Source organism: Macrosteles quadrilineatus, unplaced genomic scaffold, assembly GCF_028750875.1.
Source record: "Macrosteles quadrilineatus isolate MER2022 unplaced genomic scaffold, UCM_ALF_1.0 Scaffold_6__1_contigs__length_79288215, whole genome shotgun sequence".
Taxonomy (NCBI): Eukaryota; Metazoa; Arthropoda; class Insecta; order Hemiptera; family Cicadellidae; genus Macrosteles; species Macrosteles quadrilineatus.
Genome location: NW_026542599.1, coordinates 66013749 through 66085837, shown reverse-complemented (window position 1 = coordinate 66085837; position 72089 = coordinate 66013749). Strand labels below are relative to the sequence as shown.

General features: G+C 32.6%; 3 protein-coding genes across 3 annotated transcripts; all 3 read right to left on the bottom strand.

Moving 5' to 3' along the window:
- Positions 1-27389: 27389 nt before the first annotated feature.
- LOC128997590 (uncharacterized protein K02A2.6-like) lies at positions 27390-31472 on the bottom strand. Its single transcript, XM_054423229.1, has one exon. The coding sequence runs from the start codon at positions 31470-31472 to the stop codon at positions 27390-27392; it is 4083 nt and encodes a 1360-aa protein (XP_054279204.1).
- A 20550-nt stretch (positions 31473-52022) lies between these two features.
- On the bottom strand, positions 52023-55470 carry LOC128997700 (crustapain-like). The gene is made up of 4 exons (XM_054423358.1): positions 55383-55470; positions 53612-53707; positions 53069-53221; positions 52023-52238 (listed from the first exon to the last, which is right to left on the bottom strand). The coding sequence occupies exons 2-4, from the start codon at positions 53705-53707 to the stop codon at positions 52209-52211; spliced, it is 279 nt and encodes a 92-aa protein (XP_054279333.1). The 5' UTR covers positions 55383-55470; the 3' UTR covers positions 52023-52208.
- Positions 55471-60903: 5433 nt separating this feature from the next.
- On the bottom strand, positions 60904-62350 carry LOC128996151 (crustapain-like). The gene is made up of 3 exons (XM_054421287.1): positions 62258-62350; positions 61714-61866; positions 60904-61061 (listed from the first exon to the last, which is right to left on the bottom strand). Exons 1-3 carry the CDS (start codon positions 62318-62320, stop codon positions 61032-61034), a joined length of 246 nt encoding a protein of 81 aa, XP_054277262.1. The 5' UTR covers positions 62321-62350; the 3' UTR covers positions 60904-61031.
- Positions 62351-72089: the final 9739 nt, after the last annotated feature.

The following is a 72089-nucleotide window of genomic DNA, read 5'->3' as shown; positions in this document are numbered from 1 at the left end:
CTGTTCGCAGCGCCATTTGTGACGGTGCAATTTCGTCCTGGGACGAAATTGTACTGTCGGCCTCGGATAGCTAAACTAATTGAGTTAGTCCAGGGTTAGTAGTAATAATAATAGTTAAGTTTTAAAATATGGGCTCAGATATGGTCGTTAAAGCATCAGCTTTCAGTGAATGACACATTCATCACTGCCCGGGTTAGGCCCTAATTTAAACAAATTAATAATTAGGCGTTAATTCCGTGAGTGAAACACTGGTCGTAATAAAACTAAAATATTAACTTCGAAAATAAAATAAAACCTCTACTTAATGGATATACCGTGTTTCACTTTTGGAATTAAAACCAATTATACTTACAATTAACCGATTCGATTGTCGCGGGTCCACGAGCTATTTCGCCCTGGCCTAACACCTACTATTCGACGACACCAGAGTTATTTCACCACTGGCTAATTACCGGGCTATTCCGCCCTCGACCTACGGTTTCGCGATGTATATGCGCGGATCCGAGAGCTATTCCGCCCTCGGCCTAACACCTAGGATTCGACGCTACCAGGGTTATTTCACCACTGGCTTATTTACCGGGCTATTCCGCCCTCAACCTACCAGGGAGATGTTGCTAGCTATTCGCCCAGCAATCAAGTCCGACTGGCCCGTGTCCTGCGCGGCTTTTATAGGAGTCGCGACGCTAGCGCAGTGCGTGGCCGCTCGGTGAACTAATGACTCTGCGCGGGCCATTTGAATTCGTACGAACGCTCGTTTTCTGATCTCGGTAAATTTTTACCGTTACAATGAAACCTTATGAAATTACCTTATGAAATTAATTTAAGTAATTAACCTATTATTTGATTATGTAATAAACTATTTGAAGTCTCGATACACTTGTGAATTTATTTTTAGTATTGAAACGTAGATAATATGTATATTGCAGTTTTATCCTTATAATTTTTACGTTGAAACGACCAATTGAACTCAATACAACCTATTTCAAAACAGGCAAAATATTTTTCTAGAATCTTTATAAATACTTGGTTGTCTGGATAAGTTGGACACAGCAATGGAGAAGAGCCTCCATGCTCACTGCAGATCAGCAATGCTTCAGGGCTTCCTCTTGGTTTTAATTAGACATGGCGTGAGATAAAACTTAAAAAGACGAATCTGTTAAAGAAATAATTTATTTATCATTTCTTATTATTTTCCAATGATTGGTAACGTTAATTTATATGTACGGAGAGTTATGTGCAAATTTTAGCATTTTAGGTCCTTAAACAAGAGGGCGTTGATAAACGGAATTTTTAGACATTTATCTTATTAGGTTACACAAAACATAATCTCGGTAACTCTGAATTATCAGTAAATCTTAAAAGACATAAATCTTAAAAACGATCTTAAAAGACATGAGTTACTTTTAGATGCAAGGTTACTAAACAAGGTTGAGCAGGAGATGTTGGAAAACAACGTAAATAACTTTAGAGGTGGAGATTAGATGTGACTGAAATATCTCAAAATATTCACTCCACTTTAATTCTTCTGATGATGTCAGATTAACTTCATCTTGAACTGATTTGATCACATATAAATTGAACTATAAATAAGTACCATGAACTAGGTCAAACAGTAAATTTTATTTAACACTCTAGTCACGTAAAATTATATTCTTTCTGCAAAATCTATTTCTCTCTTAATAAAGTTAATAAGTTAAAGTTAATAAGTTGATAAGTTTCGTGTTATATTATTACTAATCTTTACAAATAAAAAAAAAATAATAATAATATAGTACATCCAAAAATATATACTAGGTTCATTTCAGGATCCTTCGATATTTTAAATGTATAGTTTTTTCTGTGTCATTGGCAACCTTATTTTTTAAGACGGACGTGTTTATTTATAAATAAGTTATTTTCTCTCTAAATAAAATGGGTTACTAATAATTCAAATATGCTTGTTGTGAATTACTTATAATTTATTTTATATTCCTGGCTCCAAAGCAAATCTATTTACGAATTTAAGCCAAAATCAGTAAATAACAAAGTAAAGTCAAACGCTCATTTATTTTATGAACATAAAAGGATGTATTTAACCAAAAAGCATATCCATGTATTTTACCAATTGTCTCTTCCCATAAATAAATAGTAAAACCAATATGTTAGCAAAGACATGAGACACTAAGTTTACTAAAACAGAAATAAATATATCAGCTATTTTTTGTCGTAGCTTATATGTTTGTAATTGCGTGGGGGGAGATCACAAAAGTCATAATTTTGTCTTGCTCTGAGCGCACCCCAATAGAGAAAATTATATTCTTATCAAATATAGGGGAGCAAGATAACAGCTGCCTCCCCTTATCTAGAAATAGTGAGGGATCGGAGTCAGTGGTGACTTTTATAAATCATATTAGTATTAACGAAAATCCTGATATTCTTGATGTATAGAGTAACACTGTGTGGATATCCTTAGCAAAATACGTGTTGAATCACCTTCACTCAATACATTGGTTATAATTAATAGTACTGTCCATACCATCGAATTGATTCAGATATATTTTTAAAAATATATTCCTGTAAGATAAATTATAACCTGTATCATCATATAAAACAAATTGTGGGCCAAAAAGCCAGTCACAGGTAGACGAGAGGTCAGGAGACAAGTTCCATCATACAGACTATAGGGTACTCACGTCCTCTCTCATAAACAGCCTTTTATCAGCCTAAATACAGACAATGTTATGACATTTTTAAAAATATTTTTTTGTTCAATATTTTTTGTACCTGATCTTAAGTTGTAATCTTTCTTTTAAATCGGTTCTTTCTAACTCGAGATGCTATCAATCGATTATGTCATCACAAACCAATTAAAAGTGGAACTTCACAAAGTATTAATTCATTTGCAGACACAAGATTTCATATTTCGATTAATTCAAATTAAAGTTATAGATATTCCAATAATAAACTATCTAAAATAATAATATTTGTTCTATTAAGCAGTTAGATAAAGACTTACTGCTCGAGCAGAGTATTTTGGTGAACATTTATGCATACTAAGAAAACAAGTTAATTGTCTTCCAGAAAAGCTTTTGAAATAATACGTTTGGTCTTAAATACACATTTTAGACATGAATAACTAAAAGGTTACATCCAAAGTTAACATCTTGCACATGTACGAGTATATTCAGTTCTTCTGACTGAATATTTCAAGTCAGTGATCCATGAAAGTTGTATCCGCGTGGGCAAGTTGAATATTTAGTTTTATTGTTCTGAAATATGCACATACCAGAGTGAATTTCAAGTATAAATTATGGTGATTGTTCACGTATGTAACATTATTAAGACTCTTGAAATTTTATTGTTTGATTAAAATTGATTTGATTAGAAAATATTTCTAGTAAACCGGTTAGCGTAGGATTAAGTAAAAAAATAAATTTTAATTTAAAAACTCAACAAAAAGAAATATTAATTGCTTTTGAAACGTTGTAAGTAATTTCCCTCTTCTATTAGGTTACAGTAGTAAAGGAAGGGTATTTCGCAATATTTTAGCTTTTGTAAACCTTAGAAGTCAAATTTGTTTACAAAAACAATAAGAAAAAAAATACTATAATTCCACTATTATTAAGGCCCTAGAATATTATTTTCAAGAGGTTTAAGGTAATGCTTAAATTTCAAAAGTGTGAATATAGTATAAGGATATATTTAAAACTTCAATACAACCCTGAGCAGCAAAATTAAAATATACGTTTCACTAGTCTTGATAAATTTAAGACCTAGTTTTTTTTTCTGAAGTAAGTTTGAAAACCATAAGCTGTAGTGCAGCTAATTTTGTTTGTACAGACATCTTGAGTCTCAAGAAGCTAAATAAGATTGAGTAGAGACGTGGGAAGCAGCCTAAGTGTGTTGAGAAGAGGAGATGAGATGTACTCTATCTTAAACAATGTGAAACTTTATTTGCGTCACAAAAGGTTTACACCTCAATCATACATCCACATTCTGAGACGTTCAATATAAATTTGCAATTTTCTAACGATTTTGATTTGAAGAATACACAATATTATGTAATTTTGAGTGTGGTTATTAAATCGCTTAAAATAGTGTGACAGTCTATTTTGGTTAAATTACTTTAACCTATAAACTTAATAAAAAATAGAATTTTACTATAAATTGTATCTATGACAATTTTGTGGAGTAAGAATGATCTGACAATAAATTGTAATGAAATGAATAGTGAAAAAGAAATTAAGCAGTGTCAGGTGAAGCAGAACCATGAACAGAATTATTTTAGAAGTTTATCATCATAAAGAACAAAAGCTTGTTACAAGACGTTAGTTTAAAAAAAATTTTAAATTGAGTTAGACAATTATAAATACAGAAAATTGAGCTAGAGTACGCATACAGCATACAGTAACCACTCTAATTAAATTTTATTATATTATGGTTTTATGGTTAATTATAATTATAATGTATTACTACATGTAGTATTATTAAAGAATATAATAGAAATACTTCAGTTGATGACAGTGGATTTTGAAGCAACATATTAACTTTAAAGTAGAAAAAATTACAAATAATTTTGTAGTATTTTGAAGTATTTTTTTTTCTTTCAAGTAATATCAACACGTCCGATGCTGGTAAAGAAGTTATTTAGCTACATATTGTGTAGGAAGTAATCCTTCCGCTTAAAATAAGCTTAATGCGATGTTCCTGCCAGAGCTCCAAAGTTTAAATTTGCCTGTTAGCATGAAAACAGTAAACTATAAAAATTGTGACAGTGTCCAATCAAACTGTTTTACGTTTAGGTTAGATTCAAATGAATCTAACTTACAATATAGATAGGTACTGGCAAAAAACTAAAAAAACCTCATCTCCTAGAATATTAGTTTCAGGATGGTGTCCTACATAATTAGGGGTTCTTTAGCTGGTAGACCGGGGGCATTAAGCACCTCAGTGAGTACAAACTCATTTTACCTCCTTCCCACAAAGAAAAAAAATAAAAAAACCCCTAAAACAATAAAGCACCAAGTCTTTTTCCTCTGTGAGATATTAGGGGGTTCTTACATATCTTTATCAGTTCCTGTATTTACTACTATAACCATCAGCTAAGATGTTAAGTTTTTGACCTTGTTACATAAAGTATCATGGTTTCTGATATTAAATCAACAATCAAGTACATTACTTAAAATATAGCAAATGTTACAAGCATCAATCATTAATTATACTACTTACATGTACAAGAAAAGTCGCAAAGTAAATATTATTGGTAATTTGTGTACTGATATTAGCACCAAATAATGAAAAAATCATCTCCCTATACAATCTGGAAAATGTTTAGAGTTGAAAAGAGATTTCGGCCAATAAACGTTTCTTCAGAGAAGATCATCGGCAGAAATCCCTTCTTGATTACCGAATCGACAACAGCAATATACTCTACGGCAGCCTACATCTGACAATGGGACTTGATACTTTTCTGATTATCGGTTTATACTATTGGATTTCCATACTGGTAATCTTCAGGCTTTTCGCTGGGTAAATATTTGTTTTGCTTTAAATAGAGCTCAATGCCTCAAAGTAAGTGTAATACCTTGTTCAAATCTCTCAATTAAAATACAAATGGATATTAATATTGTTAAATTGAACAATTGTTGTAATAAGTTATCACAGTTTTGGTAACAATAAAATTAATAATACAATCAACGTATGCAATTCTATTCCCTGAATGAAAAAAAAATGTATTTTGTATATTGGTATGATTTAATAATAGCCAAGTATAGTAGCCTAAATCGTAACATTTTTCATATTTCCAGGGAAAATTTATAATAAAACCAGATTATCCCAATTTAGTATAGAACTTTTCTCTAAGTCTTTGTTTTTTTATGGGTTATAATTATTTTCGAAGAAAATATAATCAAATCCCCTTGCTCAAACTAGAAGCTATTTACCAATGCATTAATAATTCAAATGGCATTGAAAATTAAAACATTAAAAATTGTCAAACTAATGAACAAAAACAAATAAACAAAGTAACGAACTCAAGAATGTTTGTAACCCTCTGGGGATAAATTCAGCAGCAAATGTGAGAAAGCTGCAAGTGTGTAAGACAGGATATAATTATACCTTTGTTGTCGGACTTCCACAAAGAACCGAGCCAAGACCATATTTCTTGCTTCCTGCACAAGATGTATTGTTCTTACTCGTATTTCTATGTTGCTTTCTTTGTTGCCTTACGAGATATCATATAATTTGTGAATTTAAAATATAAAATGATGGAACACTTGGCAAATTTAATTGTTTAAACAAAATTAGTTAGTTAAAGGGGTTTCCATTATGCAGTGCTAAAAAATAATATGCTATTAAAGCTTCCCGATACAATCACCTATCATTGTCAATGCATTACAATTATCATAAGACTCACTTCACTCTAAAAACCACAGGTTTATGTTTACGTAACTCGTTATTTTTTTACAAAAGGTTAACCAATTTACTGATTTCGTGCAACCTGTAGTTACTAAATGTTCCAATATCACAAAGAAATATTAAGCTAACCTGAATTAAAAGTACCCCATGAGTACAGTTTTTTCCAAAACATTAGGATACACGGCTTTTTATTGGAGTTTGAACTACTCCGATTACTTTTTTCTTTAGGTTTTCTAAAATTTTCTCGTTTTCCTGTCGTTGGTTAACAATTATTCACCTTTTCATGTGTACATATCAATATTGTTTTGCTATATAATTTTTTATATTTAGCTTATATACATATATTTACTTTGTATATTTTTTGCGCTCTATATGTAAAATTATAATCCTATAAGCTAGTTCCTTGATCAGAGGTAATAAAGAGTTTTAATACTCACGAGAAATGCAGAATCAGTGCCAACTGCAGCTTTCTATCAAGCCTATATCATTTCACATGTATTATACAATGTTCATTTTTTTGTACAAGATTACATGTAAAGGTATTGGTGTGTGTAATGTATCAAGTTATATATATGTTCAGTTCTATACTCTTTGGTGTTTGTTAGATTTATGAGGCCGTGGTCCCCACCACTACTACTGTAACTTAACTTACGATGAATAAACCCTTCTATGTTGAACCATCACAAGATGCACATCTTATCATTTTACCTACCATCTTCAAGGTATTAAATATGTAAGAATGTAAGGTATATAAAGGAAATATACAATGGTGTAGCCTATAAAAGAAATAGGCATACACAATAATTGGCGACAAGGAAAACTGAGGAAGAAATAAGTAAAAAGAGTGCTTATTTAGTTATTGTAAAGTCAAGTTCACTAGGCTACAAGGATTCTACAGGTACGTGTTAACTTTCATGTTAAACAATCATCAGGAAAGCTTCTAAGGAGATTTACAAGTTGAACTGAATTACTCAAGAAGTTAATTTTGGGACATTTTTTACTGATTATTTATTTAAAATGTTATTTTTCATGTTGATGAACTTTTCATGTGTGTTCCTGAAAGACTTGCCAACTAGGCCTAGGCTAGTTTCATGTTTCAACAAAGCATGTTTGTACATAAATTTTCATTACTATGAAAATCATTAAACATAGGACAATGTCTTTAATTGGCAATATCTCTGAATTTGATGAGTCTTGTGAGCAGTGGGAATTATATATTCTAAGACTTGAACAGTATTTTTTAGCAAATGACATTACTACAGATGCTAAAAAGTCCAGTGTCTTACTCACAGTTATAGGGAGGAAAGCGTTCAGTGTTTTGTTCGACTTGTGTCAACCTAAAAAACCTGGAGAGAAAAAATATGATGAACTAGTGAAAATATTAGGGAATCACCTAAATCCAAAACCTTCGGAAATTGCCGAACGTTACAAATTTCAGCAAATACGTCAAGTTAGTGGGCAAGCAATTGCCGATTTTGTCATTGCTCTTCAAAGGGGGGCTAAGTACTGCAACTTTTCAGACCGTGATATAGCTTTAAGGGATCAATTTGTTGCTGGACTTTTAAGTGACATTGTTAAGAGGAAGCTTTTTACGGAAAATGATAGCGAAAAGTTAACCTTCAAGAGAGTTGTCGAAATAGCTTTGGCTATTGAGTCTGCAGATTTAAATACCGCCACTTTGCGTCACAACAATTCTAGCATTACGGGTAACCTCAACTATGCCAAGCGGGGACGTAACAACCAGAGGAGTTATGGCTCGTCCAATGCAGCTTCATCGAGTAAGCCTTCGACTTCAGCACCTCTACAAGCATCGCAAAATAAACATTTTGTTAACGGTAACAAGTCATACCACAAATCACATCCAGGTAATGTTAAAAGTTATTGTAAATGTTGTGGTAGGTCTAACCACATAACCTCCAAATGTAGGTTTGCTACTTACTCATGCTACCATTGTAATGTTAAGGGTCATCTAGCAAATGTTTGTCCTAAGGGAAAATCATTCAATAAGAATATGAGACATCATAATTTGACAGCAGATGGTAATTCATTAGATGATGATAATCCAAATAGTAATGATACTGAACAAGATGTGTTAGGCATTGAACAATTGCAATTAGGTAGTAGGCCTAGTCCTATTAGTCAAGATAGGTCTGATGGTATTTTTAACATAGGTGTAGGCCTACCCATGAACTTTAATGACAGGAAATCTGATCTTAGTAAACCTTTTAAAGTGAGTATTATTATTGAAGATGAAAATGTATTAATGGAATTAGACACTGGTAGTCCTATCTCAGCTATATCGGATAGGCTGTACAAAAGTAAATTTAGTCATGTTCCATTACAAACAACTGATCTTATGTTAAGGTCCTATGATGGTAGTGAAATCAAACCACTTGGTTTTGTAAATGTCAATGTTAAGTACGAAGATAAGGTAAGATCTGATTTCAAGCTTTATGTTATCTGTAACGGAGGTCCTGCACTTCTAGGTAGAGATTGGCTAAGTAGCCTAAATGTAAGTAAGTTGAATTTAAACAATGTTTGTGTTTCCTCTGTACATAGTAATGTAAATATTGAAGATAATTTTTCTGATTTTGTAGATGTTTTTTCTGAAAAACTAGGTACCTTTAACAAAGGTAAAGTTAGCTTGCAATTGAAACCTGATTCAAGTCCGTTTTTTTTTAAACCTCGGCCTGTGCCATTTTCTCTCGTTAAGAAAGTCGAGAATGAAATAGACAGATTAGTAAGCTGTGGTATTTTGGAACCAGTTGAAACCAGTAATTGGGGAACTCCAATCGTAGCAATCCCTAAGTCAGATTCTAGCATACGCTTATGTGGTGACTATTCTGTTACTTTAAATCCATGTCTTGTTGTTGATCGGTATCCTTTACCCAAAATAAGTGATTTACTAAATGAATTGTCTAGTGGTAAGGTTTTTAGTAAAATTGACCTGAAGCAAGCGTATCAACAAGTGTTACTTGATGATGAGTCTAAAAAACTCACTACTATATCTACTAGCAAGGGTATGTATATGTACACTAGAATTCCATTTGGAATTACATCAGGGCCTAGCATATTTCAGAGAATTGCTGATCAGTTAGTAATGGGTATTGAAGGAACTGTAGCGTTCCAAGATGACATTCTTATTTCAGGTAAGAATGAAACTGAGCATTTAGAAAACCTAAGACAGGTTTTGAAGAGACTAAATGATAGTGGTCTTACTGTGTGTAGGGAAAAGTGTAATTTTTTTCAAAGGTCGATCAAGTACCTAGGTTACATAATTGATGGTAATGGTCTTCACACTGACCCACAAAAAGTAAATGCAATTGTAAGTGCTCCGGCACCAACTAATGTATCTGAATTGAAAGCTTTTTTAGGGCTTGTGAATTTGTATGGTTCTTTTGTGCCAAACTTGGCAACTATCTTGCATCCTTTATACCAGCTGCTTAGGAAAAATGTAGACTGGTGTTGGTCAAAACAGTGTAATGATTCTTTCAATAGAATTAAGGAGTTAATGACTTCTGTTGATTTTTTGGCTCACTATGATCCAAGTTTACCACTTAAACTGGCATGTGATGCAAGTTGTTACGGCTTGGGGTGTGTCTTATCTACTATTCTTGAGTCAGGGGAAGAACGACCAATAGCTTTCGCATCTCGAGTTTTGTCAAAGGCGGAAAAGGGGTACAGTCAAACGGATAAGGAAGCCTTGTCAATTGTATATGGGGTCAAGAAGTTCAACCAATATTTGTATGGGCGTCATTTTGTATTAGTGACAGATCACAAACCGCTCTTAAGTATATTTGGAAAGAAAAAGGGCATACCTCAAATCGCCGCTAACAGATTGCAAAGATGGGCTTATTTTCTTAGTGCCTATGATTATTCGATCGAGTTTGTGAAATCGAGTGATCATGGAAATGCTGATGGTTTGTCTAGGCTACCTCTAGACGTAAGCAACGATGACAATGATGATAACTATGATTATTTGCAATTTTTGCAGGATGGATGTATGCCTCTAAGCTCTAAAAATGTTGAAGTAGAAACTAAGAAAGATGAAACATTGTCGTCAGTGTTAAGGTATGTTTTGTTTGGCTGGCCAACAACTAACATTGATAATAATTTGAAATGCTATTTTTATAGGAAGGATGAGTTGAATGTTGAAGGAAATTGTCTCATGTGGGGTTATCGCATTGTCATTCCTCCTAGCTTAAGGCCTAGCCTATTAAGGGAATTGCATAAAAATCACTTGGGCATTGTCAAAATGAAAAGTATCGCTAGATCATGTATGTGGTGGCCAGGTATAGATAAGGACATAGAAAACATTGCAAATACCTGCGAGTATTGTAACAATAGTAGGCAAAATCCACCAAAGTCAGTTTTGCATAATTGGAATATACCCAACAAACCTTGGGTGAGAGTTCATGCCAGCAATCATAACAGCACCTTATCACCCTGCAACAAATGGTGCTGCAGAAAATGCTGTAAAGTCAATTAAGAAATGTTGTAAGATAGCTAAGGAAACCAATGTAGATGTAGAAACTGCTATAGATCGTTATTTGTTCGATTATCGTAATAGTCAGCATTGTACCACCTGTGAAACTCCTTCAAAACTAATGTTTGGTAGAAATCTACGCACTAGGTATGACCTAATGAGACCTAGTAATAGTGAAAATTGGCAAAGAAATGTTGAAAATCAAGCTAAGCATTTTAAAGGCAACAGAAATGTTACATTTAGTGTGAATGATGTAGTCTTAGTTCGTGACTACCGTCCTGGGCGTAAATGGAGTAAAGCTCACATTGTTAAATCTCTAAGTTCTGTTTCATTTGAAGTTAAAATCTTAGATGATGATTTTGTATGTAAAAGACATGTAGATCATATTCTGCCACTGAATGTAAATGTTTCTAGGGATGAAAGTGTTGTACTTAGCGATAGTGTAGTAACCTCAGTAGAACAACAAACTAATGAAATGAATGAATCTTTTCATGCTCCATCTCCTAAGGCCTTATTGCCAGTTACTAGTACGCCACTTTTACAAAGAAACTCTTTGTCACCAAGTAGTATTTGTGAACAAAATCTAAGTAGACCTAACCTAACTGACTTAAATGTAGGCCTAAATGTAAATGCAGAAGGTATTAGTAATGAATCAATTGTACCATTAAGGCGCTATCCTTTGAGGGACCGAGTAAAAAAGAAAATGTTTGATGTGTAAAGGGAGAAGGGCGAGTAGGTCATAAATAGGCCTAACCCAGAACATGTAAAAGTTAATTTTAGTTTATTGTATTTGTTTGCTTTTTTATGAATAGTGATGTTAAAGAAGTTTTTATTAATAGCCTAAAGCTATAGGCCTATATAATATTTTAGTAGTTTTGCTTTCAGAACAATGTCTTATTTTCCTTAATTCAGTATACAGAAGATCAATAAAAATGATGGTTGTAAATTTTTATTAATTGAGAGTATCTTTATCTTTAAGGGGAGGATGATGTAATGTATCAAGTTATATATATGTTCAGTTCTATACTCTTTGGTGTTTGTTAGATTTATGAGGCCGTGGTCCCCACCACTACTACTGTAACTTAACTTACGATGAATAAACCCTTCTATGTTGAACCATCACAAGATGCACATCTTATCATTTTACCTACCATCTTCAAGGTATTAAATATGTAAGAATGTAAGGTATATAAAGGAAATATACAATGGTGTAGCCTATAAAAGAAATAGGCATACACAATAGTGTGTAAAATATGTTGGCACACGTGAGTCGTTGATTTTCAAAGTAATTTCTACTTATTAAGTTAAAAATATTCCTTTTGTTGTCAAACAACACACACTACACATATATCAAAAGTTTGGACCATTAAAAGAAAAGCAATTTTTCGCTACAACGTATTTATTGATTCTATTTTATTAGTCAATTCGTAAACTTTCGAGTAAGATGTTGTTTTTTTGCAATTTATAAAAGGACATTTTGAACGTAACAAAGAGTGGTTTAACATTCCGGGCAACAAGACGTAGTGGCTTTAGCTTATGTCAGGCTTAGGTAATAGGGATTTAAGATTTAAATTGTATCTCCTTGCTTTTTACCTTATTCTTTTTCTCTAAAGCTCAGGGCTTTTCAGCTAAACCTATGTTAAGACAAATATAATTTGAAAGAATAAATTATATTATAACCGTGAGTGGAAATTAATAACCCATCCTTGAAGATTATCTTAGAAAATAGTCACAATTATCAATGATTTAGTTCCTGAGTAAAGTATTTTTAAACAGATGTAAACTACAGTATATCCAGACAGACGTAAAAGAGTTAGGAAATTGTCATGATTAATTTTAGCTCCGCACAGATTGCCAATTCATTATTCTTCTGCATGAATTTTTACTATCATTAAAATGCACGTGTTCATGCTAGTAAACCCTTCTGAATACTAGGTAGAGTAGGTCCTTGGGAAATAGGAGGGTTAAAAAGTAAATATGTTAAAGGTGGGTTAAACAAAGTTTCTAAAAATATTTTCCTGATTACGTTTACCAGAGGTTTAGGGGATAAAGTACAGCGTTAATTTCGGATCAAAAAAGATACTCGAGTATTGACTGAAACAGATATAATTAATTATAAAACGTTCAAGAAAGATAGAACAGTGGCAGATACAAAGCCGTCATTCTCTTTATACCATCGATAAATTAGTTTATAGAAATAATTTTACCAAGTGACCAACCTTTTCGGTCAAATTAGAAGCTAATTTCTTATGTAAGTTTATAACTATTACCAGAGCTATTTGAATTATTTTTTAGTAATAATCAAACATGTAATACTTGAATAAAGAAAAATCGATAGTATGTTTAAACATCGGCTTTTTAACTATTATTTTTTTGATTTCTGTACAAATTGAGCACGGAAGAAACCAGCTGGCAAAACATATTGAAAAAAAAAACAACTGATTTATCACATTTATTTAATAATAGTTTTATCGCCGTAAATAAACTCGAAAGCCTGCAACCAATTTAAGATTATGTGTACTATATTATCACACGAAGATACATTTACAATTTTTGAAATGACCAGTCAATTCATTGGTTGACCACATCATTTCAACAGTTTCTAGCTCATTACCCGAAGTGCACGGTGACCATTTACCGCACAGGCGGTGCTCGGTTGACTGGAAAATGTGACCAAATGATCTTTTTGCTCACAGTCTACAGAATTGGTGTTCAATATTGTATAATGTCATGAATGCAGCATTTTTTTCATAGAATTAGGTTTTTAGAGTTCAAAAACTTCTAATAGAAGATAAAAAAGAGAGTTGCACCACGTTAATTAACTCACAGTACTTATATAAAACAATCATCAACAATCGTCAATTAATTGCAGATTTATACTTGAAAATAATTTTACTTGGATATGTTGGAACCTATATTTAAATGTTTGTAAAACGTATGGTATATGATATTAATGATTTTAAAAAATTTTATTGATATCATAAAAGTCCAAATATATAATTTTTAAATCAATTTTATTTGAATTCAGCATAATTATGGTTTTTTTTCAACATAGCACTTACATTATATGTTATTATTTTTACAAGCTAAATAATTTTTAACTATCAGTATTAAAACGTATCCTATCTTGAAAATGGGGTATAATTCTCATTGAATTGATATAACTACAATTAAACAATTCCGTACGAAAATTTCATAGATCTAAGCTTTTTATAAAAACATTACCACGCAGAAAAATAAAAAAAAACTGCTCAGCTTTCGAAACTCTATCCCAAAATCGAAGACTTTTAAGTTCTAATAAAACCTTGATAAAATAATGAAAATTATAATGATTAACTTATTTTAAAGACAATATGGATATTATGATGACCTAGAAACAGTTTACCAAATTTGAATCCAAATGTTAGGTTTATTTTAATTTCTTTAGTTTTTTTTTATTTTTTAAAAATTTTGAAACATAATAAAATATTCTAAGTTATACTTACATTTATTAGAAGTTTAAGAGCAAGTTTTAAAGAATGAACTGATTGTTGCATTATAACGGAAATTGTAATAGTGGAATATTTTGGTAGTAATATCAGATTTTAATTTTTAGCCCCATACTAAAGCCCTTGCAGCAATGATTGTGTATATAACTCCATTCATGATCCACGATTATTTATTACTCATAGCTTTTAAATTATGGTTATTTTTTTTCAAAATTTCAATTGTTGCCCTGTTTTGATAAATGTATACCAGCTGATTTTAATTGATATATAATTTTAACTCCCCCCGAAAGATAGCTTGAATGAGCTAAGCTAAAAAAAAAGATTTCTATACATAAAAGCCAAAAACGGCTTAATGTTAATGCTAATGTACTCATCGGATCGCATTATAGATTTTAGTCAGATTTTTAAGACATTTTTCCCATTTAGTTGGTAAAAACAAAAAAAAATTATACCTACGGTATATCATATTATTATTAATTTATCCTTAATTTATATTTATGAATCACTTAGAAATATTTTAAGAAATCCTTTAATTTTATTTACTCATAAATCAAATGTTATCCAGTATTTCCATGTTTACCTCTCAGTGAACGTATTATTTTCAAAACAGTAGAAGAGAAAGCAAGATACAAATAATTAAGAACAATACATCTTGCGCAGGAAGCAAGAAATATGGTCTTGGCTCGGTTCTTTGTGGAAGTCCGACAACAAAGGTATAATTATATCCTGTCTTACACACTTGCAGCTTTCTCACATTTGCTGCTGAATTTATTCTCAGGGGAAAGAACAATCCAGCTAAAAATGTTTAAGAAACGTTAAAACAAGGTTTAGAACAGTTATAATTTAAACAAGTATGCAAACACTAATAATTCTCAAATAACCTAATGTTTGTGTTGTATTTCTTGTTATTATTTTTATTGCATCGACAAGGATGACACATACACTTTTTTTAAATAATGCTCAGACAAAAATAACATGGCAAAAGTATTACAAGAAATCTATTCCAGAGGATGGATTACACCCATGATGTAGCTTTGAAACCATATTTTAATCAACCTGGTATTTCTTATCATGTTCTAATTTGAACTATCTTAGATTACCTGTGTTGATTTAGAATGTCGTTCTTAAATAGGTAAGATTCTTATACTCAAAAACTACTGGCTACAACAACAAGGATAATCAAGTTTTTTTTTTCAAAATCAGTACTCTGATAATCGGCAATCATCAGCACATGTTTGGTCTAAACTGGGTAAAAGTTAGTACATGTACAATATGTATGTTGTTAGAAAATATTTTGAACATTCAATCAGACTATCAATATAATTTTGGACATGTAGGATATTTTAACTTTATTATAAGTACTTTAGTTGGACCATAGTTAAATAAATTTATTTAGTGACCAGTTGACTCTCGAGTATTGTATATTTAATATTTAAGTATTATTACCATACAAATATAATGTGTATTGCTTGACTTAAACAAGATAATTGCATATTTGATGCAAACAATTCCCATTAAGTGAAATTAGTAAAAAAAAAAAAACTATACATAGAATTTATAAGGATTATTAAACAGTTAATTAATGGTATTCTGTACTGAGATACGAGAATTTTTGAAACCAGTCTTGACATATTCAACTACCCCGTGCGGATATAACTTTCATGGATAACTGAGTTAAAATATTCAACCAGAAGGGCTGAATAACACATCTGCAATATGCAAACTTCATACCACTCACTGGCGATTCCGTCCTGAAATTGTATTTATAGACATAAGTGTCATATAAAATATACTAAAATGTAGCCATTCAAATATTTTGGATAAGTTAGCTGTAAAAAAGTGTTAAAATATTCTTCTTTATTTAGTAAAACATAATGTAAAAGTCAATAATGTGTACTATTAAGATGAGCAATACATTTAAAAACTCTTATGGCAAACCATTACAAATATACGTAATCGCCTCCATTGAATAAGAACGGAAGGTAAAATTAAAAGTAGAACATCAGTAACAATACTCTCGTGCGCTTGATAAAAAGGATTGTTATCGTGGTTGACTTCTTATCAAGGTTTGCAGTAATATTTAATTATGTATTTTACAACTCTAGGAGGATTCCTATACAAGGTAGAATCTATATGTAAATCAAACTAAGACGAAGTTCTACTTATTGAAAACAGTCACAATGAGATGGTTGATGAAAAATATAATTTTTTAGTTCAAGACTTATAATAAATACACAGTCTTATCTTGCATCCACACAGATTCTGTGTATATTATCCACACAGCCACACTATCTTTTGACATACACAACGCTTGGATCTTTTTCGGTTTCATAGTGGTAAAAGCGGGCATCAGATTGCTGCCAGCCTAATAGCATAAGGGGCCAAGGAAGGTTCTATGTAGTAAGGGGAGGGAAATCAAATCAGCTTAACTAAATGACGGGAACCCCTATTGACATGATTACAGCCTCCAACAGTCTTAGGTACATACTCCCTTTTCTTGCCATAACCTTAATTGTATCTTAATTAATAAAGTACCTGGGAACCAAGCCATTACTTGGTATGGTTTATTTTCATTGTACCCCTCCATCGAGGAATCTTCAGTGCAATCTTTGCTCAATATTAACAACTGATGTTTTCCACTTTGTAGGCCTACTGTATTTTGCAATTTGCTAGTATACTGTAGATGTCTTCTTATAACACATTTTACACAAATCTTGTTTACTTTTCCTTTTTATTTTGTTAAACCAACATGGTTACTTGGCAACCCATAAGGCCAAAGTTAAAATATTTCGACTTTCAATTTTGTTTACGTAGGCTTACTTAGATTTTTGTTGACAGTTTTAACTGCTGTAAACACTTTTTCAGCCGAAATATATCTTACTTACAGAATTTGAAGTAAATCGTTGAAGCCATTTTAGAGATCTTTGTGCAAGCATAAATACCAAAGACAGACAAGCAAACGTAGCTCATTATAAGAGTATTGGATTAGGAAAACAAAGTCAAAACAGGAAAATGATAACCAGGAAACAACTAACACAAGTTTAAAAATAAGAAAATAAAAATATTTGAAGTTTTCCTTGATGCAAAAAGGTTTTAATTTAGAAATGTTCACATTCTATAATCGTTTGATTTCGCTATCACAGGTCAACTTTAAAGCATTTAAATTTGAATTTTCATTATTTAGTTCATTTTAGAAACTTTTTCAATAGTACTTCGAATTAAACACTGAGACCAACGAAAGTAATAGCATGTAAAAAGTGCTCCAATAAATTAATAAATAAATTACATGAGTTTTGCTTATACAAATTTTGAAATAGTAAATAAAACGTTGTTATTATGAAGTTTAATAGTTTGGCCATACAACATTATACATACGGTATATTTATATACATAATAAATATAGCCAAAATATAAATTACTAATGTATTTGTATATGGTAAAAATTAAACATAATTTTGTACTATATTGTACGTAGTATGTATGTTTGTTTTACAGTTTGTCGTTTAAGTCATGCGCCATCACTTCAAGTTGAGACAAACTTTGAATATTTTATGAGTCAGTCAACAGACCCTCGTATACAAACCCTTTCTACCAGGAAACACTCCGAAACTACACGTACTTGTTTGATACAGTAAAACTTTATTGACCATCGCAGTGCGAGAGAAAAATGTTGACTCAACCCCTGACTAGGAAATGTAAGTAATTCCTTCATTCCAAAAATATTTTATTCCCTAGTCTGTGACTCAATTAAAACGATCAAAACATAACACCAGAACGCTTTTCCTCCCACCAGAATTTCTCTCTTAGCTTGCGTCTGTTTCTATCAAACATACATTCCAACATACAATTATAGACAAAAGACTGTCAGCCGTGCAGTGGTTTCCATGGTTACTATAGGTTCTGGTGCATATCGCTGAGATCGCCGTGTAATTACGTAGCGCGTAGGCCGTAACTACATGGCACTCCCAACGGTGTGCTCCACAACTTATGGTAACCACAGCACAGCTGACGGTCTATATTTAATTTGCAATAAGGGTTTTTTTATGTATGGTGCAAAGGTTAAATTAGTTTACATATCAGCTGAGTCTATGCTTTATATCAATTAAAGAGTTAATATTAGAAGAAGAAGCAAACTATTCCAAATGCAAATTTTTGAAAATTTATTTTTACACACTAAGGTAATATTTTTCCTGTTTAGTATACACGAAAGTTTCACACATTGCTAAATCATAATTATCCAAAGCTTAAAAAGCAAATAGAGTAATATAAAAACTTCAGAGGCTTTGTATCAAAGGAGTAAACTAGTTCAAATGTAAAAGCTACAAAGGGCTTGTGATGAAATACGTCGTATAAAGAAGGCAATTCCGCCACACCCTTCTCTGAAGTGGCAATTTCCTTACAAAGTCGTGCTTGTTCTAGTTTCAACTAGGTTACAAAACTAAAATTGTAATTTGTTTAGTAATTAAAAAATGCGATTTTAATTTTGTAACTTAGTATAACTTGTTGTTTGTTATAAGTAACATTAATCTTTCTCTAAATCAATTTAAAAAATGTTGATAATGTTAAAATTCTTTTTAATTATTAAATACAATTGGACAATAGTTTATGGTACTTCTTTATCTTCAAGAGGCCTCCCTTACTTACAACAAGGAAGATTCTTTACTCATAACAAACAACAAGTTATAAATATAAATAACAAAAACAAATGATTGAATCAGCTGTTATGTTTTAAAATACCTGATTGACGTATAACAGATTATTGTAAATATATTTAGAGAATGTAAAAGGAATATAAAAAAAAAATTCTCAACAATTATTGTGATTATAAAATGTTTTGTGAAATGGGAAGTAAATTCATTTATTCATTTATTCAGTATTCGTATTATTTAAATGGAGAAAAGCGGTCATGCATTTGGAAAATAAGACATTTCTCTGTTATTATTATCCAATATTAACAAATAAAGTATCATTGAAAACTACATAACATTTACTAACTTTTTTGTCATTTGCAATGTCTTTGTAAAGTTAAATGTTTTCGTGAAAATTGGCATAAAATATTTTAAGTGGCTTCCATTTTGAAACGGGTAATGGTTTATTAGTATAATTTTATAAAAAATATTGGTCTTAAGAAGATAGACATTTCTGAAAAATATCAATGCTGTATCTCAAACCGTTTAGTAGTTTTTAATTTTTTGGAAAAAAACACATAGATACAGACAGACAGAAAACTAGTCATCACAGACCCATGTTCCTATGGTGATTTTTTTGTCTTGACCTAAATAATAACGCTATATCCATGAGTTACACCATGTATTTAATAATTCGTCAATAATCTACTAATCTGTTATGGACTTTGAATACCACTGGAGGTACGATATAACAGCCTTCAATTGGATTAGCTCTGTTATATAGACTAACCTAGTTTATTTTCTTCTAACCGATGTAAAGGAATAATAATATTTTCAATAGAATCATATGCTGGTAACATTCAACATTTCCTTTATTTATATCAATGTATATATTTTATATTTTGCATAATCTAAAGATCATGGCTGATAATTACCTTGCATTCTTTTAATGTAATGCATTTATTTAAATTGAACTGATAACACAACTTAACTCAGTCCGGGTGGCAACATGATACATTAATCAATTTAAGGGAGGTTATAGGGATGTTATGCTAATGTGCATACACGGAAAAGGGGAATATTTTACAATTCATTCAAAAATATAAATTTTCAAACTAGAAATTAGAAAGATATTTTAAATTTACTTGACAAGTTTCACTTCTTTTTCGGAGATATAAGAAAGATAATCTGGAGTCTAATGTACTCGTGTTTTAAATATCTAGCAATATATGATATTTGTGGTGCCCCAACAATGTCTGGGTCTTAGTAAGGAATTTGGTTAGAAATATAACATATCTTTACTATCCATCAAAGTAACCTTTTTAAATGCATTGAATTTAGTTTGAAGTTTAACCTTTTACACTCGGTTATTTAGCTGAACGATATGATCTACATAATACTGTTTAACAATTCAACACAAATTATATTTTTGTAGATTAGTAAATGTGTGTATACAATCTCGTATAATTTCATGCCTTTACAAACAAACATCAGTTGTTAAAGGAGCTTTTGCACAATACTTTTTTCGTTCCTACCGTGTTGGCTACATCAAATATTAAACACTTTCATTTATGTTCTCTAACTTTGTTCATCTGACTTTTGTGCTTTTAAAATTGCATAACCTTAAAAAGATGTTTTGTTGCATTAAAACACCAGCGAATGTTCCAATCAGCCCGATATACTGTACCAAATATCTTGAAGCAAGAGACGATACGATCGTATCACAGAATTCCCGCGTTATACAAAGGCGACACATAAAGGCGGGAATTCAATAACATCTTCAACATCACCGATTATTTAACCAGGTAACCTAAACTGCTTCCGATATTGAGATATCTTGAAACGTGAGTTTTCGTAGTAAACATTTTTATTGCAATGTAGACAACTAATACAATGTTTTTCATACCATAGAAATTCAGTTGATATTGAATGTTTAATAGTTAACTGAATATTGTATTGAAATTGTTTATTATACACGTTATTAGCTATTAAGCTTGTATTAGTTATTACAAGGTTGTAAACAAATATGCACCATCTACAATGATTCATTCATTTTTTTATCCTCCGAAATGTTCATGTTATTCCACAAACAATTAATTGGCTGGTTATTTCGTTTGACCGTTTGCTCGTTTAAAATTTAAAAAAATATACATTACCAAGCTCATGAACCTGCATTCGCACCTAGAATACTCAGACCCTTAAATTTGACGCAAAATACATTTAAGAATAATATTTTATTTTTTATTTTCATATTATTTGAATAAATAAATGAATACGTTATTTTGCCGGCATCCTAAAGGTAAGGGAGTGTAAAGTGGGTGTTTCATTGCAATCGTTACATCGATATGGGCATACTGATCACACAGTTCCAAATCGTTCAACGGCTTAACTTTATGAAACGCAACGTTAAGATATTGAAATAAACAAGACCACACTATTCAAACTCAGAAACAATTTCCAAACGACGTACTAATGTTAAACTAAAAAACACAAAAACCTTAACTTAATACCTAGTGAAAAAATATTTTATGTAAGCCTAGTTACAGGAAACACAATTTTTTACATTCTCCTGTATGGAAAAGTTCTTGAAGCAAAAATTATAATAAAACAATATCAGACAACTTAGCATTTAAGTTAAAACAAGCTTAAATTATATTCTGCCTGTGTTTATAATTTAATATATTATAAATGGTAGATATAACAGGGAAATATGTATTCAATATACTAATGCAAATCCTCCTCAGATCCCTCCATCAATATGTACATTGAACTATGGGTCAATCAGATTATTTGCTTCTATAGGATCATCCTCCCTCTATAAGGTGTATGTATAGCCTACTCTACATAGGTCATAGTAAATAAATCATAGGGTATTAGCATTGACTATACACATAATAGACTTTCCATGTAATGGAAAAATTTGAAGACAAGGAAATATACGAAGTTCAGGACCATCTCACTAGAGGGTACTAGAGTATTGGGTTAAATATAATATATAATCAATGCAGTATCATAGAAAACAGTTGATTTAATTATCACTTAACACAGAATATTGTCATTAGTTAGTAGACCATCTCAATAGATTGCACTAAATTTTTTTTGCTTCAAATTTTACATTACATGGTAAATCTATTCTGGTCAATAGTATTAGTTATAACCGCCTTAGCCTGAACAAAGCGACAAATTACAAGATCAGTTACAAGATGTTTTAGTGGTTAAAATTTATCTTAAAATTGCCCAGTAATATTTACAACGTATCTCTTTTCCGTTTTCCGGTTCAACAAAACAATTTATAGAGTCATATTCCTACGTATACCTAAGTAGACAGTTTTGAAGTATCAAATAAATTCAGGCTTATACTTATACGCAATATTTATCAATAGTATTATTATGATATAAGCTGAACACAAACTTCCTTTCTTACGATTTATAAAATAATGTGACTGAAATGACTGTGGTATATACAGGTTTTTTTATATATACAAGATCGCTGTAAAGGTTACAAAGGAAATTGTTTGTCTAGAGAAGGTATTATGAGAGGTGAATGTATAATGTATAGATCCTTGATCCTACGGAAATATTAGGTCTTATCTCAGAGGGCGTTTGTGTACATTTAGATTTTAGCCATATACATTTTCCTATTTTAGCTAATACCCTAAATGAAAAACTGTTTAAATTTTACTTAAATTAAAAATTAACTTTTCAATAAACGATACAAACACTACAACTAATTGAATTTGCACTAAGACTGACTTACAACGAGTGTAAGTCTATTCCGTATATATTCCATACACTATTCCTGAATAGTGAGTGTTTCACATCTATTGACCAACGAATTTCACTTTCAATTTAGTCTTTCTAATTGCATATATAACTACCATATGTTCAAACAAAGTACAGGATTGGCTTTAAACTTAATTTTCAAAAAAGCTAATGGTACTTTTTAAAATTTAATCGCCACTTATGTAAATGGCTTACACTGATCCTTTTGTGTGTAATTAATCAAAAGCGTTAAATATTTGTGCAGAAATCATTGCCATGACCTTTTTGCATCATGCAGATACGCTGTTAGACGCTAAAATTAAAAATGCATCAGGATTTTTGAATTCTTAATGGAGTCATCAAGAAATCATTAGTGACGTTATATTCCTTTAGGAAGAATTTCACATCGATGTACATAATAAGATTGACATGGTAGGTGATCTAAGGTATTAATGCTATTATTGTTCATTCAAAATCATGTTTGTATTTGCAATTATAGCAATTAAATGATTTAATAACCATATCATGCCATCCAGGAAGCTAAATAATTTTAATTAGTAATTAAGTATGTTAACGTAAAAATATGGTCAAGTCAAATATTAAATGATCTTGTAGCCTATAGCTAAAAATAATATATAACTTTATTACTTACTCTTAAAATAGCTGGAAGTCGTGTTATTTATTTTTTGGCACATTGAGTTTTTTTCTGTGTATATACATATGTATAATGTATATATGATTTTTCCATCTTTGTTTGAAGTCATCTTTAAAACAATTTAGAACTCTTTTTTTCCTCAATTATTGTGTTTTGTAAATAATTATGAGGTGACTTCTGAAAATATATATAACAATAAAAAATTTCTACTTACAACAATTAATTATCAAACTAAACATTTAAAATCATAATCCCAAAATAGTTTGGACTGTAAGATGTTATTGACAAACTAAATTAGGCGATACTTGAAATAAAATACATACATATTGTAGAACAAGAAGAAGGATAGGTCCGGATGCACTTAGAATCAACTTGCAACTCTCACAGGTAAAATGCAATTTATTTCACTTAAGACTCAATTTGATAAAGGAGAGTTCCAATGACACACTAGGGAAATACAGCTCAGATTTCGATTTCATTATTCCAAATATTTACCTGTTAGGATAAAATAGTAAAGTTTCTAGTTATATAATTTAAAAAAAAGTTGTCAATCTTCAATTAAGTCTTCAAAGCTATTATATTTACTATTATCATAATTTTATGTACATAACAATAATTTAGAATATAGTTCAGATCTGTGAAACTTATTTAAACTAACTGTTTTTAACCGATGTGAATATTTACTACTGAAGTAAAAATAAATTAATTGTGACATAATTGTAATGAAGGTGGGGCCATTGTAGTTGTATAAATTTAATTTGAAAATTTTGAACAGTGGTGTATTCTGCTCTGTATAAAAATGTTATCAAGGAAAGTGATTGATAAATATTTTTAATTAAGTCAAGGAAATTTAAATGAACTAGAAACATCAAGTTAACAAATCACACTGATGTTGAGTTTCCGTATCGCACTTCATTATTAAACAATCGATAAAAACTGTAATTTATTTAGTGTTTGTGATAGCTTATAAATTTAGCAAACAAAAATACAAAGAAGTTGCTATTTCATGATTTCGTGCGATTTTATCTAAACTATTTATCGTACTGATGTACAGTCATAACCAAAGCTGATCTTAACGATTATTTCACGCAATCTTTAAAAGTTCTATAAAGTATCTATATTTACTTTAATTTAATATGATGACCCTTGACTTAGTTTCAAAGTTAAAAAATATAGACTTTAAATAGCTTAAAATTATTTCGTCAAATTAGCTATTGTAAATGTTGAGGAAATCTTTTTGCTATGGCTCTATTACGAAATGATTGTGTCCAAGTTGACAAAAGGCCGTATATTTTAACCCCGGAATCATTTCGTTTCGGATGACAAGCCGCTTGAATAAAGGCAATTGCCCTGTCACTTTTATTACCGTAATTTTTCATTTAGGTTTACCGCTACATTTCATGCCAATGTTTTCTGAATTTTTAATAATCAGAGTGGCAGAATATTCTAACTCTATATTACACATTTACGATAAGGTTGGTAGAATTTTTTTTTATTGATACAAATGGTTTAGGCTTAGGTAATATGTTGCTATGTAGGAAGTAAGAAAGGCACTGTGACAAACGTTTTAGGCACAAACACACTTTAAGCATGGTTTAAATATTTATTAAGACAATTTTCTTAAAGCTGTTTTTTTTCTACGTTTCCATATATAAAGTTAACTCGAATTAAGTGGAACTATAAATATTTGTCCTACTAATTTTCACATCGCTATATCAACACACTTTGAGTTCAATATACTACACTCTACAGTAGACCCATTTTTAAATTATTAATTCAAGTAAACCTCACTAACCTATCTCTTTATCTTTCACGCAATATTGTTTCACTGATTATACTATTCATCAATACTTGCGAAATAAAAAAAAGAAATAGTACTAAATGTGAAAACAAATAAAATCTTCTTACCCTCATTTACCTTCACAGTAAGAAAACTGACGGATACGATATTTATAATTTAAAAACCTATGTAACATTGGGTAATAGGTAAGGTTGTTTTCATCAGGTAATTGTACAACTTAAACTCATAAACTAGTTTTTCAAGTACGTAAAGGTGTTATGATGTTTAACCCTCAATCCATCTCTCATGTAGATAAGCCTAATCCATCAAAGTCAAGCTAACCATGACTCTTATAACATACACATCCCAAACATTGCGCTACTTAACATTATGTTCAATAATACGCTACAGCCTTTACAAAATGTATTTGCAATTATCTCAGTTGAAGAAAGGAACTTTAATATCATTCAAATTTCTTTCAGTTTAATAATTTAATATATGTTTACTACCTAAATTGTCTCAATTTGAATATGTTATATTGGGACACATCGTGTAAAATATTGGAACAAGTAAATTTTGCTCGATCCTTGTAATTGTGATTTTAATTTTACAATCATAAAGATTTAAAGAAATAAAGAGCTTTATTGTATATTTAGTAATAATAACAAACACATTAAGAGGTTTTAAATTTTAAATACGTAAGTGTGGTGTATGAAGTAATGTGTTTAGTACAATTTGCAACTCATACTCTACTACCGTTAATAATAATAATACAAAACTCTATTCTCATTAAACATACTAACTAGAGTAGTAACTAATGTATTCCACTGTATTGCCATAGTTGTATTGATATAATTGATTCATCCATGATAAGTTCATGATATAACCACATGCACCCAAAACTCTAACTCAACTATTGAAATAAATAATACTTTTGCTATATACTAAACATAGAGAGAGAAAGTAAAATTGAAAGTATCACAGTCCAATATAAAGTCAAATTAGCTACAATAGAGGTTATGTCCAGGAAAAGCAGCAAACAATTACGTAGCCTCATTATCCACGCAAACAAGGTGATAACATTCTACAGTCAGGCAATCACGCAACAACTGACCGATACAATCGATAATGACACTGTGCGGTTGATCGAAATTATACGGTTTCTGAAAACCGTGTATATTGAAATTATCTCTTTTTTGCTAGAGTATATATATGTTCATAACACATACAACACATTGTTGTAATTTTTATAAGTTCAATTATTTATACAGTATGGTAACTATTGCATTTATACGGTATAAACAAACTCACACTTTCTCCCATTAGCTTGTCAACAACCCTTATGCACTGAGTGGGGGGCTAACTAAAATTTTTATTGGTAAAAGTAATCGAAATAGTTTTCTAACAGTATTTTTTCCAGCATTACATGTTGTACCATTTTTTTTGTGTTGAAAGGAGATAATAAATTCTTATCAAAACGGCTCGATTGATTGTTGTAAAAATACGACTTATCTGTTATTTTATGGGTTTTACGGGAAACCTACCATAAAAAAAACATTTGAAAGGGAAGTAAAATTGATCTAGATAATAAAGTAAATTAGTGCTCACATTCCTAACTTCGTCAAAATCTTACCCAATGTGAACATATCCATACAAGCACACATCACATTGAAAACTACTCTTTTGCTCTGGGAGGCCCAACACGGATATATCAACTCGAAAAATCTAACTCAAAAACTTGACAAAAATTATAACGTAATAAGTGAACAGGCTACTGATTATTTTTGTTTAAATTACGAATATAAATATTTGTTTACAGAAGGTACTACAAACTATACAAGTACTAAGCTATCTTTGATTTTGTCGTAACCTAACGTTACGCTAGAAAAGTGGACAGTAATTATAAAGAACCACTTACGATCGCTGTTGGACATAGAAGAAGGAGCCGTGACGAATCATCCCACTTCAGGGCTCAGTGCACAGTGCAGCCACCCCGCAAAACATAATAACTCTTCCGTTACTAATAATTATAACTGTTCATATATAAACTATAATGACTTCTACTACACTCGTCTTCCCCATAAAAAAAAGTCAATATCATAAATTCAAAATTAACTCAACTTTCAAAATAAAATAAATTCACTTTCAATAAAATGCAACCAAAATTTCTTCTTCCCATTATTCAGTAATAATTTTACAAGTCCAGCCTGTGAGGCTTTCGCACAGTCCGTGCAGACTTCCTCAGCGAGGGTGGTGGGCTGCACTGTGCTAGCGGCGACGCAGGAGTTGGCTGAGACTGGGCTTGTCCTAGGCTCTCCCTGGGACTGGTCGTAGGCCTAGGTACAGGTGACATCATCATGGGACTAGTTGGTCGATCCTCCGGCGGGGGTGAATTCTTGGGTACTTGGGGTGATACAACGGGATCCTTGGGTGATACAAAAATCTCCTCCTCTTCTGCATACCGAGCTCTCAAGTGATCCGCATGACAAAATCGGGGTTTTCCACCAATAACACTCACCAGATAGGTGACCGGACTTCTCTTTAGAATTATTTTGCCAGGAACCCAAGATATCTTTTCATTTCGGACAGTTTTGACATAGACTGCCTGACCTTCTGAGAAAAATCTGCTTCTTCCCCTAAGCCTATCAGCTGCATCTTTTTGTTCCCTGTGTTTTTTATCAATGGATGACTGGAGATTGGGTTTTAACATAACCAACTGAGTACGAGGCTTCCAAGACAGGAACATTTCTGCAGGGGTTAAGCCAGTAACTGTATTTGGAGTGTTGCGGTACGCAACCAAGAAATTATCTAATTTCATTTGAAGAGTGGTACGCTGAGAACGCTGATGTTCCTCAATCACTTGACGCAAAAGGTTTTTCTTGACCTCCTGAACACTTCTCTCTGCAGATCCATTTGAAGCCGCATGATACGGGGGAGTTAATGTGAACTTCACATTGTTGTTATGCAAAAAGGTCTTGAACTCTTGACTAGTAAAAGATCTTCCGTTGTCCGACACCAGTTCAACAGGCAATCCATACGATGAAAACAAGGTACGGAGTTTCTCGATAACCTTGGAAGAATTCATGGAACTCATGATAAATACCTCTAACCATTTAGAGTATGTGTCAATCAAAACTAAAAGTTGCTGTCTCGACTCTGGATCCTCCGCAAAGTCAATGTGTATCCTCTGCCATCGAGTTGATGTTGTAGGCCATTGCTGCAACGGTACTTTAGGTACCGAATTCCTAGTTAACTGACACGCAGAACAAGAGGCCACCACGTCTTCAATCGACTTCTCCATGCCTGGCCACCAGACATAACTTCTCGCCAGCATCTTCATGCGTGTAACTCCCGGGTGTTGATCATGCAACATTTGAAGCACAGATGAATACAGTTTCTTTGGAATCACTACACGAGAACCCCACAGCAAACAACCTTGTTCCACGGACAACTCGTCCTTCTTCCTTAGAAAAATAGCTAGTTCTGGCTCAACCGAGCTCGTCCAGCCGTACATCACAAAATCTCGGACCTTCGAAAGAATCGGATCCTTATCCGTCATTTTACCTATATGCAAGGCAGTAATAGGTGCAATGTCCTTGACAACACAGAAATTGTTCATCACTTCTGTACACACATCTACATGTGAAACAAAATTAGCATCCAGCTCTATCCTAGGTTCCGCTTCTGCTAAGGGTAACCTAGACAACGCATCAGCGTGAGGGACATCCACTCCCTTCCGGTACCTAACCTCCAAATCATATGCTGATAGAATCAAGGCCCATCTCTGCAGCCTAGCTGCCGCCATACTAGGAACGCCCTTTTTAGAGCCAAAAATAGCCGTCAACGGCTGATGATCAGTCTGTAGAATACAGTGTCTTCCATATATATACTTATGAAACTTTTTGACTCCAAAGATCAAAGCCAGAGCCTCCCGATGTAACTGAGAATAATTCCGTTCACTGGAACTTAGCGTTTTCGATGCGAAGGCAATTGGCCTTTCCTGACCATCGATAAGATGAGATAGAACAGCAGCCACCCCTCTGGGACTCGCATCACACGTCAGAACTATGGGCTTTTTAACATCATAGTGAACTAACAAACTTGAGTCCAACACCCATGATTTACTCTCCTGAAAAGTCTTAGAACACACCTCCGACCACACCCATGGATGATCCTTATGTAATAAATCATAAAAACAGCTTATTCTAGCAGACAGGTTAGGTATAAATGCATGATAATAATTTATTAGACCAATATAGGCTCGTAACTCTTCCTTAGTACTAGGCTCAGGCGCTTTACGCAGCGCAGTTAACAAACTTTCTTGTGGACGGAGACCATCTCGAGTAATCACATGTCCTAAATACTCGATTGAAGATTGCAAAAACTTACACTTTTGTTGGTTTACTCGAACACCAAACTCATCAAGGCGTTGCAGCACCTGCGCCAGACGGGCAAGCCCCTCTTCCTTAGAGCGAGCCGCCACTAAGACGTCATCTAAGTACGCCACCGTTCCTGGAAGACCTGTTAAAATTTGGTCGATGGCTGACTGAAAAATTGCAGGAGCTGAAGACAAACCATATGGTAGCCTTTTTAAACGATACAGACCCTTATGGGTAGCTAGGGTCAACAGATGTTGCGATTCATCCGCTACCGCCAATTGCTGATACGCATTTGAAAGATCAAGGCAGCTAAAAACTGAGCAACCGCCAAGAGTTGCAAAAATATCTTGAGCCTGAGGAAGCGGATAATGTTCCATTTCAATGCACTGATTAAGAGTAATCTTATAATCGGCACAAAGCCTAACACCATTAGGCTTAGGGACAACCACAAGTGGAGTGCTCCACTGTGAATTAGTAACTCTGTACGCAACATCCTCTTGAACCATGCGGTCCAACTCACTCTCAACTTTCTCCCTTAACGCAAAAGGCACTGGTCTCGCCTTACAAAACTTAGGGACTGTCCCTTCCTTCAAAACAATGTGAGCCTTAACACCCTTAATTTCGCCCGTTCCAGGCTGAAAAACTGACTTAAATTTACTCTTCAATTTAGCAATGTCCAAATCAGAACTGTGATCCACAGTGGCTTTACATGAAAACACATTTTGCCAATCTAACCTCAACTGGCCTAACCAGTTTCGCCCCAACAGAATCGGCTGACTCTTACTTTCTAAACTAACTACTGTCAAAGGCAAACTCGCCTGCTGATTATTATATTTAACATTGACATTCACTTGTCCCAGAACAGGTACATCATGACCTGAATAAGTAGTAAGTTTCACATTTGCTGGCCTAAGTTTGAGGTTAGAAAATTTTTCATAAAATATCTCAGAAGGACATATAGTCAAGGCACTGCCTGTATCAAGAATCATTTCTAAATATACATCATTAGCCACTAGGCCTACCTTATAGCCGTTGTCTGATCCTGATTTAAGGTTGTACAGACCTATCTCTGCCATTGGAACTTCTAGGCCTAGGCCTACCTCTTCCTCCACTTGATGGACCCCCATCCTAGGTGTCGACTTTTTACCATGGAAACTAGAAGATTTCTTGGCTTTACACACTTTCTTGAGATGACCTACTCTCTGACAACCGTGACACTTGTAACTGGCGAACGCACACGCACTAGGCCAATGACCCGCAGAACCACACCTCCAGCAAGAGTTTCTAGAATTTTGATTTTCACTACTCCTATGCATGAAAGTTTTAGGCCTATTTTGACTTTTCACATTGATTTTCGCAATGTCCCCACGAGGTTGCACAAATAGGCTTGACTGCGATTCGGCCTGTTCCAGCCTGAGCGCTGACGCATAAGCTTCGTCAAAGTCCAATTCCTCCGACAACAATTTCTGCCGGATAGTTTCATTAGAAATGCCGGAAATCACTTTGTCCCTCAAAGCGTCTTTCAAAAAGGTACCAAATTTGCACGAACTAGCCAAATGTTTTATTGAAACCACAAACTCCGCTATGCTTTCGCCCGGCTTTTGCACACGAGAGTAGAATACATATCGCTCCGCCACAACCAACTTCTTGGGCGCATAATGTAATTTCAACAACGCTGCAAGTTCATCATAGGTCTTAGAATCTACCTCTACCGGTGATAATAAATCGGATAGGACCGATAAAACCCTGGGACCAATAACTGTAATTAACACCGACACCTCGTTTTCCTTCTTGACATTGTTCGCTTTGAAAAAATGTTTCAGGCGCAACAAATAGGGCACAATGTCCTCCTCACTTGGATTAAATTCAGAAATCCTGCCAACACTAATACTCGCCATTTTTAATCATCTCAACTATAATACGCACTAAAACAACAACTGTTATCGCGTACTACCCTAACTATGATAAAAAGGTTTATTACCGACTGCGCCAAAATGTCGTAACCTAACGTTACGCTAGAAAAGTGGACAGTAATTATAAAGAACCACTTACGATCGCTGTTGGACATAGAAGAAGGAGCCGTGACGAATCATCCCACTTCAGGGCTCAGTGCACAGTGCAGCCACCCCGCAAAACATAATAACTCTTCCGTTACTAATAATTATAACTGTTCATATATAAACTATAATGACTTCTACTACAGATTTATTACAGAGCTATGAAGTAAAACAAATGTAAGCAAATTATTACTGTAAATAATTACACGAAAATAGTAAAAAAAAAAAAAACAAAAAAAAACAAACATGTTTGATAATCAGTTGTAAATCAGGTATTACATTACGGTGTCGTTTTACTGCTTTGCATGATTTTTACGTTGCATGATCCAATCTCCAATCGTGATAATCTTGACAACGTGATGGATCAGATTTTGTTCGTGATATAATTATCGCTTTGCGGTTTTATTAAAGATGTAAGAGTAAATCGTAACCGTATACATACTTTGATCTCAACATATCATCGGTCTGGAGTGAGATGGTCCAGTGGTAGAGTACGGATCTTCGGTACCTGAGGTGACAGATTCAAATCCAACCATTCACGATTATTTAACTGATTTCAAAATTTAAGCTCTCATAAAATATCTGGGATCGATTCGTAAAGCAATGAAAATAGAGAAATGTTGTCAGAGCCAAGTTTTAGCTTTAGAATAACATTTATTTCATAAATAAAGGTAATCTTAATATAGTAGGTCAGTTGTGTAGTTTGCAAATGTTTGCAGAGGATGCTCGCTTCGTGAACTAAAATATTCAAAACCTCGCCTCAACGTGTAGGGGAGTTTTAGTCACTATCGTTATTCGAAATCAAACTCCAAACACCACCTTTATAAATATTTTTTATAGTATTTTGTACAATTCTTTTAATACCACACCTCTAAAATTAATTTATTTCAATATTCAAGAAAAGTTAACATGAGGGATAACTAAATTTCTAAGCTTAGATTTAAAATAAGTAAAATCTCATCGTATAAATCCGACACAACTTCGAAATAATGAAAATAATTATTGAAATTATCGTTAAAGAATGGATGTTTTTGTTGCAGTATGATGATAAGAGTTATTCATGTTAAATATTAATATCTTGAATGAGAACTTCAACTATTGTAAATGTATTGATTTAAAATCATTTATAAAATACGTATAAGAAAAAACTTCCTAATAAAACAAAATAGTTCATAAAAGAACTAGGAGTTATCAAGTAGGGCCCTTAACTGGTGTTATGAAAATAAACTTTACATTGTTTAAGATCGAGCACATCTCATCTTCTACTCTCAACACACTTAGGCTGCTTCCCACGTCTCTACTCAATCTTATTTAGCTTCTTGAGACAAGAGTTTAAATAGTAAAACGTATCTCTAGAATCATAAAATTAGTTAAAATATAAATTCTTCTTTACCCAGTAAATGTCAAACCAATGTTTGTTATGCCTACACACCCTTTTATAGGACCCCACTTTAATTGATTTGGGTTTCGTGATTTTGGTTTTGAAAATAACCTTTGTAAACAAAATACTGTAAATTTTTAAACTAATCGTTTATTTATTACCTATTTTGAAACCAATATAGGAAATTTAAAATCGTTGAATGTAAGGAAAGTTTTTTTAATATGTAAAAAAATCAGAAATTACAATTTTCACTGTTCTCCATCTTATTTTCTTTAAATTATTATTTGAATTGTTTTTTTAATATTTTAATTTTTTATTCTATGTGGTGTATTTTCCATATCGAAAATTATGACTCAACTGTAATAAAAGTAATAGAAAACAATCCGTAATAACATTTTCTGGCAGAAAGGTAACGCAAGCAGATCTTTGTTTTATTTTGTATCTTTGTAGAGTTCAGTCTGGCAGTTTTGCCACCGGAAGATCCGTATTGTCAAACAAACCTTAACCAATTAATTTTAAGGAAAAAACAAAAAGTAAATAAGGCATTTGGAATGTTTGGCTAACGAAATATATAGAAGAATGTTTGAGATACACTTTTGATAAATGGAAATTTATTATTTATTCTTTGTGATGTTCGACGCTGACACAAAACGTTCTGTCAAATAACGAACCGTTTATTAACATAGGAATTCCGTTTTAAGTATTTTCCTCGTTTTAAATATTTTTACCTTCTCCAGTTACTGTTACTTTGAAGAAGACTCATACTTAAAATAATTTTTTGCAGCTAGAGAAGGCAAATTGAACTCTGTTTACATTTTTCTAAACATTTTCGTTTTATTTTATAAAAATTAACGGATTGATAAATCGTACTTTCGAGTACGCCATATAACCATAGAAATATAACCATTACAGCCATACAGTATAACACTAGCCGTATAACCACTAGCCGTTGGCTTGAGGGAGCTGATGTTTTAAAATTTTCCTTGACAAGGTCAGGGGGTGCCACAAGGGAGCTGTCTGGGTCCCATTTTATTCACCCTGTACACTGCAGACCTTTCCAGTTGCGTGCAGTTCTGCAATGTGCACGCCTATGATGATGACTGTCAGTTGCATTCATCCTATGATGTCAATTCAATTGACCAGGCTGTTGCGAGGATGAACTCGGATTTGGCAAACGTCAGTGAGTGGGCAATGAGACATGGTATCAAGTTAAATGGAGAACTGAATGCACATACATTGCTTAACCAGACGTTGTCCAAAGGATAATTGATGAAGACGTGTAGGTGAAATTTGATCAGAAGGATCTGAAGGTGAGCCACACTGCTAAGACTTTGGGTGTGATTCTGGACAGTTGTCTTACCTTTTCTGATCACATCACTCATGTTTCCCAGCTGGCTTTGGGTAGACTGCGGGGTCTGTACAAATGCCGAACTATCCTACCTGAGTCAGCTAAGATTCAGTTGATTCAATCGATTGTATTGTCAGTGCTAAATAATAAGTAATTGCATAATAAAAATTATAAATTAGCAACAGGAGCTTTAGGTTAACACATTTAAAACTATTATAAAAAACATCTCATACTCATGCTATTGTTTTTAGTTTCTTTTTGTATTTGCAATTTGTATTTTCTGTTGTATACTAATTTTAATTTGACTTATAATGAATAGTTTGAAGTGTTGAATTGTAAGTAATGTACGTTCAGATTACATTAACTGAAAAACATTGTTGAAATGATTTTTGCTTTTTTGAATAATCTGATCTCAATTTGACGCATGTGTAAACCACGTTCGATGAAATTAAGTTCATAAAATCCATAAGCATATTAGGTATTTAATTCCTTGGAATAATATCTGGGATGCGAGTATTTCAAAACAATAAACTCAGAATACCTAACTTTCCCATGCGGATATAACCTTCATGGATCACTGGGCTAAAATATACAAGTGATTACACATGGGCAACAAACCAACTTTCAACCACTAACTTTGCCGATAATACCTTCAAAAATTTTAACCACAGGTTAAATAAGTTTACTAACTTTTACATTGTTATGTAAAATACTAGACAACATTTGTGTTGACAAGAGGCATGTAAAGTATATTCTATTTATATACAACAACATTTCATATCGGACCACTATAAATATATTCAATGACTTAAAATATGTTTTAAAGTTATTTTTATTAAATAACTATTTATGGTATTCAGTTCTTTCTAGGGTAAATTAATATAAATCTCAATGATACATTTACAACAATAATAGAGTTTCTAAGAGAGAAACTCTATTATTGCTCTATTATATGCTCAATATTGCTAATGACAAATCAAATAACAATTAAATTGTCAATACTTAAAAGAAACTGATCCACAATACAAGTGTAACATAAAGACATTGGATTTTACGTTTTAGGCTAGTAACATTTCCAAACGCTCCCCTCCCTCATCACTGTTGCTAGGGGAGCGGAGATAGTCGATTCCATCCTCCCCTACATTAAGAATTACATGTTATATATTAGGGTGCGTCTATACCACAAAATTAAGTCAAACTTTACAACGTCCATCCACGAAATAATAGACAAAACTAGACATGTTGTCACCGTGTAAATGAAATATGAATTGTTTTTGCAGGGGTTCAATAAAACGACTTATATTTGGGGTTCTCAAACTACAACGATATTCCTATTGATAAAATGAGAGGATTATTCAGTGTTAAAAATTTCCCACAGTATGATTAATGAAAGGAGAAGGAAGCACCAATCCAAGAAACACAGCTGTGAAGAGGAAACATCTTCAAGGATTCTTACTCATTGCTGCTTGGGGCGATGCGTCAAAATGAATGTTTATTCCTTAGAGTTACTGTGGTTTTATCGTTATCTCCGTTAATATGCATAAGACCTTTTATTAATTAGATCAAAATGAACATACAGTGCTCATATAACACGTTGATATTAAAAATATTTATGATATTGTAATATTTTCTCGCTTCTCTGTCATTCTTCTAGATTTAGTAAACAATCATGCATATATATGTTACAAATCTTAATGTTACGTAGCATCATAAAAAAAAGCACCTTCATTCAAAATTCTTGGTCACTTCTAACCTAATCCTACCTTAAACTTATGTTTTAGATAAAGTTTTTACTCTTGTTTAACCTCCAATTGCACTAACATTCAACCTCTTATGGTGTACAACATAGAATTTAATTTATAATTAGTCTAAAAAACCTCTTTACAAGGCCAGATCAATATTTTTTTTTTCAATCCATTGAATACTACGTGGATTTTTAATAGTTACAACAACTAACAATGGTTTTCTACTGACAGACGCATTTTTGATGTCGGTCGTGTGGGGAGAGCGCAAAATTGCTGCCACCCTTACATCACAAGGGATGACGAAGGGAGGGTTGTACTTTATTGAGGGGAGGGTTGGCATTATTGGCATTATAAGTTAATTGACGGAACACCCCTTGTTTACAAGATATGATGTAGAGATATGTTCATTTTTATGCCAGGTCAAATTTGTTCACATAGAAATTAACATTTGTATTTACAAAACGTCGGCCCATTCGTTGGCCTTGTTAAGTTTGAACGTCCAATTACTCGAATTATCAGATATTAATAAAAAAAAAAAACACTAAAAAACATTCAACATAGTTTTGTTGACTATGCAATTCGTTTAATAATGCCAATGTTATGTTATTGCAGTAAATGCATAACATAGAATTGTGGTAGGTTTGTACGTTTTCTAGTTTTTGTTTATATCAGCGGCAAAATATCCAGGTTGATACAACTTTGAATATATTATCAGTTAGTCAACATACCTGAGTACCTATAAACAATTTCTGTAACCAGGAAAATGTACAAAACTGCAAACAAGTGTAAATCATCTTGAAGTAAAATTCTTTTCTTCTGAAATCTCCATAGGAAGTAACACAAACAAATCAAGAATACTGTAGGTAAAGAAATTTTCGATTTATAAATAGGTGACAAATTATTTATTATTAGGCCTACACGAAAATCGAGGCTCGGGTGTTCTTCATTATGTGGTGATTTTGATTGAGCAACAATTATTATATGGGTATAAAAGTAAATTCATTATTTCGAAATGTTTTACTTGCAACAAATCACTTTCTCTGTTGGTTTTCACATTTCCATCTTTTTCAATATTAAGACCTTTTTGTGGTCAAAATAATTGCGTTAAGAGATTTCTTATTACAAGTTACTAGGGTACAATGTTACGTTAAAGCTTGTATATGTGACGTAATATAGAGTACAGAATAATGTACAAACTACATTTTTCTCACTTTCTCTGGATTTGGATAGGGTTTGAAGTTTCTCTCCATGTCTAATTAAAACGAAGAGAGGAAGCACTGGAGCAGGACTGTAGTGTTACGCCTGGAGGCTCTTTCATTGTTGTGTCGGCAAATTTTACAATTCAGTAATACCATAGATAAAAGGAAATACCAATATCTCAACTGTTTTTCTAAATCTTACAATATAAAGAAATATTAAAAGTTTCCTGCTGTGTTAATTTTATGTGCTATTTTAGCTTGGTTGGTTATATTCATTAGTACAAATGATCACAGCCATTATTTTATTTTGAGATTCAGGATTCTTAAAAAATAATTTACAACTTATTTTTCCAAAGTCTAAAAAAGTTTTTGATACTTCCCTTAATCAGCTGGGCAGATTCTTTCTCCATACAGGATTGTTTCATATCAAGAGATTTTCATGGTTATAAAATACAAATCATACCACATTATTTTTATTAAGTATTGTTCTTCTTCTATTAAAGTCTTAATCAGTTTATGAAAAACAAAAGTCCAATAAATCTTTAAGTAAACATTTATTCAGCTAAAATCATTTTTTAATTAATTTTGTTCACATTTTCCTGATGAAATATAACCAGCCAAGCCAAAATTGGACTTAAAGGTCTTAGTATTATTTTTAACATCCTCTCAGTTATACATATTTGAACCAACAAATGTAGAGCTAAGAAGACAAAGCAGTATAACCGAAGTTTCCTCTGTTTGCCAATTAAGTGCTAATTTAATAGTTTAATTGTTTTCGTTGATAAATTAGTTATGATAAATGACAAGCCGGTGCCCAATATTTAAAAGGGACATTATATAGTATATAAAAATCTTCTTTCTCTTTTCTACTTCTACTTACATCCATATGAATGAAAGTAGTAAAATACACAGTAAAGGGGTTTTCAAAGGGGTTTAACATGTTTGTACAACAATTTAACAATACATTTAAGAACGATCCAGACTCATCATAGTAAAATGACCTACTAAATAGTTTTATAAAAATCCATTAAGATATGTTTTAGAAATTTAATTGGCATTTATAAGGATAATCATATTTAAAGCAACACAACACTGGTATTTTCGCAACCCGCTTAGTTAGGATTTATTACATTCTTAAGGCAATTCGTAGGAATTTTTCTCAACTCTTGTTATGAATCTGCACCACAAAAACTGAGATCTTAAATCCTGTGTTTTACCCACAAAGGTTATTCGGTAAAACGATGTTCATAAATTATGCTACTAACACACGGTTTTCATGCTAAATATATTAGAAAATCTGTATCCATTAAAAACGTAGTAAATTTGTCTATGACCTAAAAACTAACTTGTGCTTTAACAATATCTTTCTTTATGTTAATTGGTAAGTACACAATGATATTATTCAGTGAGAAGATTATATACAACGTTTGCCACCACTTTGAGGTGGCACACTAAGAAAATAAAATTCGACCCTAAAATAGATCTCAAACGCCTATTAAAAATGTCCATTCTGCCATTAAAGTAAATTGCTTGTAAATGTAACAACTATTTTAGAAATTACATTATAACTAAATAAAAATATATTGCTTTTAATACTGTGGTGTTAGATAAAACCATGGAGTATACACGTTTGTACTCAATGGGAAAACACATGCACTTTAAGTAACTGCACCGAAGTACGAGAGAAAATGTTGACTCAACTAAAACGAACACAACAGACCACCAGTTTGTATTTAGACCACATTTCTTTCTTAAAGAAGTTCTGTCTCCATCAAAAATACATTCCTTTCTAACCTAATAAATACATTCCAGAAGAATATGCTGTACAATAATATAGGCTACACTACTTAGTTTTATCCAATCAGGTCTCACATTTTTTTATTTAAACGTACGATGTTTAAACCTTACCTTAAATAAAGTGAAAACCATGTCATTTATATGTTTCAGAGTAAACATTGTTTTCATAGCGAATAAAAACTAGTTCTGTAAAATAACTGTGACTCTATAAAAATAAGTGATTAACAAATTGCTTACAAATAAAATTTAGTAAAAAATTATATTTAATTGCACGTTTTGAACATTGAAAAAGCATCAGTAAAATACGTTTATAATACTTCCTATGCAGCAAACTTGCAGACCAAATAAATTCACTTCTGCCTGAATCAATTGGCATTGAATCATTTAGTTGAAATGTCAGATTTATTATTCATTGCAAATTACACTATGTTTAATGCTATGTTTGCTGGTATGAGTAAGGTAATTAAGTCTTTTTGTGAAATATTATTAGCTTTGTACGAATAAAAAAAAAAACAAATTTGATTCATGAGCAAGCAAACTTCTAGAGTATACAAAATCTACATAAAAATAACAAAGATACTTCAAATTTAATAACTTTTTTTCATCTTTTCCTTAACCATTAAGCGTACAACAAAGCTTCATTAGACTATATTGATTGCTTCGTTATAAGCTCCTCTAAATTGCTTAAAGAAAAGTTATTTTTGTTTTGAGGATCAACAATTTAAAAAACCCCTATTTTCTTCCACATGAAACTTTCTATAAAACCCCGTTACCATTTTCCAATTGTTCTGGTTTTGACAAACTCATGCTGATAAACATAGAATCCTATTTTTGTGTCTGGGGACACAAAAACAAAACCGGGGTCTAGATCTTACTATAAGACCTAACAGTAATTGTTTATACCTCACATGGGAAATTCACAGAAACAAAAAGATCCTTGTAAAATATACAGGGGTTTTATTACAAAATATCAAACTGGTAAAGTACACGAGGTACAAAAAGCTTGGGATGAAATACTTCATAAAGAAGTCAATTCCCCCAAAAACCTCCACTTCAGTTGCAATTCCCTAACTAAGTTATGTTCAGAAAAAGTAAAATATTTACTTACACTATATTAAATAATACTATAAATATAAAAAGAATTATCTACGTTTAAGCGAATTGTTTTCTATAAGGTATGTTGTTTTCCAGAATAAGAATTAGTATCGACAAATTGTGTAAATTAATAATTCCATCCTAAAAACGTAATTACTTTAATGAATTAGCCAGAAGTATGAAGTAAGGTACTGTGTTTCGTTTATTTAATTTTTATCTTGAATTTGGAATTCAGCCCTTATAGATGTTAGGATGTTATAATATTTTCAATGTATTTTGAGCTCTAGTAAATGTAGGTTTTTATTTTCTACATTAAAATCAAGTTGTTTATGTTTATCATAAACAAATCAAACTTTTAGCAAAATATTATATGACTAAGGAAATAATCTTATCCTTGCATTACATTTTTAGTACCAGGGGACCGAGCATTGCTCGTTGTATTTCATTGTCCGAGACGTTAAACAATAAACATAAGCCTACATATGTACAATTTCCATGATATTATAAACTATGTAATATAACAATGATTCAAATAAATGACGAGATATTGAATGGAACTTTGTAACTGTTACGTGTTATTACAATCAATGTATTGAAAATATTTTGTGTTAGTTTTAAAACCAAGTTAGGTTTTAAAAAAATTATTAATTTTGTATTAACATTAATAGCATATTTTCATTAGCCTATTTTGCATTATGTTATAGATTCAAAAATTATGGCCTAATTGAAAAAAAATATTTCTACAAATTTGTCATAAATTTTTTTCATACGACAATCCTTTGAGGAGTCCAATACGTTTTAGTTTTTGACAAACAGAATTTTCAGTGATAAGTTAAATGAAGGAGCTTTTGGGGGAAAACCGATAGGTGTTTTTTTTTTACGTTTGTTGATATTTTTGTTCCAGATAGCATTTTTTAAATTTGTACAGCCAAAATACTATAGATTCCAATCAACACAATATCTCATACAAGTCATGGAGACATGAGACAATACGATCGTATCACAAAGAGTTCCCACGATAACATGAGGCGACATATAAAGGCGGGAATTCAATAACATCTCCAACATTGCCAACTGTCTAACCAAGTTACCACCTTTATATCTTATATTAGAAAGCCTTAGAGTTGTGTTACTGCTTTAAAAGATCCTTGAATGGATGTAGACGACACTTAGAATTAAATTAAAATTAAGATATAAAATAGTATTGTAATTAGTAACCAAATATGTTTTGTCTAATTGAGTTTTTTACCATATTTTACCCTTTTTAATTAAAGTTGATTTGAAATTTATGTTTCACGTGATATGTTACAATTTATGTTAGAGCTGTGGAAGCTCAATATTTTTGCTTTCCTCTTGCATATATTGCTGTAAATAAAAAAAATCCTTTTAATGTTTTGTTAATATTGTTTAGTATCTGTTTGTCGACTTGGAAACAGATTATTATTTCTTTCTTTAAGTTTTGCAGAATGAATTCAATGTTTTTTGCACACAGTTTCCAGTATATTTACTTGTATAATTTATATATAGATTTTTATACTCGTAGTTACTAAAGCTATAATATACATTTTTATTTTATCGGACATATAACAAAGAGATGAGGGAATGTTAAGTGAGAGTTTCGCTGCTTAACCGTCTCATCGATATGTGCATAGTGATCATACACTCCACGGAACTTTCAACCACTTTATTTGCTGTACGGATAGTTAAAAGTGAAACTTAAAACAAAAAAAGCCTGCCTTATTAAGAGATTTTGTACTGCACTATTGTCTCAAAGTTAAAGAATCATGATTAGCACAAACGAAAACGTGTGTCTTCGAATTTTGCAACATTTACAGAGAATTGATTAGAATAAATTAACATATTGTTTAGTTTTAGAATGGTTTTAGTTTAGCTTTTTTGGAACTATTACGTAGTAATTTCGAAATTGCTAGTTTGGCAACACTGGCTAGCTTGGATATTGTTTTTAGCCTGAAACTAAGATGTTCAACAGTTTAGAGGAAATCGTAGGATCCGTTTTTGAAATCATTGTATGCAAACGTTACTCTTATTATAGTATGGATAATACACAGGATAAGTTATAAATAATCTTTTTGATCCAAAATTTTTATACAGAATTTAAATATCTAATTAAAACTATCAAAGAATTATTTTAATTTTGCATTTATAAAAATTACAGCTATTCATTTTTCCACTGTATCGGTTTTAATATGTTTTAGTAAAAATGCCAACCTATACTTCTCTCAGCTATTCTCAAATGCTTGCCCATAATGTAAAACTACATGGTACTTGTGTTTTATTGTGACTTGATAATGCAAGATTTAGTATTATTGAAAACTATCTTTATTTACAATCCAGGATTTCCTGTTTGGACTAAAACAAGGGTCATCTACATTCTTACAACGTATATTAAAAATTACAAAAATTGATAGATTTAAGTCCCTAAACTATAAGCTCAGTTAGTCGCACGCGCAAAAATGTGTCACCACAACAATCTAACTACATCAGTAGTACATGTAGTATCTAGGTATTTTGTTATTCCAAGAGATATTCTTGTTAAAACTAAACAACCTGTTTAGACACTACGTTCTGTTTTGAAACTATATATTCGATAACGGTTTTATTATTGTTCCTCTGCAGGGTGATAACAGTGGCAGCATACAGACGGATATTAATCCACGCCATCGGTCACAGTTTAAACACATGGCTGTAAAATATCGAGCTCTTTTGTCATGCCTGAGCAATCTAGAGGTCATTTGTTTTGTGAATTTCATGCGAGAACTGAGCACGAAAGTTAATAGCTTTGGTCGTACAACAAAATAAAATAAAACATTTTTTTGCTTGGGTACTGATTACTTTAAACGGAAGGTATATAGCTTTGAACTAAATAATATACAATCCGATGAGTTGTTAATCTAGGATAATGTGGTTCATTTTCAATCAAATAAGAGATACTAAGTTCTTATTTTGAAACCTCATTAGTATAATTGAAGGAATTTTCTACCGTTTAATTCTTAGCTATTTCTTTCTAATTCAGGATTATTGAAAATGTGAAAAGTCTTCAAAAACTTAGATTAATCGTACATTCTTTTTTTGAGTTATCTTAACCTACTTTGTGGACATCTCTCACTTTTAATACTGCATATTATAAGATATATTTTTAATTATTTTTATTTATACTACTCGTTAGCCTTAAGATGATTATAGCAAAGCCCGTGGTAATAACCCAAACGACCATGAGTATGGTCCACCATGCTGTATGGTGTTTTATTATGAATACACGTTTGAGTCAATCCTAGCTATACTCTTATATGAGCAATGTTTGCTTGTCTTTATGTATGCTTGTATGTAAGATTGTATGATTGTATATATGTATGGTTGCACAAATATCTCGTAAAAGACTTCGACGATTTTCTTCAAATGTTTTAATTAATTTATTTCTGGCATAAACACGTGTTTATTACAGTTAAAACTGGAAACAAAATCTTATTACGTAAACAAAACAAATTGGAAGTCGAAAATATGTTTCATTGGCCCTATGGGTTGCCAAGTAATGCTTGTTAAACAAAATAACAAGGGAAAAGTAAACTTGTAACATGTGTTTATAAGCCAAAGTCTGCTAGCAAATTAAAATATGCAGTACAAAGGTGAAAACATCAGTTGTTACTATTGAGCAAAAATTACACTGAAGCTCACTCGATATAGATGGAAACAGTTCCAATCAAATACTGATTATTTTACTTGGGTCTCTCGTACATAAATTTAATCCCGAAATACTGAGGCAATTTTTAGCTAATGTTAACAGTAACATAAATATTTAATATACAGTATTTTATTTTATGTACATTATAATTTAAAGGGAAAATTTCAATCAACTGTTTAATTTAAACTAACGATCAAAACAACGTTATGCAACAACGTGTATTATTGCTATTATAAACGAGTGAACTTTACGATCGACTGTAAAATAAATTAATGTGTTGTAAATTACCTGGTTAAAAATCCTATCATAATAAATTGAAATTACCATGAAACTTAAATAATAAAAGCCATAATCAGTTTTAAATTAAACTTGAGTTCCCTTTGTATTGCTTTTGAAATGGAAATAACCTACACTGAACGATGGCTCTGTGCCCAAGGAACTCTGTATTATACTCAGGATCAAACGTTAACTTAAAATGTTGGATCCAACATAACACATGATCACTTTTTAAATGAATTTATTGATTTGCTGTCGATCCGGTATCATTGTTATTCTCCTTCTCAACACTAGTAGGGGGAGCACCCACAATCGTAGGCCATTTACAATCACAGTTAGTCATAAAGCTCTAGACATGGGGGTTGTTATAGCTGTAGGGGACAGGAGGACACGCGTTGTGGTAGGAGGGTGTGATCCGATCAGCTGATTAAACTAAATGACGTCACGCCCAGCGTCAGCTGGATTACGCAGTGCACACATTTGTTGTTTCTTTTTAGGTTATAACTTCGCCATGACCGGAGGATTGTAAAACAAAATGGTGCAAGGATGGCTAACATTTGTTAATTTGGTAGGGAAAAGTATAAACATATACACATTCTAATGTAAGTAATACATTTATATGTAAAAATAATTCTGTTATGAATTCATTTATAAAACCTTTAAATATCTAAATTTTCTGGATAACTCGACAACACCCGGGTTCACAAATATTCGAGTTAATGAGGTTTTACTTATTCACTAATTACGTATCTATGGGTATCAATTATTGCATAAAGTAGTACTACAATGTATACAATCTTTCTAAAATTTAGTTTGACAATATAAAAATATGTAGAATAAATTGTTGTTTTGATAATATTTAACGAGTCCAAACCTTGGTTTATGAATAAAGTTGGGAGAAAAACGTTGAACAAAACCTATTTATTATTTTGACATAAACATTCGTTTGCGGACACAGACTAGAGTGATATCTTGGGGCTATAGCGATATATTACACTTGGCTGACTCACTCTCCTCTGCATTTTAATTTTTTTTTATGGCTTTATTCTAGCACGAGGATATTGTACATTGAATTGTTTTTTTTTTCACGTTCATATATTTTATTAATTTTATCTATTTCAGCCTTATTTTGTAGACGGATCTTCTCTTCTATACTGTAACTTTTAGAACAAGCAAATTTATTATTTACCTATACCAATGATACCAATGATACTTTCTCTGTATTATCCTCTTTATAGCCGTCCTGCTTCATTGTTTCTTACTATTGAGGTATTATTTAAATACTTATGATGTAGAGTAGGATTGAATGACAACGAAAACTACATTTTCTTTAGGACTCTGCTTCCCTAACGATTAATCAATTCCTATGGTTCATTTTAAAGATCCAATAATTCAGGTATTCATTTCTTGTATTTTATTTGCGTTGCTCTATCATATAGCTTTCTGCAATACTGGTAGTATCGTGTACCTACTAGCACACGCCAGTAAATGTCCCCATTTACAGTCAGTTGTCATGATTGAGCGTCCATTATGCACACAACAGAGCAGTGGAGTGTGCACGCCGGTTTCCCAATGTTATTCGACCATTGCGTTTGTGATCAGCATGCTAGTGCAAGCAATTGCGACCCTGATAAAGATGTTTTCTGTTGAAAGTTGATATTGGTGTATAATTACGCAATAGCTTTCAAAAGCTCAAATCTACTATGATTAAAGGAAATGTTTTACCATATATTAATATGGTAATTCGTTAAAAAAGATCAGGTATCCCACGAAAACCGATTATTTTGTAATTTATGTGATATCACGATAATATATCGTAATTATATTATAATGGATGATCCATTAACATTTAAACATCAAATGGCAACGGGACTAAACGCTATAGCTCAAACCGGTAAGAGTTATGAATGTTTTGCAAAAAGCACATACAGGCAGAGAGCTCTAAACGGTTTGAATAGGACACAATAATATTGTATTGTATTTTTTGGATGTTTTGACATTTACGAATAATCTATTAACGTTTGTCCTAATAGCTGGACACTCTGTATAAAGGTAAAATACAATTTCACTGTTCCGGAATTTTTTAATCACACTGTATCTGTATTTAACCATAGACTAGCCTACAAGAAGTAAACTTCTCATCCCATTGTAAATGTTGAAGCTCGTTTTCGTGTCTAGTTCATGTTCGGTGATACGTATTGCTAGTGTCGAAGAAATTTAGATTTATTATTTTAGGGTTAATTTCATGATTTGTGCTTTACTGTTTGGTTTTATAACTAGGGAATGAGTTATTGTTTATCATTAGACCGTTTTATTTGGTTAAGCAAAGTTTCAAATGACTTGAATAACAAGAAACAAAAAAAAACATGACCTCTACAGTCCACCGGACGGAACTAACAACATTGACAGCTGATCCATATGGACGAGAAATATTCTAAGGGAATTGTTGGTTTTGCGGTATAACTCGAAGTTAGTAAAAAGGATTCAAATTGCTCACAATTAATTGTGAATTCCAAGATTATTTCAATTTTCGAATGTATTTATTTAATCGATGTTTGCGAGAAAAACAAGTTTAGTTCTCACACCATCTCTCGTGAGAAGGAACCGTTAGAGTCGCGCAGGTGTGGTATCGAGATTGGTTTCAGAAACTAGACCGGAGGTGCATTTGTTGACCTCAATTAAGTGCAATACTATAACAACAAAGCAATACAAACATCGAGTTATTATTTAGGGAAATATGAGATGTGTTATTTTGTGATGAACACACCTAGGTTGTTTTGTTGATTGGAGTCTAATTTGTTTACATCCATTTGTTTATTGTTTATCAATATCGTAGGCAATTGTTTCAAATAAACTTAATGTTCTACGAGTACTAAATTAAACACTTGAATAAAAATTACAGTAGAGGAACTAGGTGATTATGTAAAAAACTGTGCTCTCTTGAAAAAAAAGGATATATTACCCCATAAATAATATATAATTTCGTACGGATTTTTTTTATATAGTGGAACCTTGATAAGACCTACGATAACAAGTCACCCTTGATAACAAGTGTCATTGTCAAATCCCCTTAAAATTATTTGACCCCTTATCACATGTAATTACAAACTTTGCTAAGAAGTCAACCATGATAACAAGTCTTATTTTACAACCCCCATAAGAGTCTTGTTATCAAGGGTTTACTGTATCACCTATACACGCCATGAATTTATAGTGTCGTATAAACCAATAAAGATATAAATGTATACAAATATACTATTATGTAAATTTATTTCCTGAAGAATTAAAACAAAATAGTGATGGCAATTTTAAACATAAACCCTCAACATGACAAGTCGTAAAGGCAGCAAATGCTCGGAGTCATGCAAATTAGCCATTTAACAATTAATGGTATCTATATCCCTTATCTTGGACTCGGAGCTATTAACGTTTACGATATTAAATTTGCATCTGGGAAATATCAAAATTAATAATGCCCGTTGTGGAAATATACGCTTTCATTTACAACTTTTAGGTTTTAAAGGGGTTTTATTTTAATTAATCTTCACCGTTCTAGCCCAAAACTGTCTTCCACAGTCCTTCATGCTAGGTCTATAGATGTCGTGACATTATCACTGAGAAAAATCCGTTAGACAGGCCAGTATTACTAACCTCGACTTTGGAGACTGAAGTTCCCCGCTCTACCCCTAGACCAGCTCCTTCCTCAGGCTTAATAGAATGTTAATTGTATCATATTGTACCCGGGATTTGATAGACCCAATGGTGAATTAGGTACTCCACTAATGACAAATTTTAACCGAGGTGACTAAGACGATGATAACAATGAAGAAGGTACTATGGAGTTTTCTGTTTGTATAACTGTCAGTCGTTGTTTTTTTACAAAACAAACTAACGTTACTAACCCATTTTTTGTCAAGAAACAAATTTTTTTAACTAAATTGAATTACGGAATATTTGCAAAAGAAATACTATTTTGAGAAGTTCCTGTAAGCATGAGAGGTATTATATTTTAAATTTTTTTTTTTTAGTATTTGAGTTTTTAAATATAGACTACCCAGGATAACATAACAATAATGACCTTCCTATTAAACATAAAACTTTAATTTTAAAAGAGATTTTTATATTACATTATATTTATCAATGGACCACGATGAACCCCTATGTACTTCGGAAATATAAGGAAGATTATACTTAAATAATTAATACTATAACAAGAAAATTAAACATTTTTATATAAAAATTATTAATAATATAACGGATAATAGATTTAAGAAAAATGTTTTCGCTAGGTCACTATTGTTTTTTAAAGTTCATCATTGGGAAGGTAACTATATCAATTTTCGTTCATGGACTTTTTTACTCCAAGTGTGTGCTAAGTGAAATTAAAACAGCAATTATGTTTTATAAGTATTAGATCAATGTTATTTCATTCTGTTAAGTAATATTACACTTGAGATAACAGACTGTAATAGGTTCGCGTTAGTCTAGATAATCTAATCTTCACAAGAAGACTCATTAAATTCTCGTTTCCTTGCCAGTGCCTGCATTAATTTATAAGTGAAAAAGTCCATTGGTTTCTTGTACAAGTATGCGCATTATACCTATTTTAATATTGAAAAAGATGTCTAAAATTAGTGTGTTAATAAATTATAGATGAACTAAGGAATTATGTGTTAGATAATGCAGAATTGATTTTAAAGATTAACTAATAAATAGCAACCTTACTCATCGACAATTTTATAAATTAAACTTGTTTTTGTAGAGTTCGGGGACACCCTGTACATAGGGACGGAGGCTAAAAGAAGTATAATTACCAGGATAAAGGTCATTAGTCAGCAGAACGATGTATCATTTAGCTGACTATCACATTACAGTACTCATTTACTCGCCCTTTCTATTTCAACATACTGTCTGTGCGCAAACAGAATGAACTTTTATGAGTACTGGAATGTTCCAAGTAAATACATCAACCTATTTTACTCTTCATATTAGTGAAAAGCGTATTTTAGAGCTAAATTGTAAAACAAGTAGACTTAGTTATTCGTGATTTGTGTTAAAAGATGTGTTAAATTTACTTGAGTGTGTTGTTAAGAAAACACAGTTTAATTATGTATTTGTAAAATAAAATTTGGGAATGGTACATCTACAATCTTCTGGAAATGAATTAATGAATTGAATTTAGTAATTTGAGTGTGTGTCATTCGTTGATCTTAAACGTATATAGTCAACTTCCTTTATTTTATTTTATCAATTATAAACTATTCCGTCAACTACAAATATATTTACTCGTCCTAATTTTAAATTTGCAAGATTGCAAACAATTAAAGGGTTTCTTTGTAAGGTTAGAAAGCTCAAACCCCTATGTATTCGGATGGTACTAAGCCAATTAGCAAATACACTGTGTAGTCGTTTGTTTGTGCATGATTAAAGCAGAGTTCTTCAGACACTGCACTGGTATTTGAGCGTCCAATGTACACCATGCATATTACATATGACTAAATTAATTTCAAATACAGTTTTTGTTGTTTATAATAGTTTGTGTTTATTATACTCGTTAACGGTCATGAGTTTTATTCTTCTAACTACATTATTTGAATTTGTTAAATGTTATACTGAACCTTGTAAGAATCTGTTTTCGGTTCGAAGTTTTCTCAACCATAATACGGATACAACATTGATCTTTAATATTATTTTAGCATTTGGATATTTAATGTTAATATTGACACTATAAAATGTGATTGAAAAATTGTTGCTTATTTCATTTATTTAAATAACTTTTTGATTTCGTTAAATAATTCATTTGTAAATATGCTATAAAGCAGGAAAAAGTTAATGCATAACCGTCTATATTTTAGCACTCGACGCTGTAACAGGAAGGCTGTAACATAAATTGACTATAAGTACATAACATTTCCATAGATTATGAATATTTATATTCGGATAACCCATCATTTGGCTTAGGTGTTTAGGGTTAAATATATTTAAATTTAGGAATCGAAAATCTACTTGCATTTGATGCAAACTATGGTTTTATTCTTATAAAAACTTAATTCAAATTTCATTTAAAACTGACACCATTACTGAGTAGAGTATCTGCTGTTTTTGCAGTATCACCATTTTTTTATAAAAATCTAAATATAATAATAATTGATCAAATATTAAAATCTTGCATGCATTACTGTATATTGCAATGCTGACATGGTTTAGTAAAAAAAATATAACAGATTCTTTATTACGGACAAGAAATAAAAAATATGATCTTCAACAAGTGTATCTGTAAATAAATTTATGTGAGTTACTATCTTAAATATTTTTCTTGATTTTAGTATTTGCTGCATGATATGAAAAGGTTTCACGCATAGAAATGTTTGTTTGTGAATTGAGTAGTTGACATTACACCTAAGTTAAATCATTGAATATATAACATTTTAAGACTGTAAAAGCAAACCACATTGCCCAGGAGGTTGGCACACACTACTGTAATCCAGTAAAACAATTATCTGTGGATTAGAAACTCGATATTAGATCGTGTAGTGAATAAATTATATCTTGTGGACTTAAACACGATCTGTTAGTGGATTGCATGAGAACACTGTTAATCCCAATGATGTATGGTTAAACATGTGATTGAAATACAATACATTATGAACAAGGATCATGAGATAAGATCATTCGATAAGTATAACATATTTGGATAGGAGACGATGAGAACAGATTAAGTCCAAAGATGCATTTTAATATTGGTCCTGATTGAAGGATATGTCCTTGTGAAGGACATGTCATATATTATTGAGATCTAGTTACAATGGAGGATTATTAATAGGCATGCAGTGTTGATACGATACTCCCTGGTGTGGATTAACGTCCGCACTAGTGAGTACTACGACTATCCGCAGTACTATCATGATAATTAGACCAATTCGTTAATACCAAGGCAAAAATGTGGCCCAGATTCCACTATAAAAGCTGTAGGTGCATTAGTTGCCATTCGCTGTAAGGATTATTAATTAAGAGCTGTGTATAAGGAATATGTAGGCCTTTATTACTAAAAAGACTACAAGATCGCACCACTCAACTCCATTCATACTTGGCTTAAAATACCTACTTTGTATGGTCGCCATTTCATTGAAAAGTATTAAAGTATGGTTACGATAAGAGATTAATATATTGTACGTGAAGTATAACTACTTGTTATCCTGTTCGAGGTTGGCCTTATCACTGAACACGGGGAGGATATCTCGGCGTAAAGGATTGTAATTTTAAAATCTATCCCAAAATTCAGTTATCAGATGTATAGTTATATATTTAAACTAAATAACATGACAGTTAGTAACAGTAATTTTTAATATATTAGTAACCATAATTTAAAGCACTTTACTATGCATACTATCATCATAATTTTCAATACTAAATACCTTAAATTTAAACCTGAATTTCAAAGTGTTTAGTGTCTTAAATTTACCACTTTGTTTTAATTTAATATTTCTTGCAACTATAGTTTCTGTAATTTTCAGCACAATGTTAATTAAATATTTTAGATAACCTGTTAACCTCTCACTTCAGACATAAGTCAGTAAAGGTAACAAATATAGTGCAAAAAGCCTCTCAGTAATTTAATATTTTTTTATAAACAAAATCTTTTGGATATATTAGGGCTCTTTCCTTCATTCTATTATTGTTTTGTTACAGTATATGCCAGTGACAAATAGTAACGAATAAATAACCAACGATATCTAGACACAAATTTAGATGAAACTGAAGATCGTATTAAAATCAAGATCATTTCTGGACCAGGAACTATTTTTCATTTGGCCACGGATAAAGGATGTAAAAAGGTCTACAGCACTCAGTTACATGACTAACATCATTTTAATGACAATAAATTATGGTAAATAACAAAAAGGAGATAAAACAGTAACAAAACCAGGTCTTGGACCGTTCTATTTTACCATAAGCATACAGACGTGACTTTTTCCCCAGACACCCTCCACCAACAGCAGTCCTCTTTACTTAGCTCTGCTTCTCCTCGGGCAGTATCACTTCATCCCTTTCATCTCCTCCTCGGTCTAAAAACAATTAAGTCATTTATAAAATTCCATTGACTGAATAGTGAATCAACATTAAATCGATACGGCCCAAATAAAGTAAATTGATATGCTAAATCTTCGAATGAGAATCTTGCAAATGTTTTTTTGTTAAAGTTCGATTTTCTCCTTTTCACTATCCATCCCCATACCTAGTAGGCCTATGGAAAAATATTGTTATATTGAAAATTCGGAGATTGAGCTTGAGTGGTAATATCTCTTGTGGGTCCTTTAGAACTTGAAAAAGTGGTTTCTATGTGTTTGCGTTATTCAAATAATGCCTGATAACATTTTACGTTCAACCATGTGTTCAATATAAAATATCTGACTAACTTATTAAATCCAGTTCCTAGTTTCAGTTTTAAAAACAAAAAAATATAAAAATTATGTGCCTGACATATTTTGTATACATTAATTTCTTCATTACCTGTACTGTGAGCGTAAACGGCCGCAATAAATATCTAACGTTTAGCCTATTTCTATTTTATTTATTTTATTTTAGTAGGAGGTTGGTAACTGTAGACTTTGAAGTAGTGAACCCATGCTGACTGTGGCTAATAAGCGGCCTTAGAAATGGCTTAAATCTTGACAAAACAAGCATCTCAAACACCTTCTCGATTGACGGCAGTATACTGATTGGCATGTAGTTGATCAATTCTGAGGGATTTCCACTCTTTAGGATATTACTAAGGATATTACTCTATGATATTACTAAGGGCCCGTAATAGCAAACCATCCCCATACGGTCATACCATAGTCCTAATGTCATAAATATAGGATCAATATACCAAGTAGATATTTTTACATCTCACCCAGTCAGCGAAATTGTTGATTCCTTCTGTGAAGGTAGTTTCTCCTCGATCGTAGGCTTGGTTGTGTTCACGGATATCGTGAAGGTTGCAAATGAAGATTGCCTTCCTACCTTCCTCTTCCACCTCATCAGCGTATACTCTTTCATATCCAATCTGAAATTGGAGATTTAGTTTAAGTTATATAAATAGCTATATAATAGTTATATAAATTAGACTGAATAGATCCCTTTGAAACTACTTATAGAAAGAAGGTGTAGATTTCCGTATCTGTTGGCACAACAACCGAATAAAAATATCGATTATTCGATTTTTTATTCAACATATCGATCGGTATTTTCATTCGGTTGTTTGTGCCAACGGATACGGATTGAAAGTCTACCCGAAAGAAGCTTTATTTAGTATCCAAAGAGGTATGGACTAACTTTAATTATTTCATCAACATCTCCATTTAATCTTTCTTACATAATATCTATCTCTGACGCAAACAAAAAAAACAAGAAAATTATACATTTTCTTTGATCAAGTTATATTAAGAAGCCTTACCTTAAAGAGCTCCCATTGATACTCGTCCTCCTTAGAGTAGAGGATTTTGCCTGCGTAGCCCAAAGCAACAAGGGTGAACAACAATAACAGCTTCATCTTGACAACAAAGCAACATTGGAATAATTAACAAATGTCACTATTGGGGCCGGTTTTAAATAAATATGAACGTATTTTAGGCAAGTCACTGATGTGTACTGACGTGAATTACTAACCTGTGTTGAAATAAATATGAAAACTTGTTAACCAAGTCAAGCTGGCCTACTGTGAGCTATAGCACCTTTTGTGTCAAATAAGTCAAATCAAATCAAGTCAAATCAAATAAGTCAATCAAATAAGTAAAATAACATTTTATTTACTCGTAATGTCCATAAGAATAGGAAAATAATCTTAAAAAATTCCTTTTTTTTGGGATTTTACTTCTTAACCATAGTTATGCGTCCCTAAACAAAAGTAATATTTATTCCCTATTTAAATAATATTTGTGTAGCGAGGACATAGGTTTGCTACAGGGAAGGTTATGCAATGCTTTTGCGATATGTTGATAATTTATTTGAAAATAAATACCTTTTTTTAAATATGACCAAAAACGTATTATATAACATGCGAACTGACATTTATTTAGTTCTGTCCATGAGATAAAGTAATTTTTTTAATTTTTTTTTAATTTATAGTATTTTTTTATTCTTAACCATTATCTCGATAACAACGATTCAATAAAGTAAATTATTTGTGTTTACACGCAATTTAGAAGTTGATTGCAATTTTGTTCGGGTAAAAAAATTATAAAACAAATCTTTAACTTATAAAACACACATAAACCCTTGTTAGCTTAGTCCGAGAATGCTGGTTCGTGAATGCGTTTGATTAAAATGTAGATTTACACATTAATACAAAATTTCATAAAAATTTGATTGTTCTTGCTCGAGTGATAACAGGCACACATACATATTCACTTAAATGCCAGATGTTTTTGACCTCTGAGGACCACAAAACGAAAAAGTAACTCGGTCCCGGGTCCTGCTCTTACCACGAGACCTACGGCTTAAACTTTTTCTATACTTAAGAAATTCACCAAAACATGTTTTATATCTCGGATATTGTTTTTCAATAATAGAAAAAAGATCGCCTTTTATTATAATAAATAGTATTGAATATTAATCACAAAACGTAAGAACCGTTGAAACAAAATTATTATTATTTTAGCTGCACGATTCAATCATTACCTTTAATTTAATAATATATCGAAAGTTTACCTTTTCTCATTTAGTGTATAACCTGTTGCATCGTTTGATGTTTGCATGCAACAGGTTGATATTAAAAACTCTTATAAAGAAAAATAAACTATGCAAGTAAAAAAAATAAACAATTTCATTGAAACAAATGTTACTAATGAAACATTATTAATTATATAACAATATTTAATTATTTATTCTGGCCTGATTTAGACTACAGGCCAACACGTACTACAGACTAGTTGAGTCATAATGTACTTATGTATTTAAATTGTGGCTTGGAAACTTGAACTATTTACCAATAAGAGAACATTACAAAATGTGTTTGCTTGAAATCATACACTTTATCGATTTTAAAATTTTCAATTAAAGACTAAATTCGCTCAGAGCATTAAGTTGAAATAGTTTTTATTATAGGGTGAATGCTTTAACATATTAACAATAATGATCATACTTTGATTTAAAGCGTAGTGGGAATTGCACCTAAAAGCTTATGTATTGTTACAATTGAATAACAATAAGACTAAGTAATAACTTACCTTAGTTGTCACAAAAGTACAAGATAACTGGACTTTTTGTTGCAACAAATTTATAGTCGTGATGAGTTTATCAGTTGACTAATGAAAAAGCTAATTAAATCTACGTTAGCTCAACAATGTAACTAATTTTATTTCCCATTATAAGGATTAACAGCAAGTAAAATTGCTCATTGTTGTCAATCATTGAAGCTGATCATAACCTTTAATCAAACATAAGCTTTAACAAAGTAAGGTTTTTTAATAGGTACAGTACACAGAAATAAATACATTAGATATTGTAATTAAAGTGCAGTCCTTTGTTTGGAGTCAATTTATGTATTTTTTTCATTAAGTATTTGTAGGGTGATTGTGGACATTTTCTATCATAATTATACCCCATAATAATAATTTAAACTTTACAAAAATTAAGGTGGTTTTAGAGGAAGATATCCATTTCCTTCACCTCTACCTATGAAAGAGAAACTTAACATAAGGTTTGCTAAAACGTAAATTATATGCATCGTGCAATTAGCAAAGAGAGCTAGCGTTTATTGGGGGTAGACCTTCTCCTCAAACCACCTAAATTTGGAAACTGAATGTCGTGAAATAGAATATTTAATCACTAGAGCGTAAAATGAATCCTTTCGACCTAGGTTTAAGTTTCAAAATCGAGGCGCAGTCGACGTTAGAAAATGAGTGAGTGTTAGAAAGGCAATTTTCCTTTTAGTGATTAACTATATTATTTGTTATAATGCTAATTCGTTTAACAAACTAAGCTAGAAGGCGAAAATACTTCACATTACCGCCAAAAACAACTTCCAGCATGTCCAAAAGCCATTTAAGCCATTTCTAAGGCCGCTTATTAGCCACAGTCAGCATGGGTTCACTACTTCAAAGTCTACAGTTACCAACCTCCTACTAAAATAAAATAAATAAAATAGAAATAGGCTAAACGTTAGATATTTATTGCGGCCGTTTACGCTCACAGTACAGGTAATGAAGAAATTAATGTATACAAAATATGTCAGGCACATAATTTTTATATTTTTTTGTTTTTAAAACTGAAACTAGGAACTGGATTTAATAAGTTAGTCAGATATTTTATATTGAACACATGGTTGAACGTAAAATGTTATCAGGCATTATTTGAATAACGCAAACACATAGAAACCACTTTTTCAAGTTCTAAAGGACCCACAAGAGATATTACCACTCAAGCTCAATCTCCGAATTTTCAATATAACAATATTTTTCCATAGGCCTACTAGGTATGGGGATGGATAGTGAAAAGGAGAAAATCGAACTTTAACAAAAAAACATTTGCAAGATTCTCATTCGAAGATTTAGCATATCAATTTACTTTATTTGGGCCGTATCGATTTAATGTTGATTCACTATTCAGTCAATGGAATTTTATAAATGACTTAATTGTTTTTAGACCGAGGAGGAGATGAAAGGGATGAAGTGATACTGCCCGAGGAGAAGCAGAGCTAAGTAAAGAGGACTGCTGTTGGTGGAGGGTGTCTGGGGAAAAAGTCACGTCTGTATGCTTATGGTAAAATAGAACGGTCCAAGACCTGGTTTTGTTACTGTTTTATCTCCTTTTTGTTATTTACCATAATTTATTGTCATTAAAATGATGTTAGTCATGTAACTGAGTGCTGTAGACCTTTTTACATCCTTTATCCGTGGCCAAATGAAAAATAGTTCCTGGTCCAGAAATGATCTTGATTTTAATACGATCTTCAGTTTCATCTAAATTTGTGTCTAGATATCGTTGGTTATTTATTCGTTACTATTTGTCACTGGCATATACTGTAACAAAACAATAATAGAATGAAGGAAAGAGCCCTAATATATCCAAAAGATTTTGTTTATAAAAAAATATTAAATTACTGAGAGGCTTTTTGCACTATATTTGTTACCTTTACTGACTTATGTCTGAAGTGAGAGGTTAACAGGTTATCTAAAATATTTAATTAACATTGTGCTGAAAATTACAGAAACTATAGTTGCAAGAAATATTAAATTAAAACAAAGTGGTAAATTTAAGACACTAAACACTTTGAAATTCAGGTTTAAATTTAAGGTATTTAGTATTGAAAATTATGATGATAGTATGCATAGTAAAGTGCTTTAAATTATGGTTACTAATATATTAAAAATTACTGTTACTAACTGTCATGTTATTTAGTTTAAATATATAACTATACATCTGATAACTGAATTTTGGGATAGATTTTAAAATTACAATCCTTTACGCCGAGATATCCTCCCCGTGTTCAGTGATAAGGCCAACCTCGAACAGGATAACAAGTAGTTATACTTCACGTACAATATATTAATCTCTTATCGTAACCATACTTTAATACTTTTCAATGAAATGGCGACCATACAAAGTAGGTATTTTAAGCCAAGTATGAATGGAGTTGAGTGGTGCGATCTTGTAGTCTTTTTAGTAATAAAGGCCTACATATTCCTTATACACAGCTCTTAATTAATAATCCTTACAGCGAATGGCAACTAATGCACCTACAGCTTTTATAGTGGAATCTGGGCCACATTTTTGCCTTGGTATTAACGAATTGGTCTAATTATCATGATAGTACTGCGGATAGTCGTAGTACTCACTAGTGCGGACGTTAATCCACACCAGGGAGTATCGTATCAACACTGCATGCCTATTAATAATCCTCCATTGTAACTAGATCTCAATAATATATGACATGTCCTTCACAAGGACATATCCTTCAATCAGGACCAATATTAAAATGCATCTTTGGACTTAATCTGTTCTCATCGTCTCCTATCCAAATATGTTATACTTATCGAATGATCTTATCTCATGATCCTTGTTCATAATGTATTGTATTTCAATCACATGTTTAACCATACATCATTGGGATTAACAGTGTTCTCATGCAATCCACTAACAGATCGTGTTTAAGTCCACAAGATATATGAAACTGTGCCATTGCTTGCTGAATTCGTTAGTGATAGCTAAAAAATAGTTTAAATACTAATTGTAACTTAAGTCGCATGTTAAATTTAGATCAAAAGTAGTTTAATTTTCAATTAAATTATATGTTTTGGATACTTTTTTTATCGCACATAAATAATATTAACAAAAATCCTCAAAATTGCATGTTTAAAATAATAAATACAATGCATATCATATACTATTCCATAACAAACTAAGTAGGCCCTAATGCCATGTGAATTTTTAAATACAAATTTTGATAATATGAGTGAAAAAGATCCTTTATGTGTTTGTAGTAAAAGAAGGGCATTTCATCTTTCAACCAGAGAATTTGAGAATAATCAAGTCGGATGTATCACAGCCAACTCGATTTAAAGTTTGTTATCCCAAGGGTCACGTCACTCTGTTCGTACCCTGCTACTGTCAGAGCGTTGTTGCTAAAACACGATTGGACCCTATCCCCTTTATAAGACTGAAATAATATATTTAAACAAAAAAGAAGATTGATGTGAATAAAAAAAAAGGTTTAACATGTTTTAAGAGAGCTATAATATATAGTCATAGGGAGTTAAAACGTTTTTGAGTACTTTGGGGAGTAAAAGTCAGCTGTTGTTAAACTTAGTTGTAAACTCCAATAGAAATCAATTAAATGTTTCTAAAATATAATGGTATAATTTACTCTAGCACATCCGTGATAGCCGTAATGTTTTAACCATTAAATAACAGCTGTTCAAACTAGTTAAAATCATTGGAAAGAATATTAAATTTGCTATAAATCAAAGGTTTCATTCAACAATTATACCATTACATAGTCCACGTTATATCAAAAATAAAGTAAAAATGTCATTAAATTAATTAATTACGATAATTTTCATGAGCCCACTTTGATACATAAACCTTCATCTATGCAATGTTGAAATGCATAAAAAACTTGGCCATTTAATAATCTTTCAAATGATATGGTATTCAATACTATTATTGATATAAACCAGTCAGAAATTACTAATAAACTACAATAAAACACGGTCTACAGATTTTGTTTTGACACAGTTTTTACTGTTAATAATAATTACTGTATTCATCATGTTGGCATACTCTTGATTGGTAAAAGGCTCCATAGTTTAATAAATGTTGAAAAACTCTTAATTGACTTGGAAATATAAAGTTAAAACAGCAAATTACTCAACAAGGTATGTTTCAGCAGCTGAGTTATCTAGCTATAGATGGCAAATCAATAAAAGCTGACTTAATCAAGCACAAGGTAAAACTAATTATACAGCATTTAAGAATCAAACACACTACATCTTAGAAAATGTGAAAAACCTAGAGTTTATACATTTTATTAATTCAGATAATTTTAATAAATATTTAAAAGTTAAAATAATGTACAAATCTTATCAGATTGTTCAATAAAATACAACATGGAGTATACAGTAATCATTATCAACAGTAAAACTGTGCAAAAACAAAATCTATAAACCGTGTTTTATTGTAGTTTATTAGTAATTTCTCACTGGTTTGTATCAATAATAGTATTGAATAGCATATCATTTGAAAGATCATTAAATGACCAAGTTTTTTTGCATTTCAACATTGCATAAATGCAGGTTTATGTATCAAAGTGGGCTCATGAACATTTTCATAATTAATTAATTTAATGACATTTTTACTTTATTTTGGATATAACGTGGACTATGTAATGGTATAATTGTTGAATGAAACCTTTGATTTAGAGCAAATTTAATATTCTTTTCAATGATTTTAACTATAACTCTCTAAAGTAATTGGTTAAGTTTTTATTACATAAATTGTGGAGCAAAGTCTAATAAAATAAGAAAAACACAAAATCCCCTATTACAGCCAAACGGTTGAAAATCGGACATGGGTTTATAGGACCTTTTTTGTTCCTTTTAGTGAGGAGAACCTACTGGCGAAGTTAACACGCTAAGTAGAAACTCACTCTGTATATTTAAACTAAATAACCTGACAGTTCGTAGCAGTAATTTTTAATATATTAGTAACCGTAATTTAAAGCACTTTACTATGCATATTATCATCATAATTTTCAATACTAAATACCTTACATTTAAACCTTCAAAGTGTTTAGTGTTTTAAATTCACCACTTTGTTTTAATTTAATATTTCTTGCAACTATATTTTCTCTAATTTTAGGCACAATGTTAATTTAATATTTTTAATAACCTGTTAACCTCTCACTTCAGACATAAGTCAGTAAAGGTAACAAATATAGTGCAAAAAGCCTCTCAGTAATTTAATATTTTTTTATAAACAAAATCTTTTGGATATATTAGGGCTCTTTCCTTCATTCTATTATTGTTTTGTTACAGTATATGCCAGTGACAAATAGTAACGAATAAATAACCAACGATATCTAGACACAAATTTAGATGAAACTGAAGATCGTATTAAAATCAAGATCGTTTCTGGACCAGGAACTATTTTTCATTTGGCCACGAATAAAGGATGTAAAAAGGTCTACAGCACTCAGTTACATGACTAACATCATTTTAATTACAATTATGGTAAATAACAAAAAGGAGATAAAACAGTAACAAAACCAGGTCTTGGACCGTTTATTTTACCATAAGCATACAGACGTGACTTTTTCCCCAGACATCCTCCACCAACAGCAGTCCTCTTTACTTAGCTCTGCTTCTCCTCGGGCAGTATCACTTCATCCCTTTCATCTCCTCGTCGGTCTAAAAACAATTAAGTCATTTATAAAATTCCATTGACTTATGAAAAGTGAATTAACATTAAATCGATACGGCCCAAATAAAGTAAATTGATATGCTAAATCTTCGAATGAGAATCTTGCAAATGTTTTTTTGTTAAAGTTCGATTTTCTCCTTTTCACTATCTATCCCCATACCTAGTAGGCCTATGGAAAAAATATTGTTATATTGAAAATTCGGAGATTGAGCTTGAGTGGTAATATCTCTTTTGGGTCCTTTAGAACTTGAAAAGGTGGTTTCTATGTGTTTGCGTTATTCAAATAATGCCTGATAACATTTTACGTTCAACCATGTGTTCAATATAAAATATCTGACTAACTTATTAAATCCAGTTCCTAGTTTCAGTTTTAAAAATAAAAAAATATAAAAAAAAATTGTGCCTGATCCTGTGCCTGGTAATTTGTTTTTACCAATTGTTACATTTTCTATTCATTAATTCCTTCATTACCGGTACTGTGAGCGTAAACAGCCGCAATATATAAATATCTAACGTTTAGCCTAGTTCTATAATATTACTAAGGGCCCGTAATAGCAAGCCATCCCCATACGGTCATACCATAGTCCTAATGTCATAAATATAGGATCAATATACCAAGTAGATATTTTTACATCTCACCCAGTCAGCGAAATTGTTGATTCCTTCTGTGAAGGTAGTTTCTCCTCGATCGTAGGCTTGGTTGTGTTCACGGATATCGTGAAGGCTGCAAATGAAGATTGCCTTCCTACCTCCCTCTTCCACCTTATCAGCGTATACTCTTTCATATCCAATCTGAAATTGGAGATTTAGTTTAAGTTATATAAATAGCTATATAATAGTTATATAAATTAGACTGAATAAATCCCTTTGAAACTACTTATAGAAAGAAGGTGTAGATTTCCGTATCTGTTGGCACAATAACCGAATGAAAATATCGATTATTCGATTGTTTATTCGACATATCGATCGGTATTTTCATTCGGTTGTTTGTGCCAACGGATACGGATTACGGAAGTCTACCCGAAAGAAGCTTTATTTAGTATCCAAAGAGGTATGGACTAACTTAAATTATATCATCAACATCTCCACTTAATCTTTCTTACATAATAGCTATCTCTGACGCAAACAAAAAACCAATAAAATTATACATTTTCTTTGATCAATTTATATTAAGAAGCCTTACCTTAAAGAGCTCCCATTGATACTCGTCCTCCTTAGAGTAGAGGATTTTGCCTGCGTAGCCCATAGCAACAAGAGTGAACAACAATAACAGCTTCATCTTGACAACAAAGCAACATTGGAATAATCAACAAATGTCACTAGCAGTTGGGGCCGGATTTAAATAAATATGAACGTATTTTAGTGATAAATATGAATATCACTGATTTGTACTGATGTGAATTACTAACCTCTGTTGAAATAAATATGAAAACTTGTTAACCAAGTCATGCTGACCTACTGTGAGCTGTAGCACCTTTTGTGTCACGGCAACCATCCAAGTAGAAAAAATAACAATCAAATAAGCACCACTATCATATGTACTTTGATTGTTATATGACTGCAGTTTTGTTATTGTACAATGTTAGTTTTTAGTTTATATTTTGGAATATTAGATACTAATATGGATTTATGATTTTATATTGGATTGTTCTTTAGATTATCCTTCTTAAATTTTAAAACTAATTGGATACTTATACGGCTTACGATTGCTTGAAATTATCCCATAATTTGGCTTTACTAACCTCTCTATACTATTTGTACTAGTAGTTTGAAACTTTACATTTACTTAAAGTATTTCTTTTATCGATGAACAAAATTTGTAAACATCCATCTGGTGGGCTTTTGTACTATTTATCTCATGTTTATAAAACACTTACACACCTGAGAGAGGTCAAATTGCAGATCTCAGACCTCGAATCTTTATTTTTTACTTATTCTTAAGGAGAACGTCTCTTCATTTCAATTTCCTTGCATAATCTCTTTACACGTGTCAGGTTCTTATTTCATTTTATTTAGAAAAGGGTAAACACATAACGATGAAACAGTAGAGAGGGTCAGAAAGGGTGTACCAAAGGATAACTAATAGGAAACTAAATAACGATAATGACATTGAAATATTTGTTTATTGCTTTATTTGATTAAGGAGTTTATGGGGTATGGAGTGTTTACTTTTGTATTATGTTTTGTAAGGTTTATAAAGTTATTCGCTTAACGTACGTAAGCCCAAAATAATCTACATTGTAACAATCAGACCAAAACTAGTTTGTCATGTTACAAGTTTGCATCGCTCCCCGAGGAGAAATGATAACTTGGTATGACAAACCACATGCATACATCTACTTGGCGCTTCTACATTGAATTATAACAAGCAGTAGCAGCATAACTAACGTTAAAGTGATTACAGAACATCTATAAATGTTTGTTTTATAAATACGGACTCAACTCAGTACACGAATTTTCCTTATAAATCATACAGTTTTCTTGATGTAGAACAGTTCAAGATTAAATCATTTCCTGGCACTCCAATAACATATTATTTATAATGAGGAATTATATGCCAACACTACTACAGCAGTGTTTAAAACATGCTTAGTAGAGTGTAAGGAAATACAAAATGAAACTTTCCTCGTGTTCAGGAATTTTGGGAACAGTAATTCTCTGCACCTACATTAGTAAAAGTCGGTTATAAATAATTATTGCAAATGTAATTAGGATTTAGTTCATTTATCTTTCTATGGCAAGTGCAAAAGTTTATTTGGATAAAAGTGTGTATGTTTACAGTGCAACAGACTACATTTGTGGTCTCATCTTAATCAAATTCTTTATGGGAGTACCAACCCATGGCATTTCTAGCCGTTCTTTTAGTTTTTAAAGTTCACCCCAAAAGTAACGGAAATCAGCATTTTCACACATATCAGCATAGGCAGAACACTCCTGGCAGAACTTATTTTGTTTTACAAATTTGTCTCTGATGGATAATCATTTTTGAAAATCTGTCACAACTTCCCAAGCAGATGTAAACATATATAGAACCTGCTCATTAATAGGCTACACACAATAAACATAAGAGATAATGCTAGGTATTACAAACGTTTTATGCATAGGTTTACACATTTAGCTGGGTGGTGGCAACAACTAGAATTGTGGTTACCGGGAAGCATTTCTCTAAATGTGGTTTATGATAAGCACCAACATCTTAAAGTGTAAACGTTTACCTTACTAGCTTATTCATGGCTTTTTCTAAGGAAGCCTAGGTTTTGTACAGTTATATGATATAAATACAACTATAAAATTTAAAACAAAGCTAAGTTTGGCAAATTCATTTGATAGGATATGAATTACAGTTAAGTTAGTTAAAGGTTGGATCAGCATGCATACGTAGCGTATCGCCTGTCGACAAAAGTCGGAAAGTTTGGGCTGCAGGAGATCCTTTAAAGTTAAAACTTAAAAAGCTCACTATCCAATCCCAAAGTATATTTTGTATAAATATAATAAATATATAATTCTTGATTTGATTTTAATAAATATTTAGATTACATCTGCCACTTGCGTCATACTGTGTTGTTATGAAGACAATTTCATTCTTTGAAAGCGTGTAACTTAAGTGTATTTCAGGTTATAGCTTGAAGTTATTTATCTTTTAAGATGTAACTGTGAAAAATTAATAGACAGTTATTTTTGACATGTTTTAATCATTGGGTTTAAATTTACCAGAGATCTTTCTAGTCCTAGTCATGGCTTCATCTAAGGGATCCAAGCTTATATACAGTGTAATATGGTATGGAAACAACCATTACCCCTTAAAACAAAGCTAAGTTTGGCAAATTCATTTGGTTAGTCATGAATTGCAGTTAAATTTGTTAAAAGTTGGATCAGCATGCAGTGTGTCGGATGTCAATAAGTGTTGCAAGCTGATGAATGCCAAAGCCTATACATGCTTTAGAGACTAATCCATCAATATAATTCAGCTTTGTACATACTTGAGCATCTTTTGTGTACATAAAATAAGGATTTATTAATTCTCAAGAAATTTAGGTCATGAAATACAGGTATTGTTTATGGTAAAAGTTCATCATAACCCAACCTAATGAAAATTGCTTTATAATGTGTTCCCTTACTGAATTCTTCTTACTAAATCCAAAAATATAATCGTTTTCTGTCTGAAAAGTCCTTTGTTTCAGGAAAATGGTATTACATTAAAGGAAAATTAAGATTTAAGGAAATGTTCTGGGGAACGAGAGCAAACTAAAGTTCTTGCAGTGACTATTACTTCAAGGGAAGGAAGCTATGAAGACCTTGGCATGCGCAAAACAGATGAACGATGGTAGGCCACTACTGTGACTCACATGCTTGACGCCAGTCGCTAATACGATGTTTACAGAGTAACAGAAGGAACATAAGTAGGATACGCTGTACTTCAGGCCACCAATCAGAGAGCAGCATTTCATCCCCACCCCTCCCCCTAAGCCACGCCCCCTTTTGTCCCACGTGGTCGCTCTCTGGTGTCCCACGTGGTCTAACCTCACTTTTATTTTCGCGCCAACTTCACCTTCCCGCCAAGTAACATAACCTCACTGTTATTTTCGCGCCAAACATCATAACCTTACTTTCCAGCCAAACGAAAAAAAACACTCTCCTTCCTGCCTAGTGACTTTCGCGCCAAACAAAAAAATCACCTTCCCGCCAAGTAACATAACCTAACTTTTGTGCCAAACAAAAAAATCTCCTTCCCGCCAAGTGACATAACCTCACTTTCGCGTCAATTCCCGTTAAGTAACATAGCCTCACTTTCGCGCCAAACAAAAAAACCTCACCTTCTCGCTAAACGAAAAAACTTCCCTCCATGTCCCTAGCAAATAGTATATAGAAAACTTGTTGTGCACCCTTTAGGACAGGGTTTGGGACTGTCCGAGTGTCTGAAGGACACCCCCAGGTTCAGGTATTATATCGTATCGTACTTATATCCAGAGGAACTGGCTTAGTATTATACCATATAATACCCCCCTCCCTTATTTTGAGGGTGCACTTGGAATTGAAAATGCAGCTATAATTTTACAAATATTTATTCTACAAGCAAGACACATAACTAATTTATAAAGAATTGAGTGAAGTGTTAAAACTACTGATCACTACTACTACTACTGAACTACATGCTAAAAACTAATGTTTATAAATAAGCACATTTGGGGAATTCCCCACCATCCCCGTACATTTAACACTATACAATTTAGAGTTTGTGAAAAATTCTAGATCCTCGTCTGTGAGGAGGTTGGTGAACCTCGAGGGTAAAAATGTCACCCTCTCCTCGCCGGCAGATGTGGTGATGTGTAGTACGATCACTATGGTTCCGAATCGTGTGTTGATTCGTCTAGCAGACTGAATTTTCGCCGGCTCGGTCAGATCTTTGATGGGGACCTTCAAAGGGGAAGAGAGCACCTCGCAAGACGACAGCTTTGTAGAAAGATCCATCTAAAACCAAATAATATTGTCCTAATAATATTTGTCTGGATAGTCGAGTGGTTATAGTGTTTGCCTTCAAATCTAGAGGTTGCTGGTTCGATCCCCAGTCGATCCCTAAAAACTATGGGAACTATGTAAATATGATAGCAAAGAGGACCCATGCTGTTATTTTTATACTACAAGCTATATTAGTAAACTACAGCAGCGATATTTACCTTGTTGTAGGGGATGCGGAGAGTGTCTACCCCTCGGCAGATGCCTCTGGTTTTATACCGGGGTAGTGGGGAGCGCAAGGGCGGGGCTTAGAAAAATAATTCTTTCCTGCCGAGGACGGCCTTTCTACAGAATGGACACCTAACAATACGATTAGCACAATTTTTACAAAGAGTGTGCCAGCAGGTCATTAATACTATAGTCGGTAGATTTTCAAAACAAATACGACAACTGATTGTTCCTGCAGAGGGCAATTCTTCATTAGAACTGGTATCGCTATCGATATCTCTGGTTCTGTTTATTCGCTCTCCAGTAGAAACTAGTATTGCTTCCAACGAGTCTCGGATGTCTTCCCATATTGCGGGGGCTATACGGATCATTTCTGGAACATTTGTATCCTCCATAAAGTGGTTAGTTAGCCATAGTGTGTCCTGCAATTCCACTCTGACAGTCTGAACTACTGTCAAGATATCAATTAGATCGTAACCTTCCGGTCGGCTACCACTCCATCTTTGTAAAAAGTCAGCCAGCCTAAACTCTCGAATTTGTTGACGGTCGGCTTCAACTTGGCACGATACACACCGAGCAGCAGACCGTCGCATCTGGAAACATAGGTAAGTGTTTATTGTATGCCTAAATGTATACTTATATGTATTTTCCCCAATCCCGATCTCCTTACCCTAGTTCTTCCTGTTGAGGTTGATGGTTCAGGGTGAGCTCGCATCCATTGTGGAAGGACTCTTGGCACCCCTAAAGATGTTGATGGCTGGGGTTCTTGAGATCTTTGTACAGGGGTCAATGTAGTGTAGACTGGTGGAGGCTGGTCCAAGCTCACGCGTGAATTATTAGCCGCATCCTCGGCTTCCACAAGAGCCCTGTCAATCGGAGATGTACGGTCTTCAGCCATCTAAATAAAAACATGGACATGTTGTAAATGCAGCTTAAATGGTGGATAAAAGTTTAACAAAAATCATACAAATAAACCCACCGCTTGGATAACGGATGTAGCTCGCTCGTCACTTAAAAATGTTGTACTTGTTAAAATATAATTTCTGTCTCTTGTCCTAGGAGGGGTTTCTTCCTGAAAAGAAACTCAAATCAGTTTACATTTTAATTTGTGTTTTGTTTAGTACTTTATGTTACTAGTACTTACTCTTGGACGTTTTTCTGGAGCAGCGTCAGAAGTGGACACTAGCATCAGTAGGAAAACACACACGTTGAGACGAGCCATGGCTTTGAGAAGCTCGCATGTGTTTTGTGCTTAAATAGGCACCCTTGTTCTAAATATAAAATCACAAGGGGAGATCCCCCTTTAGGTACTTTTGACAGGAGGGAGAGAACCCTCCAGGTACTTCCGCCGCGTGGAATATGGAGTACGGACAGTGTTTAGTGAAATTCTGGTACTATCCGATATTCAATAGATTCATTTGCTGTAGAGTGTGTAATTCTTTTTTGATTGATGGTGCTGATGAAGAATGTGGTTGGTTTGTTACAAATATCTGTGATTTGGACTTTGACAAACTCAAATGTTTTGTTTGTGGAGAGATTCTACCCGTTCTTTGGAGTTTAGACAAGTGACCCAGTTTCCACACCACGGTAAGCTGTTAGGCTAGGCCGTAGGGTCCCAGCGCGTTCTTTTTGTTAACCCAGAGCTTCACCAAGAGTCCTAACCTCTGGGGTAGGCTGCCCCAACCATCGCAGCCTACGGTGATGGCCACTCCATAACTGATTTGCCACCTCCCAATTTTTGGTCCTTTGACAAATGTAAAGGGTTATTTACTCGGTGAAGCCTTTCAATTAACCCTTTTTGCCACTGACAAAGGATATTTTACTTTTATATGTTTTTTTTTGTCTCTGTCAACCTGTTCATTTTAAAAGTCATCAGGCTATTTACTAGGCGAACCGTTCATTTTAGCCTACGACATTTTATTTACTAAGAATGACAGAGATTTTTTAATTTTTGTTATTTTTTTGTCAGATTATAGTCCGAGGTGAGAGGGAAATTAGGTGACATGGAGGATAACGCAATGTTTTACGATTTTTAGGCCAACCTCCGTACCAGCCCCTGGACTTATGGGTTTTAAGCCTGCCTGTTGGGCGAGTACACATACTCACACACACACACTCACACATAGGGAGGATAACGCAATGTTTTATGATTTTTAGGCCAACCTCCGTACCAGCCCCTGGACTTATGGATTTTAAGCCTGCCTGTTGGGCGAGTACACATACTCACATACACACAAGGAAACACCTCGAACTATAATCCGATTTTTAATAAGGAACATCTCTATCCATGTACATTAAATGATTATCTACAAAATTACTACTTACATCTTGATATAAGACTACATTATCCCAATCTACTTTATTTGCAAAGTCGTGGATAAAAGATTCCGACAACCTTTGATATTTACATACAATACTCCAACATCCGTCAAAGTTTACAGCCATTTCCCGAAGAAAGTATTCGGGGAATTTCTGGCGCTTTAAAATTGGAGCCCAGTTCACTCTGTGAAAGTATATTCTGAGCATATCAATGGAAAAATCATAATGGGACGATAAAATTTCCCAATCTAAAAATCTACTAAATTTCATGACAAATTTGTCTGTTAGAACCCCGTGGGGCTCTTTGCTCTCCTGAGACAACAGTGACCAGGCGTTCTCCATCTCCAAGCTCATACTGACCGGTTTCATGGAGTGAAAGGTTTAAATAGTACTGTAGAGTGTAGGCTGCGCTGAATGCACACCTTTTATGGTCACCGGTGACACAGCTTATTCCCGGTAGGCAGAAATTGTAAATGGATGGGCCAGAGATTTCCCGTACGTTGGGATGAAAACCTCGCAAAAACTCTGCCTTTTCCCTACCTTTTGTGTAAATAATTTTAAAAGGAATGCAAAGTGCTGTAATTAAACCTTCATTGTATGGTACAGACCCTTCATTCCAACGGATACCATGATGCTGAGTTAACCAGCGAGCGGTTCTTTGCATTTTTTCATTTAAATTTGTAATACTATAAGGTGGTTTGAAAATAATTTGGCAGTTCAAAGAGCCACCGACAACGGCAAACTCTTTAATTATAAATTTGTTATCATTATCTGTGAATGCTTGAAACTCAACTACTGCAAACGCCATTTGGCCACCTTTTGTACAGTGATATCTCGTTAAACAAACGTTCGGCTATTAAAGTAGGCAACTGATCTGTACACTCGTTCACACCGGAAAGGACTTGATTGATACACTCTTTGATTAAATCGTCCCGGTAAAAAAGTTCCCTAAGTGAAATGTAAATTAGAGGGAGGTTATTAATAAACATGCACCATTCATTCTGGTTGAGAGTTATAGAGTGCTCGCCGTCAGAGACGTAAGCATACTGATGCCCAAAGACCATGTTTACCCTAATATCCTCCCCCGTATCTACTTTGAACGAGTATTGGTTCTTACCCTCGAGTGCTAGGGTGACGTCATTAAAGTGAGTTGCAAGCTGACAAAATGCATCGTATGACCAATAAACGCAACCTTTTCTACCTTTAAATAATATTCCGAGCCCTCTATTTAGAAAAATCCCCGTCACGACACATTTTGTTAGGTCATTATCCAAATGATAGTCTGATTTCAAGAAAACCCCGGTTAGTAAATTTATAGGTTCTTTGCTCTTGGGAATGAGCATCGGCTCTATACTTACATCCGCTCCCTGCGACGTCATCGCTCATACTAAATTTTCTTTAAACGGTTACCTTATTAACAGTACCTGTCAGTAATGAATATGTCATGTGAGTATCATGTAAAAGTAAACAGTACGCGGACGTATTTGCTGTAAAGGCTGTACTGGACTCAAACTCTACTCGCACATCAATAGGGCCTGATTTTATGGAATCATTTTGCTTTGAACAGTCAATAACGTACAGGGGTGCTTTGTCTTTGTATTTTTCTTTGTCCACTGCTGGATAGCTTTGTTTCCCGTAGTACGAAGAATGGAAACGGAAAAACATTTCATAGAAGATAGACCAATCACCGTGAATGTTATCATATGGATAGTACTGCGAATTTAAATAAACTTTAATATTTTTTAGATCGCAAGCATCAAAACATGACATGTCCTGTTTTATGTCATTTTTGCGACTAGTCTGAAATCCTACTATTACGTAACGAGGTTTTTCAAGCTGACTAGAGGTCTTTACAGTCCACGATTGTAAAGTGGTCTGTGGTACTGATGGATACTCGTGCAGTTCCCACGATCTAAACGGTAAATGTACCTTTGTATCTTTTTCAATCATCTTTAGTAGTTTCAAACGGTAAGGATCAGATACGGTAACGTGTGGCACCCTCCAGTATACTCCTGTAATTTCCAAAACTACTTCAGCAGCGTTTGTACTGTGTACTGCGTTTAAATCGGTCGATGACCGCAAAAGAATCAATTCTTGTCTGACATTAGCAATTACACGCTTATAGTCCTCGGCAAACCCCAGCAACATGTGCAAAGGAACACTGAATGAAAACTCTGTAATTTTCTCCGTTTTCCCAGAACCTAACCAACAAGCGTTTTTTAAACTTTCCAGTTCACCCTGTTGTACCGATAACAGGTTTTTAATGGTGGTTGTTATACCTACATTTTTTATTCGATCGACCTCGACACCCCCGATTTCATATCTAATATCATCAAAAAGAAACGCTACAGCATTATTGACAAAATGAACTTCAGCAGCAGTTCCATCCTGTTTCTTTCCGCTAACTCTGCCCACGATATGGAGAGTACTGTCAAACGGTGCAGTTATTATGTCCTGTTGACTGATTGGTATACGTATTTCATCGTTATTCTTAAAGGTCGATGAAGCGTACGGTTTATGAGTGTGAAACTCAATACCTGTGATTACATCACTGTACTCTGCTTTATTTTCTATGTCCAACATCTTGAACTTTAAATCCTAATGAACGCAAAAACTTTGTGTTGGTTGATGTTAACCGTACAGTGTCTTGACGCTTACTGATGGGTAAAGATTTTGTGACCTCCCTAAATACCAAACCCATTTTTCCTCCTTATATGCAGCCTGATGGATATATTTTCGTTTCTCAAGTTGATTCTCTCACCGTTTTGATCTTTGAGAGTGATTGTAACGTTGTTTATCCTCTTGACGTTCACAGGCAAATAAATGATTGTGTTGGGTACCTCCACTATTTTATAGCCCGGACCCACGTTTGGGTAGAACTCGTGTATGACATGGCCCTCAGCTCCATTGTCATACGAACCTCGAACTATATTACACTCTACGCGTATTACGTTTACATTAATGATGCTTACTGTTCGGTCGGAAGCGTGTTTTTCACTTGCTTTCAAAATTTT

What these genes read in the sequence shown, in the direction of transcription:
- LOC128997590 (XM_054423229.1), bottom strand. Translation starts at nt 31,472, where the DNA reads ATGGCGAGTATTAGTGTTGGCAGGATTTCTGAATTTAATCCAAGTGAG.
- LOC128996151 (XM_054421287.1), bottom strand. Translation starts at nt 62,320, where the DNA reads ATGGGCTACGCAGGCAAAATCCTCTACTCTAAGGAGGACGAGTATCAA. An exon ending in ATCAATGGGAGCTCTTTAAG is followed by an intron (nt 61,867 to 62,257) that starts GTAAGGCTTCTT and finishes CTCCAATTTCAG; the next exon opens with ATTGGATATGAAAGAGTATA. An exon ending in TCAACAATTTCGCTGACTGG is followed by an intron (nt 61,062 to 61,713) that starts GTGAGATGTAAA and finishes AATTGTTTTTAG; the next exon opens with ACCGACGAGGAGATGAAAGG.
- LOC128997700 (XM_054423358.1), bottom strand. Translation starts at nt 53,707, where the DNA reads ATGAAGCTGTTATTGTTGTTCACCCTTGTTGCTTTGGGCTACGCAGGC. An exon ending in ATCAATGGGAGCTCTTTAAG is followed by an intron (nt 53,222 to 53,611) that starts GTAAGGCTTCTT and finishes CTCCAATTTCAG; the next exon opens with ATTGGATATGAAAGAGTATA. An exon ending in TCAACAATTTCGCTGACTGG is followed by an intron (nt 52,239 to 53,068) that starts GTGAGATGTAAA and finishes AATTGTTTTTAG; the next exon opens with ACCGAGGAGGAGATGAAAGG.